Source organism: Panthera uncia (assembly GCF_023721935.1).
Source record: "Panthera uncia isolate 11264 chromosome B2 unlocalized genomic scaffold, Puncia_PCG_1.0 HiC_scaffold_24, whole genome shotgun sequence".
Lineage (NCBI taxonomy): Eukaryota > Metazoa > Chordata > Mammalia > Carnivora > Felidae > Panthera > Panthera uncia.
The window spans coordinates 94,408,192-94,480,280 of NW_026057580.1; the positions used below are offsets into that span (position 1 = coordinate 94,408,192).

The window sequence follows — 72,089 nt, forward strand, 5'->3', positions numbered from 1 at the left end:
TGGCTGAATTCTAGGGATATATTTAGACATTCTACTCCCTCCCCCATCCTAACAAAGTAATGTCACTATGAATAGAGAGAGTTTGGCAGGGATGATACAGTAGGAAAATGACTGTTCAGTGTTTGGGGAAATTCCAGGCCAATTGGATATTAAGGGAAAACCCATAGATAGGTGTTTGAACCCAGGCCCATTACTGGTCCTTAGGCTCCCAAGCCAAGTTCCTTGGAAGGATAAGTCAACAGCGTCCTCTGATACTCAGATGTCTTTTCAAAGGCAGTATGTGGATGGCCAAGAGGAGATTTTGACTATGGTTCTGCTGCCTTTGGCTGGAGAGCTCATGTTACTACTAGTAATAGGCTTTTATTCAAATATCTGTCTGTGAGTACTTGCAGTCAATGGAAATTGCTAGTAACAGGAGGATGGATTTGGCATTGCATTCTGAAGACTGGAACAACTGCTCAGTATTTATTCTGCCTATAAACTGGTAGTTCAAATATTTGTTAGTCATCCAGACAACTTTTCCTTGGTAAATATATTTTCGAAACCAACTTTTTTTTTTTAATTTGTTAATTTGTGGTCTTCCAAGATTTTTGACTGGTCTTGTTATTTCAGGATTGAATCTCCTTTGCAAATATGAATTAAATGTTATCTTCTTTCACCTTGTGAAAACGAGATTTCCCTTGCATATCTTTAGTGACAAAAATGTATTCTGAGTCCTAAAAATTTTAACTGTCCAAAAGCTAGTGGGAAAGTTGTTTAGGGGTAGAGTTTCAGTTTTCCAAGAGGAAAACAGTTCTGGAGCTGGGTTGCAAGCCAACATGAATGTACTCAGCACTACTCAACTGTATTGTTAAGAACGGTTAAGATGCTAAATTTTTTTGTCATATGTATTTTGCCAAAATAAAAATTGTTTAAACTTTGTTTTGAAGCTGATGGAATAAAAATGAAAATCTCCCCTGTATCTATGCCTCAATCCTGCTTTCCTTCCGAACCCTGGTTGGTCATTCGTGTGGTCTTTAGGTGCCCTGTAACCTTGAATGCAGTTACAGCCTTTGGGAGAAAGGCAGCCCCATTTTAATCAAAACAAAACTCCTTTACAAAGAATCCCATTAGTAATAGTGGCTAAGAGCCCCATTTTTAATGACATCATCTCTCAAGTTATTGCAAAATGAAAACATTTTTTTCTGTTCTTATTACTTTGTGACTGATTCATTTTTATTCAGTGGAGACATTTTAAGATCGTATGAAACACAGAGTCGCAGAAACCATCACTGGGGTTTTCCCCTTCTATGACAGCCCCTCAGGGACCCCGGGCCACCAGTAGAAGAAAAGAAAAACATATTTAAGCTTGTCATCTAATTAGTGCATATTTTCTTTTACATAGTGTCCTCATCCCCATATACCTGTCTGGTCCACGTTATTGACGAAATACTAGCAACTTGGGTGCTCGTCTGCCTGCCTGGGGTGGATCTGCGTGAATAACTGTTGTGTGTTCTGTTCCTTGTTCTCTGAGTCATCCCTTCCCCAGCTGCGTGTTTTTGCCAAGACGGTGCACAAACAAGTTGCTCATTGTTTAATCTGTCACTGGGGCCAGGACTTGAAGCTTCCACAAGCTTCAGGTATTCAATTTTACTCTTTCTCATCTTTTCTTTTTAAATGTCTTGGCTTCAGAGAGAATGTCTTTCACCTAATTTTCTAAAAGGAGAAATCCTTGTGCAAATTTCCTATTAAAATAAACTATGCACCTTCAGTGTTGTTTATTTTTTGCTAGAACAAATGAATATTGGGAGCTGTGGTTCATAGCTGCTCTGCAGCAGTGTGGTTACTAGATGCTTGGTGTGAGAAGTGTGATGTGGCTGCTAGGGACGTCACTGGAAGGTAGGTGGATTATTGGAGAACTCCAGGGGAGACGAGGAAAGGGGAGGGGCATGCAGGCCCATATAGCCAAACCATACCTGGAGCGTGATGGTCTTACCTGGGCATCACCTTGATTTCAGAGTTGGAGGCTTAGAATTCAGGTAGCTGGGTGAGGAAACCTGAAACCTCATCCTGCATTAATTTAATCGTATATATTGAATTCCTACGTCTTCTCTAGGCAGTGGAGATTCTAGCAGTGAGAAAATTCCTGGTCTTTACGGAACTTACATGCTGGTTGGGGTGGCAGACCACAGACAATCAGGCAAATCAATAAGAAGCTATTACACAGTGATACACGCTAGGAAGAGAAATAGGTAGAATAAGGGAGCTGAGAGTCATAGGGTGCTATATAGTGTTCGGGGAAGGCCATTCTGTTGAAGTGACACTGAATGGACACCTGAACGGAGTGGGCGAAGGAGCCATGGAATACCTGAAGACAGGGTGTTCCAGGCAAAAGCAATAGCACATGAAAATGGCCTGAGATGATGCTACAGATTGAATGGCTGTGTCTCCCAAAATTCATGTGTTGAACCCTAATTTCCAATGTGATGGCATTTGGAGGTGGCCTTTGAGAGGTGATTAGTTCACGAGGAGGTACCCTTATGGATAATATTAGAGCCCTTATAAAAGAGGCCCCAAAGAGCTCCTTCATCCTTCCACCATGTGAAGATACAGTGAGAAGATGGCTGTCTCTGAACCAGAAAGTTGACTCTTAACTGGACACAGAATCTGTTGGTGATTTGATCTTGGACTTCCCAGTCTCTATAACTGCGAGAAATAAGTTTCTGTTGTTGGCAAATCACTCAGCCTGTGCTATTTTGTGATAGCAGCCTGAATGGGCTAGGACAGGTGGGAACATAGGAGCAAGAAAACTTTGAGACTAAAGCAGAATGGAAAATTAATGGTGATAGGAAGTGAGATTGGAGAGATGGCCTTATGGGCCCTGAGATGAACATTGCTTTTGTTCTGAGCGTGATAGGAAGGTGTTGGAAGGTTTTGAGCAGGGAAATGGTTGATCTGTTTCATAGGACCAATCTAGCTGCTGTGCAGAGAAGGTGTGGTAGGTGGGTCCGACTTGACGACACCACAGATGTTCAACTGGTGAACGAAGGTGAGAGGTAGGGAGAGGAACGTGGCAGCTGCTTCGAATGTTTAAAGTACTTTTATGAGAAAGAAGGAGTTTGTTCTTTTCTATATCCTCAAATAAAATATGCTTAAGTTATTTTAAAAAAGAGAAATTTTAGTTCAATTCAAGGAAGGACCTACTCTAAATTTACTTTTTCTCTGAATACAGAAGTCACAATTTTTTTTTAGAAAGTGTGTAAGAAAAGAGTAAAGTATAACTAAAATATACTACTCATAATCCCACTGCTCAGAAATAACTATTAACATTTTCTGTAAGTTTCCAGGCTTTTTTCTGTGCATGCAAATATGAATTAAAAAAATATTTTGTGCTGTGCAGATATTGTTGTACTGTTCTGTAACTTAACTTTTTACTTGCCAATATAGCATGAAATATTATATAAAGCACAATTTTTAAAAGATACGTAATCCTCTTATACACATGCACTGTCATTTGTTATAACCCTTTAAAAAAATTTTTTTTAATGTTTATTTGTTTTTGAGACAGAGAGAGACAGAGCATGAATGAGGGAGGGTCAGAGAGAGAGGGAGACACAGAATCTGAAGCAGGCTCCAGGCTCTGAGCTGTCAGCACAGAGCCCGACACAGGGCTCGAACTCACAGACTGTGAGATCATGACCTGAGCGGAAGTCGGCCGCTTAACCGACTGAGCCACCCAGGCGCCCCTGTTATAACCGTTTTATATAGTTGAGCAATCAAATGTTCAGTTTTCTTTCTTTTTTGTTATTGTAAACAAGATTGCAAAGGACAACCTAGAATACACATCGTGATCTATATCTCTGGTTATTTCTTTTAGGTAAATTTTTAGGATTACCTGCTTAAAGGCTCATGATTTATTTTGTGAATGTTTATACCAATTTCACACTTCTAGCAACTAACATGTTCCATTGCTTCTCAGTTTCTAATCTGAGAAAACTAAATATGGGACAAGCTCCATTAGGAGGAAATGAGTTCCATGTTACTGGAGGCATTTTAGTAGGTGCTGGAAAGTTAGGGGGGGATGGGATATTAGCCAGGGAAATCTAGTTGAGTATTTGAACTGTCAGTGAAGTTTTCGAATTCCGCAGGATGGAGGTAGAGGAAAAGAAAGAGGGAAGGATGTTGAATAATTCTGTTGCCTGTACTCTGTTTTATATATACATGAATCAGTTGATTTTGGTGACAGTTTATATGAAACAGTAAAAAAAAAAAAAAAAGGTAAAAACAACAGTGGGGTGCTTGTAAGCAATTCTCTACAACTTGGAGGTTGGAGTCAACAAAGGCCCCGAGTCGGATAACTGAGGTTGGAGATGTGCCTTAATTAATAAACACTCGATGTAAAATAAATGCTATATAGATGAAGAAAAGGGAGCTATTAATTGTTTTAGACTTTCCTATGTGCAAAACACAGCAGCGCATGGCCCAGATACTGCCATCTCCGTCAGTTATTTAGTGGTCTATTGATTCAGGCATGCATTAATTAAAAATATTATCAAACACACGAATCTTAGGTAGTCTGCTGGGCTCTGGGAATACAACATCAAATAGAACATGATTTCTGCCTTAATGGACTTGTAACCTACAGGGGGAGATAGGCAAGTAATTCAGTAATTTTGGAAGGCTACAATCGATGTGCTAAGGCATACACAACATGTTATGGCAGGGGAGACGTATCATCATACAAATGTTCATGGGGACAAATCATGCTAGTTTCAGAGAAATTAATGGAAGAAGGATTGGGAGATCAAAGTTTACGTTCTCTCTTGGATACCACCTGGTTGGATGAGGTTGGGTAGGTCATTTAGCCAAACCTAAATGAAATGGGAAAAATAATATTTACTGGAGATGATTTATTTGTTTTTTTAACTGAACAGCATGTGAGAGCAACTTGCACAGTGAAAGGCATGCACCAAAGCTTAGTAAATGTTAGTGGAATCATCGAGACATACGAATAGTTTGATAGAATAGATCTTCCCAAGAAGTAATTTCATGCACAGCCCACCAGAAAATCACAGAGGGAGACAGTACTTATTGAAACTGGAAATAGATTTTTTTTTTGCCCTAAACCAGTGCATTTTTGCCAAATAGTATATCCCACATGAAGCTGAGGTTAAAATCATGAATTGTGTGTGAGTTTTCATGACGTTAGGATTACAGAGTGAGATGGATCACAACTGGACAGCACTCAGGAAGTCAAATAAAAGTTTTCTATTCATAGCACACACTGGCAGGAGGAATTTCTCTTCGCTAATTATCTCATGTCCTGAGCAGCAGCACAGAGATGATTGCTCTGTGCCTAATGATTAGGAAGGTCAAGTTAAATTTACAGATAAATAGAGGGAGCATTCAGTCTACCAAACTACCTCTTCACGGAAAGACAAAAGTGCTCCCAAGTGGCGAACACTTAATGGAAGTTATTGTAGGGTATGTCTGTGGGGGAGGGGAAATTCAGGATGTTAGCCTCTTTGGCGATGTCCCTCTGTCCTATTCCAGACTGACTTCTCCCACGTGACATCAAGTCTGACGAACAGAGGAAGTTGGTTGCTGTCTCCCAGGCTGTGCATTGTGCACCGGGGACACGGCACCGAACAAGACTGCCAAGTTCTGGGCGTCGTGAAGCATAGAGTCTTGCAGGAAATACATCTGTTTAAAAATAAGCACCAAGAGATGACGCAAGTGGAAGTCTAGGAAACTATGACAGGTTCTGTTGCAAATGGTACCTGGCCCAGGGCGCTTCTGAAACCTGGAGTGAGCTGAGAAGTGTACGACTGTCAATCTGTGGGCAACGAGATGATTTTAGTGTTCACATGGGGTGGTGATACAGCAAGGGGCAGAAACCTTCATGCTGTTCCGCATGGAGATGACCTGAGCTGTTGATTTTGACCTGATGTGAGTTCAGCCTTAGATCCCCCCCAAATAAATACAACCAAGTGACAAAGGGGAAAATGCTCAATGTCACTAGTAATCAAATAGATGCGGATTTGAACGATCCATCTTTTCAACGATCAAATTAAAGATTTAAGTGATAATTTTCAGTGCTGTCAGCAGTCAACAAAACACTCATGGCTGGCAGGAGTGAAAATTAGTATCATCTCTTTTAAAGGCAATTTGGCATAAGTGTATCAAGAACCTTAAAAACTCCATAGCCTTTGGTCCATTCATTCTAATTCTAAGACTGATCCTTAAAAAGAATCCAAAATATAGGGGAAAAGATCAGTTTATACAAATATGATCATTGCAGAATTATTTGGGACACTGACATTGTGGAAATAACCTAAATGTCTAACACGAGAACTACTGATTAAATTATGTACATCTAATGAAATCTCCATGGGATGAGGAGCCAATAAATCTAATGGTTAGAATGCTTTGTTGTAATGTTAATAGAAAAGCTTAGTTTTGGCTTCCCATGAAAGAAGGAACTTCTAATGGATTTATAACGTGCTAGCATTTATTTAACAATGCAGTACCTTGTGCCGTATGACATCTAATACTGTTGATTTTAGTTTTTAAATATGCACTGTTAATTAATACGATCGTAACTATGTCAAATAAAATAATAAACCCCAAGGTTGGCTCTTAGTGGTGGGATGTGTGATTCTTTTCTTCCCTTCGTTTTTCTTCATTTTGCAAATACCAAAATTAGTGTATATTACTTTTAGAACGGACATATGGACATGAAGCCCGACGAGTTTTTTTTTTTTTGTTTGTTTTGTTTTTTTCTTTTCTGAAAAAGCTGTCCTGTTTTCTGGGCTGTTGTCCTGGGTGAAAAGAAAGCCTGAAGCGCCAGCTTAATAAACAGGCCTCTCATAGTTTAAGAAAGTCAGAGACCCATTGAATCGTAGGGTTGAGAGGTCACTAAATGTCAAGTCACTACCACATTTTCCAGGACAAGAAGACAATTACTGAGTGCCTACTATGTGTAGAACCCCCTTTACAACAATTGCCTACCTGCTTTCCACAGGCAAAGTACTACTCACTGATCCCAGAGAAGAGTCAGGCACCCCCTACCTTCCATTGAAGTCCTCAGTTTTCTTCAGTATCCCCCCTCCCCTGCTCCAGATGATCTGGACTACGGCCCTTTCTGTTTCAGAGGAGATTATTTATTTACTGTTTAATTTTTTTTTAGTATTTATTTTTGAGAGAGACAGAGAGAGACAGAGCATGAGCAGGGGAGGAGCGGAGGGAGAGGGAGACACAGAATCCGAAGCAGGCTCCAGGCTCTGAGCTGTCAGCACAGAACCTGACGTGGGGCTCGAACCCATGAGACATGAGATCATGACCTGAACTGAAGTCAGATGCTTAACCGACTGAGCCACCCAGGCACCCCTCAGAGGAGATTATTTAATGAGAGCTTTCTGAGGGCAGGGGTGGGATCCCCAGCTGCTGGCACACAGCGAACACGTAGACTGTTGAATGAATAGGTGAATGAATAATTATTGAAGGCACTATTTTAGGTGCTCTGGAAAGATGGAAAGCAGTATGAGAAATGGTATTTTCACTTAAAGATTTTATGAATAATTGTAATGTAAAAAGCTAATTAACAGTGCATATTTAAAAACTAAAAAAGACAGCAAGTGATGTCAGATGGTTCAATGTACTTGTTAAATAAAGGGCAGCATGCAATTAATGCTTTAGGAGTTGCTGCTTTCATTGGAAATCAAAAGATACTCAGAAAAGAAGATACCAAATGGCTCAAGTGTACCTCTTGATATGATTAAATTACGTGGTTTTATTTTATGAGTTTTAAGTCAGTCAAACAATAAACTATTAATAATTCCATCTTCTGCATACACAGATTTAAGAAGTCATCAGGAAACCTTTCATGGTTTTTTGTCAGGACTAGTTTCCCAGTTGATTTATAGCTGAACAAGTGTCAGGAAATGTAATGTCTTCCTTAAAATATATGGATCCTCTCGGAGGAGTTGTGTGGCTGTTAGCCTTTATTAGTTATTGAGTTACCTACCACGTAAGCTAATACGGTCAGCTCTTCGGAAGGCTCATGACTGAGCCAAGGTGGGAAAAAGCTTTACTCACGTTAGTAAGTGTGGGTCTCCTTTTTCAAATCTAGAAACTGCACGTACTCCTGGATGGGCAGAAATGGGCTTCCCGCTGTTGTCACCTCTGGAGGCGGTTTACACATTACCACAGCAATGAACAAAGGAGATCCTTTCATGCAACTGTTCCCTTCACTGCGTGGATGACTTGGCAAGTTTTCTCAAAAATGTCAATTGACTTCTCTTTCTCCTTCAACACACAAGCGGGGGTGCTACAGGGAGACTTTCCAAACTTTCTATTGCACTCAATGTAAATGATGTCAAAAATTCTAATTATGTTAACATTTTATTTAATGATAGAAACACGAATTTCACTGACGCCGATTCTTTCGTCTATAAGCCACGGCCTCTTGCAGAACTATCATCTGTAGAGTTTAGCTATGTGGAATCTATACCATGGGCTTCATACTAGGATGCTTAGGGTATGATGCGGGCTGGACCACGTCTGTCCACAAATATCCCCAAGTAGCGTAGATGTAGGCATTTTTCACCGTGCAAAAACGAAAATTATAACAAACACCATCTACCGGAAATTTAGATGCTAACTCTAAGAAGAATATAAACATTTCAATCTGCCTAGGAAAATGTGTCTAGCAGTCAGAGAGAGAGATTAACAAACAGAAGTTGTTTCTAGTAGAAAGTTGTAAATAATGAATTTGATGCAAAGAAGACACTGAATTACTATAAAGTAATCATCAATTATACATAAAGGTTAATATTTTATCACAGCATTTACATTAGGATGGCAGGAAGCTGGGCCCCAGGAATCCAGTGGGCCATGGGGTTCTTTGTCCACCACCTCAGTGGCTCTTGATGGTGATGCTGAGTTGGTATCTCATGTCAAATTTTGGGAAAATGGGGAACTCTGGCAGCATGCAGAAGTCCTGAGAACTCAGGGGAGCACCATGGTATAGTGGGAAAATTGTTTTTAGTGGAAATCAGAGAACATCTGGAGTCCTGCGGACACTGACAAACTAGTCATTCCTTCCTGGTGGAGGAAGACAAGGTTGATGAGGAGATTGGACAATGGACTACCTGAGGTCAAGATGAACATGATTCGGGGTGCCTGGGTGGCTCAGTCGGTTAAGTGTCTGACTTTGGCTCAGGTCACGACCCCGTGGTTCCTGGGTTTGAGCCCTGTGTCAGGCTCTGTGCTGATAGCTTAGAGGCTGGATCCTGCTTTGGATTCTATGTCTGTCTCTCTCTGCCCCTCCCTCACTTGTGTTCTCTCTCTCTCTCTCAAAAATAAATAAACAAACATTAAAAAAAATAAAAAAATAAATAAAAGAAGATGAGCATGATTCAGTGCCGTCCTTGATAGGCATTTTTCGATCGCTGAGTAGCCGCCATATGGTAGAAGGAGTAGCCCATGAACAACAGTATTTTTTCAAAAGCCAGAACTCAGATCAGTGAGTGGAAAATTTAAGGAGGCAGATTTTGACTTAATATTTATGTAACCTGTGTGTTGCATGTTATTTCAGGACATAGCATGATATAGTGAAGGGTCAGACCAATTTTCAAATCCTGTCTAGTTCTGATTCATGATGGCAATATCTACTATTGGGGCCAGTGGTTGGCCAGACACATACAGCAACTTGATGATTTTATGTCCTTTTTCATCCCTGCTGTAGTCTGGCCTTGTTCTCTCTCAGGAAAGAACCTCAGCCCTGGTATGCTGCCCATAGTCAACATTGTGTCTTACCCTCAGTGCAAGCTGAATTCAGTCAATGTTACCCTGTGATCTTAATGTCTCATACAGAGATTTGTTTTCTTTTCTTTTTCTTTTTCTTTCTCTCGTTCTTTTTTTTTTTTTTTTTTTTTTTTTTTTTTTTCAGTGTGCTTACTGCTTCAAAGGACTCAGTCTATCCAGTATATCAGAAACCACTGGGCTAGAGGGAAACATGGAAGACTGACAATGTGGTCTATTCAAAATGGCCTTACTGACACCGGGGTCAAATTTATGTTTCTTGAATCACTCTTCTATTGGTTAGCCCGACCCCACCACCTCCACTGGTTTGACAAGCACATCTGAACGAGAGGGTCGCTACAGCTCAGTTCTCAATTTTAGATTCCTGCTACATAAAGAAAATGTTTTAATAATTAGAGCTGGTCTCAAGTGGAATGACGTAGCTCAAGAAAAAATAACCTCCTTCCAAAGGAAATATGCACACAGAGGCTCAACACCCATGTGAAGGATGTGAGGGAAATAGTTCCCTGTGAAGGAAGGGCAGGAGTGGAGGCTAAGTCTCCAATAAGGTTCTTCTCGTCTATAATGTTTTATGGGTCTCTGGAGAATTCTGCCACTACGCTAGTACCCCTGACAGGGTAAGTAAGATGTCTACCAGCAGCAAGAGTGAGATGACTGAACAAATGTACACAGGTGCACACACAGGCTCATGGAACCCCTATATAATGCCCTTTTGTCAAGAACTGGTTTGGTTATTTCTTTAGTTTCCTCTTAGGGATTATTTAACGCTGTTAAAAGATGTTCAGCAGCCTTTAGTACACCCAGTAACTTAAATATGGAAGGTACTAAATATATGAATAAGTGAACCTGGAAGATTGCCACTTTCCATTCATTTACTACCATACACTACAAGGTATCTTGTTAAGAGTTCATTTGCCTTGCCTTTTCAAGTGGAAGGACGGGCTCATGGCTAACCTCTTCTTACTTAAGACTCTCAGGGATTCTGGCTTTTTTGCCCAGCCTCAGAAGATGCTCGGTTAATGATTGAAGTCCACCGTTTCATCCATGGCAGGTTGTAATACTCACTGTGCTAGATCTAAAATGGCTCTGCTATGATCTCTGAGACCTGGGAAGGTCATTTTTTTAATGCGAAAGAATAAGAATTTTGAGTTGTGCAGAATTTTGAAATTTTTTTCTGTACCATGCAACTCAGAAGTAAAATGAAAGTTTAGATGAAAGTAAGTGGAACAAGAAGAAAAAGGACCTTGAATTCTAGTTCTAATTCTACCAATTTCGAGCCATATGGTCTTGAACCAATTAATTAGCTTCTTTTGAATCTCTGTTTCTTCATCTGTAAATACCATTCAAATTGAGCTATAGTGGTATTATTTGCTTACTGAAGGACAAAGAGATGTTTATGTACCACACTCAAAAGGTCAAACAGATGGGATTATTTTAGATTGAAAGTGCATGTGTAGGAGTCATGCCTTTTGTGAGCCACATAAATCCCATGGGGTCTGGTAACTGGCTCTGTACGCAGCAAGAACCCAACAAGTCTTATGATGGTGATAAATATGATCCCATTAAATAAAGCCACGTTTAACACGAAGAGAAACCTGGGACAGAAAACAAAAGAAAAATCTAGACTTCATCTCTAGGTACTTTGTGTGACTTTGGATAGGTCACTTGACCACTGTCAGATCTTTAATCAGTTCATAAAAAGAAACAAATGCTAACAAAGGGAGCGAAGGTACATAACAGGAACAGTAGAGATTATTGAGCCAGTGGGTGGGAAGCACAATACTTTGAAATGCATGGCATCCTGGAATTCCTGGTTTCCCACATCTGTTCCCCTCAAAGGGTTAGAATTCCCATAAAAACTAGTGCCGGACAATGCTAGTCGAGGCGTTTATGGGAGTTGTTGAGGATACATGGTATGTTTGAATCGGGAGGAAGCTTAGAGATATTTCAGGCTAACCTCTTAATTTTATCGATGGGAAAGTAAGTCTCACAGAAGTTATGTGAGTTCTTCAAAATTATGCAATTCATGAGAGGGCCAGAACCAGACATGCAAGGCTGTGAGCCATTGGGGGGTTCAACTCTCTGTTCTGACCTATTTTGCTTATTTTTCAGTTTACGTGACAGGAGGTAATTTCATTTTCTTAATATCTTAGTTTTAGATGGGCTTCTTAATGCCCTTTCATTTCTTGTCAGTAGAAACAGAATGAATCTAGAGAGGAGTTAATTTCATAAACATACTGCCAGCCAGGCGCTGGCATTGGTATCGCATTGTTGGGCACTGCTGGGCATTGGTATTGCAATCTTGCTGCAAGGTACTTGCCGCCCTTGAATGGATTGCTTCAATGGAAAGCAATGGATTGCTTGAATGGAAAGTGAATCGTTCCTTCACTTTTTTGGTGTTCGGCAAGCTGCTTAGTCAGGAAAAGACAACACATTGTAAAGATACAGGCATATATAAGAAAGAGGAGTTTAATACAGTGGCCTACATGTCACACAGACCAAAGAACAGTTTTCTCCATCAGACATTAACTGCTGTCAATTTCTTCTTTTATGAAATAAACAGGTTCTGTCTTAGAAGAAGACATTTTCTCTGTTAATGAGGTTTTTACTCCTCGAAGTTCTTCTGTTTAAATTCGAGACTGAAGGATAGAAGGAGTGGCTTCATCGAGGGGAGGGAATGGAAATGACAGCAGACCCTCCCTCTCTTTCCATCAGTGCATGGATGTGGAAAAGGGTTTAGACAAAAGCGGTACTTGGGGTGCCTCAGGTGGCTCAGTCGGTTGAGCACCCAACTCTTGATTTTGGCTCAGGTCCTGATCTCACAGTTCGTGAGTTCGAGCCCTGCATCAGGCTCTGCACTGACGGTGTGGAGCCTGCTTGGGATTCTCTCTCTCTCCCTCTTTCTCTGCCCTTCTGCCTACCCCGTCTCTCAAAATAAATAAACATTTAAAAAGAAGAAGCAGAAAGCAGCATTTCGAATAGCACAGTCCGGGAAACTGGGTGTCAAAGTCAATGCCTGTGTCAGGAGAGCTGCCCATGCTTCTTATAATGTCTTTTTGCAAATGCTTGCTTGGTTGTAAGACAAGTCAAAGAAGAGCCTGTGGTATCTCAGCTGAGAAAGAACTTGTAGTCACTGTATAAAGTATAGCAAAGAGAACTGTCTCTTAATAATAATAAAAGATATTTTCATTTAGGTCTGGTCTAGGAAACTCGCCCCCTTGAAACTCTTTTTTTTTTCCCCAAAAAGCAAAGTGACCTGAAAAAAATTAAATGAGCAAAGTGATGGCTTTCTGTATTTAAAGCTACTGAGTTCTTACTAATCTCCATTTATATTGAACATTCCACATAGATTCTGCACAAGAGAGGAAAGATTGACTGAGTCCCATCTGACACAGGAAGATGCAGGACAGGCAAATGAAAATTGTCCCAGGGGAGTGAATAATCTCTCCAGCCCTGGAAACGATTTGCATCTGTCCTATAGTTTGACTCTCCCAGAATCTGATTTCCAAAACAAACTAGTCTACCTCCCCAAAAAGAATACCAACTTTCCAATTGGCAATTACAAAAATGCCCCCGTCTGCGTGCATCTGATGAGTGAGTGCCTAGGTTACGGAAACAGAGATACCCTCTTCCCACTGTGATGTTTGTGTTGATAGGCTCTGTTTGGAAGATTAATTCTCAATGTCATCATTCATGAATTACAGGGAATGAAAAACAAGAGGAAGGAAAGCAGTGAAGGATGTGCTAATGTTATGATGTTTTGATAATATTTCCAAACCCTAAATTCTTCTACCGATCAGACCATGTCATTTAAATTTAAGACTGTAATAACATTGGCTTACAGAAATATTTCACTTGTGTGACTTCACCTATCCTTGATGCCAGAGTTCAAAAGTGTGTGTAAATAAGGAGGGGGGCGGGGGACACTATATCACTGATCACCACTACCACCAGCAAAAGTGGCTCAAAACTGTTACCGCGGCTAAGTTGAGAATGAGCTTCATTCAAGTGAAGGCTTGTGAAAAATACTAATTAGTACAAAAGGGACTTTAAAAACAGTACCTAATGAAAGAAGAGTAATGGGGCTGAGTCGTGACACAAATAGGTAACCTTAACAAATGTCACAGAGGAAGCAGAACCACTAATTGGTTCTATTGACATTTTCTCTATCAAGGATCTTCATATCGGAAAGGCATGAACATACATCACCATTATGATTGAACGAAAGCCTTAAATTGGTAATGTGATGGTAAGGACATATCTGTCTTTTAAAAATCATGTTAAGTACCTAAACTCGGAAAAATACATTTTTAGAACACAAAAATTTTTAATATTTGCTTACCCATTGTGTTTAACATGGAAAACTGTGGAAAATGGGCAGTGCCTCCCCACTCCCTTCCTGGCAACTCCAGAAAATTAATAGAAGACGGTGACCTTAATATAATTTTCTAAAAACTTTCTAGAAAATTATACTAGGCTTATCAGTGTATTTTCATGCCTCGGAAGTATTGAGAGTAGAAAACACCGATAATTAGACATCAGCCCTGACTTATTAAAATAATTCATGACAAAGTAATCTCTTTGCATTTTTATAGTCTTCAGTCCTCAGTGTGGAGTTTAATGCGAGATTAGGTGATACATGTAGAAATATGTGGAACTCAAGTCAGGGGAGAGCATGTTTATATGAATTCATGAGTGGTTGAAGAACTAACTACATGCTAGGAGTGCCGTAAAATAATCTATGCCCGGTGGAGAGGGTCTGTCTGGGTATGCAGCCAGAGTCTGTACTTGGATGTCTTTATTAACAAGTTCAATAAAGAAGTAGGAGTAAGTCATGCTTCACAAGTCACTGTCATTCACCAAACTGGGCAATATACAGAGTCCACACTGCGACTGCAAGGGTGCAGGACTTGAGACTCAGAAGTGAATTTGAATTCTAGCTCCATTTCTGCCTCCAGTTGTCTGGCCCTTGACCTGCAGTTTCCTCCTTTGCAAAGTAATGACCTAGTAAGGCTGTAAAGATCAGATGAGTTAGTATACATAAAGTGCTGAACTAGGTGCCTGACACAAGTGAAGGTCTTTTTCCCTTCTCTTACTCCTCCTCTCTTGCTTGGAATATAGGTTTCTAGAATAAATTTAACGGAGTCAGCCAGTGATTTGGTTTATACAGAAGTAGAGTCTTTTTTCTTTTCTTTTTTTTTGTTTAATGTTTATTTATTTTTGAGAGAGAGAGAGTCAGAGCTTGAGCAGAGGAGGGGCAGAGAGAAAGGAAGACACAGAATCCGAAGCAGGCTTCAGGCTCTGAGCTGTCAGCACAGAGCCCGACGCGAGACTCGAACTCACCAGTGGTGAGATCATGACTTGGGCTGAAGTTGGACGCTCAACCAACCATGCCACCAGGTGTCTCTACAGAAGTGGGGTCTTAAACAATAACCAATGTTGGTGCATAAATATCTGTATCACCTACGTGCAGAGTCAGAGATGACTTTATTGTTTGTGAAGGCTCAATTCAAATATCACTGCTAGTAGTTTCTGGCTTATTTTTTTTAGTGTTTTTACTTAGCAAAAATTCATATAAAATACTTGTTATGTGCTATTTGCCCTTCTTTCTACACAAAAGTTAACATAACTTTCTTTTACAAACAGTGCCATATACACTGTTAAGCACTTTGCTTTTCTCACCTAACAATATATTCTGGCTATTGAAGCAGATACAGTGAGAGGTTACTTTCTCTGTAATAACCCCAGTCACTCAGTCTAGGTTTTGCAGGGTCAGTAGGAGTTTGCCACACAGATGGCAGAGGGAGTGGCTTTCCAATACGAGGAAACTGGATGTGTCAGGACCCAGTTATTCAATTTGTCTGACAAACGTTGATTAGTACTTTATATGTGCCAGACCGTAGGCTGAATATTTTTTGTTCATCATGTCATGCAATTCTCATCATGACTTTATGAGGTAAATAATACCATTATGCTCATTTTACAGATGAGGAAGTTGAGGTTAGGACAACTAAATACGTCATCTGAGGTCATAAAGTTACTCAGTAGGGAAAGTCAGCTTCAGAGCCAGCGTGTTTTATTTCAGAGTCATGTTCTTAATCACACGTTTTTGGCTTCCAGACACAGGGCAGGAAATGATCAGAGAGGGTTCTAGATGTGGGGGCAGCACTGTCATTTTCTCTGGTGGTGAAGGAGCATGACGTGTTGAAGAACAGAAGCTCCCCTTCTGTTGAAGGAATTCTGAGTCGTTCCTTGACCTGCAGGAGCAAAGTAGGAAAGGTGGCGGAAGATGGGCTGAAGGTGTTGCCAACAGGAGGGGATGGAGAACCCGGCAGTGTGCAGCTGAAATCTTCCCTCTTGTGCTTGGGCCAGATAGCGGTGCGAGCATCTTTAGCCCTCAGTGCGAAGCTCCTGGAGAAACCTGCTTTGTCGGGTCCTGAGGCTGGAACTGAGAAAGACCACGAAGCCTGCAAGGCTGCAGGCTGCACGAAGTCATTTGCCACAGGAAAACAATTCCCCCGGGGCAGTTTGGGGGTGACTGGTGTTCCTGAAGTTCACCTGGATCTGGCTCCTGCTGGCTTGGGGCAGCATACTCTAGGTGGATCTGTCCTTTCAGCTGCATACCGGTTGTGATGGTAATGTAATCACCAAGGATCTTTATTTTCATCCCTCACTGCTCCCTTTAAATTGATTCCGGGGGTGGGGGGGGTGGGGGCGTGGGGGGAGGGGGGTGAGGAAGGGAGGAAGCTCTACCCTTTAGAGTGATCGGCAACCTCCATGTTTCCTGTGGTCATGTTTATCTGTACTTTAAGTCACTGAACATTGCCTCTTTGGAACCATTAAGATGTCCCATATCAAATTTGCTGTTAGGTAAGGGGAAGTAAGGTTGGTTTCTTCGTTCTTCAGTCATGTGGTGATTTCCACTTCTCTTCCCTCTTTGGCCAACTGCAGATTCTGAATCCCTCCTAAACTGGGGGTGAGGGAAAGTGGAGAGAAAAAGGCAGCGAGGAAGTCCTCACTCGCCTGATACTCTCCTGATGATCATGCATCATCTTCTCTCTGAACTTGGCAGGTCGGTGAAACCATCTCATTCTATCATGGACACTTTTGTGCATTTGTAGAAGACCTTCCTCCTCACCTTGCTCCCAGATCAGGGAGGGTCTCTCACACGCACTTCTGCTTGAAAAGGCAAGTGCTGTTTGACTGAGCCTGATTCCTTACTTATCTGTATTTCCTGTGTATCCAGCATAAGCTCCAGCTCTTGCCAGCGTGACAGCTTCTGGACACTCCTTCTGCAGGGATGTAGGATAGCCCTTTGGCGGCTCAGCTCTGTGCCAGCTTCCCATGCATGGCTCCCCCCCCCCCGCCCCGTCCTCCCCACATTCCTGGCCAGGACAGCAGGCCTGCTGCCCCATCTCAGTACAGTAGGCTCCCTCACATGCCCACAGATGACCAGCCCATCTTTGTCCTTTAGGATTTTGGATGGGAGTCAGCACCTAAACTGCCGAGGACAAGCATTAAGTTCTTGGAATAATCCTAATAAAGTTGCTTTTCTTCAGTGTGAGTTAGGGGCCAGCGTCTCCTATTGCTTTCTCCAGAACATTCTTCCTTCAACTATCACCTTGAAACTGTCTGACTAGATTTGAAGCTAGGGCTATCTCCTTCTCTCCTGGACCAGAGATGGGGTCGGTGTGACTCAGAACAAAGACTTCTTCAAATACATCTTCTCCTCTCCAAAAATTCTCTTCTAATCTCCAGCTCTAGACCCTTTTATACTTTAATGTGGTTGAGACATCTAAGAGTCTTCTGGAGTAGATCTTAGACTCTTACTTTGAAATATTTTTACTTCTTGGTCTATCTCCCTGTTTTGAATTGTGCCTGGGCTGAAACTCTACTTTAATATCAGATACATCATAGACATTATTACCAAAATGACATCTTTTCCCTCAGCTTCAATCAGAGTGCTCGTTTGTAGAGTACAAATATGACCACATGACTCTCCTGCTTGGAACCCCTCAGTGAGAACCCTTGCAATGAGGAAGATGGACAGCACACAAGTTGACAGCAAGTCATTACCAAATCGGATGCTCAGGCAAAGACCAAAGGAGGAAGAGGTGAGTGGGGAGGAGCCAGGCTCTCTGCCTCCCAGCCTTAGAGCAACAGCAATTAATCAACAGTGTTAAAAGCATAAACTCTGACCCCACAGTGCCTGGGTTCAAATCTCTGCTCTGCCACTTACTAGCTATTTGACCTTGTGAAGTTACTTATCCTTTTGGTAGTGCCCTGGTTTCTTCATTTATAATGGGTCTGGTAAGAGTTTCTGCATATAATTGTTGTATTAAAGGAGTTACTGTTTTCAAAGTGATTGGAAAAATGCCTGCTATACAGTAAGTGCTACCTAAAGTTTCCTAACTAAATATAAAATGTGCCCCACTGTCTTTTGTCTACAAGTCTTAGATCTTTGCCCTGACTGACTCAGAATTACTCTTCATTATTCAGCTTAGCTATCCATAGCCTCTTTTGAGAAGCTAAATCATCCTCAACATTCATTCAGGCATCCCTTTTATGTGCTATAAATGTATTATATACATATCAATATCACCACAATTACCCCACTGTATTGTAATTGACCTTCTCTCTCCATAAACTAGAAACACTCTGTTGAAAGCAGGGGCCATATCTTAATCATAGTTGTACAACCGGACTATTGGATATCCATTACATATGTGATGAATGGATAAATAAATGAGTGGGCCATGGAGAAATTCTGATAAGGGAAAAATTACATACTTGCATTTTGATATTTTTCTTTCTATGCATGTAAGAAGAGTCTTCTCCAGTTGGTTAGAGATTTCACAGATTCTACTTGTCATCATTGTCCCACAAGTCCTTTGTAAAAGAAGGAAGTTTGGAGATTCATCTAAAATTTAGATTTACAAGTCGAGTTTGATTAATTATTCCATCTAAGTATTTCCCACTTTCATCCAATGTATTGAACGTAGGATTCAATTCAATAAACATTTATTGAGGGTCTTTCTGGGCGAATCAGCATGAAATATAGAAACACAAATAAAATACCACCCCTGACATCTAAGAGCTTATAGTTTAGCAGAGAAGACAGACACACAGGGACTCAATGCAAGGTGGAACATAACAAAAGTGAAAAACTGGGGGTTCTCAAGAAGAGAGGTTTCATTTATTACAATTGCTTGTTTTAAAATGTGTTTTTTTAATAGTGAAGTCTCATTTCCAATTACTTTGTTGCTTTTTGATTTGTTATTAACGTTTTTCACTTCTCAAAGTTACTATACTAACTGCACCTGAAGAACAATTTCTTAATGATATAATTCACCCAGAAAGCAAAAGCCTATTTTACAACATCCCTTCATTTTCCTTTTTCTAAATGCAGTTGTCTCATCTTCTAAATGGGCCTAGACTAATTTGTATAGCATTTGGGGTTCCTGTACAGGATATTAATGGTGTCATTGTAGAATTTTAGAGCTCGAAAGAAATTCAGAGGTCATCCAGTATAAAGTCTCCTTCCCTCTCCTCTTCCTTCCTTTCTTATTTTCTTCCTCTCTTTCCTTCCTTCTTTCTTTCTTTCTTTCTTTCTTTCTTTCTTTCTTCTTTCTCTTTTTCTCCTTTTTATTTTATTATTATCATATATGTGTATATATAATATATATGTATATTATATATACATATATATTATACATACATATTTATATCTATATATTTTTATCCCCACAGAAATCTGAAATTGGCCCAATGTGATTAGCAAAGCTAGTTACTAGAACAGGCAAAAGAAACTCTGACATCCTGATGCCCAGTACAATTATTTTTTCCATGAATACCATGCTGCTTTTAGAATAATTTTAGACTATAGGAAATGCAGTCCTGGGGAAGATATTTATAACAAGTCTCTGGCTCATTTAGCATGCCGTTGTTTGGGATATCCAGCTGCATACTTTGTTCTTGTCGGTAATAAATTATTTCCTGGCAATTTGGTTGACAAACGGGATCCCAGCCCCAGTGATTTGCACACGTCTTTTAAAAAATGATCAGGTTAACTGTTCTAAATGGACTTTTTGTCCTTCACTTATCTTCTAGCATGAAGAGAAGGAAGATTCAAGATCTTCAATAAGAGTATAAATCACACACACAGACAGAACTCTGTTTATATAACATTTAGGGTGAAGGTACCCTTTTATGAGCTTTTGTAATCCAATGGAGATTCTCTGAAAGCCACAAAATCTCTCCTCTGCCCTGAAACTAGCTAAGTTTGCTTTTTTAACTTCCCAGTGGGCTAGGATACAAAGTATGTGGACATTTCAAATGTTTGGAAAGCAAAACAGAATCAGGAGGTGGGGGTGGGGAGGGGAATGTAAGGGTGGCCAATAAGGATTCTTTTACAACTCATATTTCTCTATTGAAAACTGAGATTTCTGGTCACATCAGGGCAGAATAATTGATAGCAGCTGCAGATGGGAAGGTTTGAGCATGCATCTCCCCAGGCAATATTTTCTTTGGTATTCTCTATGGTATGCTGTAAAGTATAGCAGTTCAATATTGAACCACAGTTTCTCTAGTTCTCTTAGTAGACTAAAACCATGTATTTGTTTTTGTTCACAAAACTTGTCTTGTTCTGTGTTCTTCTTTAGCCCATCTCTGGTGGCCATGATAGTTGTCTGTCATCAAGGTTAGTGATGTTGGGAATACCTCTGGCAACATGCAGTGAAGAAGCAGAAAGTGAATGAACACAGAATGAAGACAGGTTGGCACAATCTTGGCGGCAAACTGGCCTCTTGAAGTTAAGAACCCCCTTGGCCTGATTAGTGGGAAGAAATCATACGTAAATGAATGGCTTCTCTTTCAGCCGCCATTGTTAATAATAGCAAGAGAATGGAGAGTAGGTTGATCTTCGAGATGTTTGAAGATAATAAGCAATAAGCAAATTGGAATTTAAGAGATAATAATGACTTAAAATGGTGAAAAAGGGGCCAGTATATTTCTAAACTGATGGGTTGAAAGGAGGAAGAGGGGGACTTTTTCCAGTATGGACCCTCTTAAAAGGGCACGTCTCTGATTTCTTCAGTAAAACGTTTCTTTAATACCTACCCATCTCTTTCCTTTAGTGAGGAGTTCTCATTTCAAATGCTCTTATTATGATAAATAGAATGGAAAGGGTATGAAAAGGCTATTAAAATAATTACAGAAGTTCAGGTCATAAATTATCTGTTGATTCAGGCTGTCAGCAGGTAAGTCAATTGCTTCAATGTTAAGACTAATTGGCTGGACTAGAGAATTGGCTATGAAGGACTACAGACATCTGGATCAGTTGTAAGCCATCAGCTTGGCCAGTGGGCTCCAACCTGCACTGAATGAATATTTCCCTCATTTGAGCAATAGACACTAAGCATTATTGAGTTACTGAAAGTTTGTGTGATATCAGTTTGCCACTCTGCTGCAAAGCATGATGGGATAAAATACAAGCCCTGTAACAGCATGGGATAATGGGATAAAGCTGCCAAGATCTCTCAGCTGAGAGAATATGGCCAAATCAAAAAGGTAGCTAGTGAATGTTTACCATGAACTGGGTTCATCAGCTAAGTACATTATTTTCTGATTGCTATGCTCAAGAAAACCCCTATTTAATCAGTTTTGCATGCTGTCTAAAACACCTAACCTAAAAACTATCATCCTGTCCAAACTTTTCCTTCTCTGCCCCTTGCCATAACATAAGACCAAGAATGGTTTATACTTCCATTTTGGCATGCATGTATTTATCTATCAGTGGATTGTGTGAAAAGAACCAGCAGGTTTTTAAAATAAAGAATCTTCAGAGACTAGAAAAATGTAGGGTTTAGCCAAACCTGGAAATGAAGTCAGCAGCAAGCCACCCCTCCCGTATCTTAACCCTCATATCTATTGTCCTCTTTCTGTAAACAGTGCTAATTGGTTAAAAAAACAATGAGACGAGGACAGTCAACAACATTCTGCCTCACTTATTGCGTTTGTCTCGTCACCGGTAAAACATTTTCAATGTGACAACAGGATTATTCTCTTCTAGGTAAAACTTCTAGTCCTTTACTTGAACTTCCTATAGCTTTTTACTTCAACAGAGTAATCATTTGAACTTTAAAGTTATATCAAGCCAAATATCTTACATAGTTCTGTGGTTGCCCAAGAAGGAGGTGTTCTGCAAAAATAAATTTCCTCAATATCTAAAAGTTACACTTTTTAACCTTAAAACATAAAAAAATCTGATTATTTTCCATTTGAAAATTTCTGCTTTCTTAAATATACTAAATAGCATATTAAATATAACATTTTATGACTCAGGTATAACTATAAATATACATGTACCAATGCACTTATGGCCCATTAAAAGTATGGAGAAGTTTTGCCTTTCAATAAATCTCTATATCATCTCAAATTACTATATTTTATTTGTCTGCTTTTAGTAGTTTTTCTGTAGCTATTTATCCTTGTCATTGTTGGAGTGCTTTTTTTTTCTATCCCTTTTCCATTTACAGCTACTAATCTGCCAGGGGTCTAGGAAGTACATAGCTAACAGTCTTAAAATTGAAAACAGGAGAATAATGCCTTATGATGTGAATGGACTTTACCACCTGGATGTCAGGAAAATTATTTTGGTTCCCCAGAGACCTTATTTGCCTATGTAATTGAGGGACAAAAATTATTTGTTTTCAGATGACATTAGATTCCTTTGGCGGGAAAATTCTTTCATATCTGCATAACTCTACCACTAATGTTCCAAGTGCTTTGATACTCTGGTAAGTGTAGAATGAATCTGCTTATTACACTAAGGGCTCTTAAAGGCACAGAAAATGCACATCCTGGCTTATATTCGCATTTAGATATAATGGAAAGAAAATGTGTCAGAAAATAAATGCTAAAAAGGTTGACACATAAATTTTGTGGTATATATGTTTTGTTTTAATATTAACTTGGCCATTTTAGTTAGAATAGGCCCGATAACAATCATCTGCTTATTTGTTTGTGTTTACACATCCTAAAAGAGAACATTAAGCCAAAATTCACAGGCAGAGATAACAATAAATTAAATAAATGAAAAGTGGAGATGGACAACTTATTGCCATATAGAAGGATGTAAAAATCTCAAAATATTTCTATGTTTTGGAGGATTCCATGAAATCTCTTACTGGGTTATTAAAAAAGTGTTTACTCACTTGATTAAACATTTTTCCCCTTTGCAGAATAAATGAAGCATTTCATGTGCATTTTTGACTTGTTCACACTTAATACAACAGTCTTTTCATTATAACAGAACACTTTATCCAAAAATCTTAGGATGTTCCGTCAGATGTCTAAGGCGTATCACAGACTTTTAACGAGCATTTATATTCTTTTATTTCTGATCCAGGAAGCTTCTTTAAGTAGGCCACAGGTAAACTTGAACTTTAATTGCGTTTTGAAATTAAGGGCACGTTCAAATGATTGGTTACTGAAGTTGAAAAACAATGTGTGAAGTACATTGCTTCCCTTTTCAAATGAACATTTTGCAAAATCACTACTTAGAAAATTGCCCTAGAAAAATGTATGTGAATTTGTATTCCTTTAACAAATTATTTTGTCAAATTGATTCCTCTTTCGGTTTACTTTATTTTTGAGTGAAAGAGAGACAGGCATGAGCAGAGGAGGGGCAGAGAGAGAAGGAGACACAGAATTAGAAGCAGGCTCCAGGTTCTGAGCTGTCAGCACAGAGCCTGACGAGGGCTCAACTCACAAACCATGAGATCACGACCTGAGCCGAAGTCAGACGTTTAACACACTGGGGCCCCCAGGCCCCCCCAACTGATTCTTCTTTAACATTTTCTACATTTTTTCTAAGTTGTTAAATTTTATCGTTGCTGTTGACCTTGTCATGTAGTTCCGTCTGCCTCTGTGGGACGTGTGAATGTGCCTGTGCGCGTGCGTGTGTGTTGTGGGTGGAATGGCTGGGATATGGAAAGTGGGTCTTGAAGGAGAAAATTGAGGTTCGAGGTGTGTATGTAGTGATGTGTTCAGGTAGCTGATGTCAACCTTGGGAGGTGATTGCCTTTGGTTTGACTGACAACCATTATTTCCCTTCCCTTCCCTTCCCTTCCCTTCCCTTCCCTTCCCTTCCCTTCCCCTCCCTTCCCTTCCCTTCCCCCTCCCTTCCCTTCCCTTTATTTCTTTTCTTTTTATCTAAAAAAAAAATTCCCTTACAAGTCAAGAGGTCACAGGATCAAATTAAGTACACTTGTTGGGAATTGCATTCATGTTGCAATGAACTGTGAGAATAGTGGATTTAGCCAGCTGTGGAGTTAGGTCCCAATTCCTGCTTTGTCATCACATACAGTAGTTTCTTTACCTCTTTCCTGTGGCTAAAAATGAACAACAGTAAATACAGAAACCACTGGCTCTGCATTCTGCCATCTTTCTGCGTGTTATGCAACGGTTTGGCTAATTTGGCAGAAAGTTACTGAGCTTGACTCCCAGGAGAGAAGCCAATTATGTGTGTCTTATTATAATGTTCAACAAGATCAACTGCGCCTTAAATATTACAGAAGTGCTCCTTTAAGGCACTTTTTCTGACCTTTAATGCAATTCATTTTACAGAACATGAAAAACAAATCATCAGAACAAACTTCCTGAATTGTATTTGTGGGCTAATTCTCAATCTACTTATAAATATTATTGGGAGTGCTGGCTAAATGCTACCACATGTTAGGGCAAATTTTTACAATCACAATGCCATACGCATTACAAAATAAATGGAGTTAGCTACATCTATCATCCTTAGTTATTTCAACTTTATATTTGTTGTGTGTTATGAAAGCTATTCCCCTCTAAAGGGACACGTGCTGTGTGTAAATTATTAACTCATTAATTTCTGAGGTCCTTATGCCCCAAGGACACAACAGTTTATTTTTCTCTGGCTTGCTGGTCTCATAAATGTGGAAACCAAAAGACTTATAGCAGGAAATCAGTGCTGGAGCGAAAAATAGAATTCAGGTCTTTTAGCATTTAGTGTAGAGTTGAAGAGCTTTTGCATAGAAGTAAATTATTGCTATTTGTGGGCATGACATCAATTAAGTTTAGGAAAATTGTTTTTGACCTACCATTATTTTTAATTATTTTAAATTGCTTTAAAGCATAAATATGACATTTTGGTTTGGGTGAAACATACTGCCCTTCAAGCAGTATCATTCAATTGTAATTCATTCTGTGAGCTTACTAGTAGACTGGGGGCAGGATAGGGTTTGATGGAGTGAACATAAGCAAGTTTGCCCCTCCAGTCATGTGCGTACCACAAGTCCAGTGGGAACCCACTGTGTGATGGTTGGTGTAAGAGGGGTCAGGCAGCGACTAGAACCAAGAGGAACAAGCCCTGAAAGGAAAAGAGAAAGCTTATGAAGGCTTTTGGATTATATCTTTAAGAATTCTCTTGAAGCCTCTTAAGCTATTTGACATTTTCTGAAAATAAATTTCCTAGTGTATATGCTATAATGATATGCTTAATAACAGCTTGTTTTAGGATCATCTGTGAAGAATGCTTTACAAATACACTTTGAGGATATGACTATAATAATAACAAAACATAAGGTAGCTGAATATAACAATAATCTGACAAACACTAATGAAGAGTTTACCAAAGCAGTCTTGACTTAAAGGGTGCCAATAAAGCCTAAGAAATAATAAGAGAAAGAAAACCCAAATGGGTGCAGTTTGTGTCTACAATAGAATACTTTAGGCAATATTTTACGTTTAAGCATTTTCGAAAGACTAATACTTTAACGTGTTTCTAAGCATTACTGTTACTTAATTTCTGTGAGAATCAGCACCGTTGCAATCCTACTATATAAATATATTCCCAGTCACATGACTTCACAAATTAAAGGAACAAGGCAGATGACCAATGGGTAGGGCATAAAGAGAACTGAGTAGTTTTACACTGGGGAGATCGAGGTAGAGAAAAAAAAATAAGAAATATATTTTTCTTTTCTTTTTTTTTTTTAATTTATTTTTGAGACAGAGAGAGACAGAGCATGAGCAGGGGAGGGGCAGAGAGAGAGGGAGACACAGAATCTGAAGCAGGCTCTAGGCTCTGAGCTGTCAGCACAGAGCCTGACGCTGGGCTCGAACTCATGGACCGCGAGATCATGACCCGAGTCAAAGTCGGGTGCCCAACCGACTGAGCCATCCAGGTGCCCCTAAACCATATTTTTCTTAAAGTTGTTTTTCCTTTATATATATAGATTTGGCATCTCAATTGTGAAAATTAATAGACATTCATAATTATGAGAACATTTAATCCATAAACGGTCCTATCCATAGTAGAATGCAACTATTGATTGTTTTCTAGAGAAGCTAGGTTTGGTCAGTTAAAGCCTATTTGGGGATGGGTGACAGGATTAGGGGTAGATGAGCGGTGAGGGCTATATAGAGGGATTAATGAGTGATGTTCTTGGTTCCAGTGGTTCTCCATACTGGCTATTCATGAAAATCACCTGAGAAGCTTTAAAAAAGTACTGATGTCTGCCATACCCTTCTCCCCATTTCCTCCCCTTCCCCCAGCCCCACAACAGCCTCACCCAATTATACTCTGATTCAGTTGAGATTGGAAGGCAAAATACCATTGTTGCACAAGAATGAAGGAGCAACCTCTGGTCTGGTGACTAGCAATGGAGATTACCTAGGAATAGTGATGGAAGGAAGAACCATGGAGAAAATTAGAATATAGAGGGGACCAAGATAGAAAAGATAATGGATTGACAGAAACAATGAAAAAGAAGTATGCCATTCATGGACAAATATGGCCAAAGAATTCAATTAAGATGAATAGAACGTGAGGTACCTGCGTGGCTCAGTTAAGCATCAGACTCTTGATTTCTGCTCAGGTCTTGATCTCAAGGTCGTGAGATCGATCCCCACCTCTGGCTCCGAGCTGGGTGTGGAGCCTGTTTGAGATTTTTTCTCTCCCTTTCCCTCTGCCCCTCACTTGCTCTCACTTTCTCTCTCTCCCTCTCAAAAAAGAAAAAAAAAAAAAAGAAAGAAAAGAAAAAAAAGATGAATAGAACGTAAGTGAATATTTCTAAGAGACATATTCTTTTCTGTGTATGGATGTAAAATATAGATAATTGGTATTTCTAGGTTAGTCTCCCCAAAGCCAACTTTTTCACACTAATTTCCAGCAACTGCTAACAACTTCTGCTACGCATTCAGTTAGAAGTCTCTGAAATTGGTACCAGACAAAGCAAGCCCTCAGGCATTCTCAGCGGGCCACAGTAGTCTGGATCAATTAAGTAAGGAAGGAACAAAAGGACTAAATTGGTAAACCATTGGTAAGACTGAGCGTATCTATGAGGTTTCTATCCTGAAACAGAAATAGCTCAAGAGTTATGCAATTTGTGTGAGGTTTCTGAGGAATCTTTATTTTGCAAGATTTGTAACACTATGTTATTTTGGCTGAGGCTACCATAAAAACAAAGTCATTTCAAACAGTGCAGTGAAAATCTTTGTCCTTTTTCTGTGTCGAGCATAGGGAACTACCCATCATTCTACAAATATCTGAGGCCAAACTACCTTTGCTGTTGTTTGTTTTCCCTCTTTTTGGATTGTCTTTGCCCCTTCAATATCATCTTTAAAATTGTACTCCAAAAAGCACAGTCTCTGTAAATCTTCCTGTAGTTGATGGAAACAATATTCAGGTATGCTCTCATCCAGAACGCACACACATCTTTAACACCAGTTTTGTGTTTTTCTGTTTACTCATCTGTCCCTCCTTCTGGATGGACTGAGAGTAATTCAGGGAGGATTTATAGCCAGTGTCTTGCAGAGTGTCTGTTTTTAATTGCGTTGGAAAGCTAACCCTTCTGTTGGGAAACTAGAACCCCTAATGAGAGCTCAACAAATACTTGTTGCATTAAATCGACACCCTTCGCCTACTTGGAAATTTTCCCTTTGGCCAGTCCCGTTGAAGCAACTTTAGTTATGTCAGTGGAGCCTGTCTTGTGCTGTGTTTTTGTGTGAGTGTATTCATCAGCCTCCAGGGGTGTATGAATCAACTCAAGATATATGAAAAATTTTCTTGTTTGTACAGCACATACATTTGAAGGAAGGGGAAAAAGGGTCTATAACTTTATTAGATTCCTAAAGTGGTCTAAGGCCCCAAACAGATGATAAAACACCATCATAAACAGTGAAAAACTGAAGGCTTTCTCAGTGAATTCTGAAATAAGAAGAGAATAACCATTGTTATGACTGCATCCTTATTGGAAAATAACAGGCAAACTGTATTACCTGTGGCATTATGATAGTTTACCTAAGAGCAAAATCAAAATACAAAAACTGAAGCCAAATGAAACTTTACTAAAGCTCATAGAGTTTAGAAAAGCAGCTAGAAATAAAACAGGAATCCAAATATGAATAGATTTATATGAATAGGTTTATATGAATAGGTATATTAGGAAAATCACTTGAAAATATAATGAAAGAAAAATCCCAGTTCATCAACAATAAAACATATATAATACATAGAAATTTAATAAGAAATTTGCAAGGTATCTATCAGGAAAAATAATATGGCTTTGCTGAAAGACATAAAGAAGACTTAATAAAGCTGTCCCATATTCCTTGGTAAGATGACACAAATGCTGTAAAGATTCCAAGTAAATATGTGTAAACAACCTCAGCATAGCTAAAAATGCAAATTTACACAATAATGAGATATAGTTTATCTTTCAGGTTAGCAAAACTTAAAAATAAGGTGGAGTGGTATATTTTCTCATACGTTGTAGATAGGAATGCACATTGTTGCAACATTTTTGGAGGTAACTTGGAAATAGGTAGCAATATTTTAACTTTAACTCCTTAGTTCTGTTTTTAGAAATCTATCCTCTGGAAATATCCAACCAAATGACTGTAACATTGATATATCAGAAACTTTGAAAACATTTGTCCATAAGAGTTGGTTAAAAAATTACTTTCCATCAATGTATTGGATTTCAGCAAAATACTGGACAGACATCAAAAGAATGTGGCAGTTCTATACATCAAACAAAAACATTGTCCTTTATATATTGACAAGTGTACAAAGCAAGTTGAAACACACTGTTTGACATGGCTCTATTTTTGTTTTTCAATAAAAAAACCCGTGTGTGTGTGTGTGTGTGTGTGTGTGTGTGTGTTTGCGTGTTAAAAATGCATGGAAAGAGTCCAGTAGGGAATAGCCCAAACGGCGGCCATCTCTGCAAGTAAAATTTCAGGGATTTTTCTCTTTTTACCTTGCCCATTGCCACAACTCTTCAAGATTTTCATAATGATAATTTATTATTTTTTTAAAATCAGAAACAAACAAACATGTCTCTATATATGTGTGTGAATATAAATTCTTTAGGCTTTCATCTTAGGATTGTTGTGGCTTTATCTTTATTTTCCCCATGCTTAAACTTCAGGACACAGCCCCTTTTGGGGGACACGGAGAACATTCATTTTTTCAGAGCTGAGCAAAATTAATGATAGAAAGGACAATAATAATGACAAGACAGGGCCTGAGTTTTTTGGGCCAACTTTTACTGTGTTCCCTTCCCCTCCTTCTGCTCTGAGTGGGAGTCTTAGAATATATGTCATTAAAGTTCATTGAATTTGAAGTGCATATATGAAAAGGGGAGAAAAGAGTCACAAAGAGTTCTGCATCGCCAAAAGAGAGACACATTCCCAGAGCGTCACTGCTTGGGAGGGCTTCCTTTGGACTGAAATTTGAAATTTCAGATTGAGAGTTTTTCTTGATAAGGGGAGAAAACCTTCCAAACTGAGCCAAAAAATTAAATTGGAACCATCAGAAATATTTAGAGAGCCTTCGTTGTTGGTTTCCAAAGTAGGTACGACCCCCCGGGCCCCTGAAGTTTTTATTAAAATGCTTTTTCAGAACTACCTTTTCAATGCATAACCTGTTGGGCATAAAGAAAATGTTCTCATTGTTATCAAATACTGAAGCACCTTGAACAAACCCCATCGTTTCTTTAATTTTATTGCCGTTTTGATTGCATGATTATTTATTTCAACATTAAAGAATATTTCTGCTTTTAAATTCTCAACCGATCAAGCTCACAATGAGTTATTTTAAAACACATTCCAAATATTTTATTTCGCCCAGCTTCATGTTGACAGGTACAATAGTCCCATCTTAGCTTCTGTTCACACAGGAACACATTTTGAAACCCAATTAATAAAAGGTAGAGCTCTGCGAGCCCCGCAGAGCCCAGCACCTGCTGAGCAAACTGTCAAATGTTTGCCACGGTACTTAGAGCTGTATTATGGCAAAATGAAAAAAAAAAATAAGCATGGGAATGAAATTAAAAACTCACAATGAAATAGTTGATTAAGAAAATTAAGCCATTTAACACAGACCCATGCCTCTGCCTCCTGGAGGAAGCCTTGGGAGGTAGCTGTGAAGTCGAGCCAGTTAAAATGTTTGTCCTCAATGGCGCTGACTGCTTAATTTTATTCACAAAGGACTCCTCTGGCATTCATCTAAATTTTCAGACCCCCTTTCAAATTTATTCATAAGTTTCCTCTTTCCCAGTGACCCCAACATACTTGGTGCTGGGAGAGTCTGTCAACAAATGGCAGATCTGCACCTAAACCAGAATGAGGCCTTAGGGGTCCTGAGGCCCAATTTTAGGTATGGACTGGAGCTGGGCTCTCTGTCTCCCTGGGCCAGACATTTTAATTGCTGGATTTTTTTTTTTCTCATGTTTAAGGGAGGAGGGGGAGGAGAGTGTGATAAGGGAAGCTTGGAAGGAATAGTGATGAATAGACCTGGGTCAACATTTTCCTCCTCTGGCTGGGCTTTGCGTTAAGGATTCTTAACGTTCTCCTGAGCAAAATCAGTACCTATGTCTGTCTTTCAAATGCTTCATATTATAAACTTGGTCAAATTCATCTTTTTCAGGTTGATTTCCAGGAAGCTGAGAGCCTCTTTTGAGGTTGTTCAGCAAGTTACATCAGCAGAATGCTCCTAAACCATGACGATATTCTTAGGTGTGGACCAGGATGAATTTTATGAGGCATGTTTATAGTGTCTTTCAATCTGGATGAACTTCACATCAACTGCTATTCAGTAAAAGCAGTTCTACCGATATCTATACAATGAGTTCCACAAATGTAATTTCTCCTGGTCTGGCTACGTTTGGGTATAGTTTTGAGAGTATCTGCCCAAATGGAAGGACTGCTCTACCAATTAAGTTGGGCTAGTTGGTGTTGTGATGACAAATAATCAACCGGGATGTCTTAGCCGCCTAAAATTCCAGTGTTTATTTCTTGTCCATGCTATATACTCATCATAGTTTGACAAAAGAGTAATGCGCATGGCAGTCACTCAGGAACCCAACTGATTATTGGCTCCATGCTTTCGTGATCACAGAGACTGGGGAAAAAAACACAGCAAACCACACACTGACTCTTAAAACTGCCCAAAAGCCGTGTTACGTCTACTGACATTTTACTAGCTGAAGCAAGTCGGCTGTGGAGCCAGGCCAGTCTTCTATAGGATGGGGAAGTATAATCTTCCCGTAGGGATGTGCATGGAATATTGTGAACAACAGTACAAGTCATGACAACCGTGCATCCTTAACAAAAAACTCTAAGGAATGATTTTCTCAGCTGACATTTCCCGAGATCTTGGGTGACAAAAGCCTCTAAATTGTCTTATTTCCTACTGACTCCTTGATGCAGTATTCTCTCCTGGCAGTTAAAAAGGAGAACTGTCTGCTTTCAAGAGCAGACCAGCTGGAGGTAGAATCGATATTGTACCCTGAAAACACAGCAACCTCTCAAGACCCCATGCCAGAATATTCTCCATAACTAATATTTGTATTGTTTTGACAATATGTACCTTGCTTTTTTCCTTTTCTAGTTATAACATATAGGCAACTAGACATATATACAAGCACATGCAGATTTAATGATGGTGTCTTTTATGATTCACCTTGACCATTCTTTTGTGACTCCTCCCATCAAAAACATTCAGTAATTCCCAGTGGCATTCCTAACATATTTGACACCCTGACTGGGTCATTTTTATAACCCCCTTTCCCCAGCTCCACCGTGTGATGAAATGATTTTCATGCAGTAAATAATAATCAACATAGTTTTTTTAATCTTTTCAAACAACAAATAAAATGGATGGTTTCAATTTTGAAGATTTCTCAGCTTCATAGAATATTTTATGTATGAACTAAAATTCGCACTTTTTCAGGCAAAAATATTACACTTGTATTTTGCATTTATTATAAGAAAATAGAAAACTCCAAGCGATCCCATACAATGACATCAGTGAGGTTGCTCAAGTTCTGATTTTTTTGACTCAACAATCCCAGCTGTGTCTGCCCAAGGCAAACTCAAAAATTCCCAATTTACTCTTGGATTCATGCAGCTGAGCGTGGGTGTGTTGGGGGCTAACCGTATAACTGGGAGTTTGCTGAAATAACTTCCATGTAGAACACAGTGCTTAGTAAAGGATAAATAATTAGAATGTGATCATTGAAACTTTACAGTGTATTTTTATTATTTATTTATTAAAAAAATATTTTTAACGTTTATTTATTATTGAGAGACAGAGAGACACAGAGCATGAGCAGGGTAGGGGCAGAGAGGGAGGGAGAAATAGAACTCGAAGCAGGCTCCAGGCTCTGAGCTGTCAGCACAGAGCCCGACGCGGGGCTCGAACTCACAGACCGTGAGATCATGACCTGAGCCGAAGTCGGACGCTCAACCGACTGAGCCACCCAGGCGCCCCTACAATGTATTTTTAAAACTCAACATTAATGACAGCAATTGTTTAAGAGTAAAATTTACAAATTGTTTTTTTTTTTTTTTTTTTTTTTTGAAGAGGAGGGGTATTTGATCACTTCCCTGTTTAGAATTTTAGGCACAAGGTGATGATTACAATCAGAATGACTGGATTTTATTATTGTTTTTCAAAATAATCTTTACAAGGGATCCCCACCCCACACACCTACTGCCCTTACCTGGAGCTACTCTTAACACCTCCATATTTAGTCAGCCACTGGTAACTCCCCATTGTTGACATAATTGGATGCAAAGTGATGACCGGTAACAAAGTTCTCCACCAATGGCCTCAACGTCTTTTTAGCCTACCCCTCCACATCTCCTCTCTTATGAAAGGAAGGAATCACCATCATCTAGAACAGTGGAAATACTCTGTTTCCTGATCCCTCCTCCTCCTTTTTTTTTAATTTTATTTCTTTAATACGTCTCTGTATTTGTTCATAATTCTCCCTCTGACAACCTAAGTATAAAAAGCCCAGGCTTTAGAGCTAGAATATTCAGGGTTTAAATTTGCTCTCTGTACTTTATAAATTGTGGGATCTTGGGCAAGTTATGGAACCTATCTAGGCCTTAGCCTCCTCACCTGGAAAAATAGTGACAAAAGCCCTGTTTACACATAGCAAGATGTGAGGAGATGAGAACCTAAAATATAATGAGATTGTCTGTCACAATAACTATCATTTTATCTTTTATCTCCGTTGCTAAATTTCACATATCTGATACTTACAGAGCTTTGTTCAAAATAGGCTCTCATAGGGGGCAACTGGGTGGCTTGGGAGGTTGAGTATCTGACTCCTGATTTCAGCTCACGTCTGATCCAGGGTTTCATGAGATCGAGCCCCTTGTTGGGCTCCTTGCTGACAACACAGAGCCTACTCGGGATTCTCTCTCTTTCTGCCCCTTCCCTGTTTGCATGCACATGCTGTCTCTCTCTCTCTTTCAAAATAAATAAATAAACTAAAAAAAAAAAAAAATAGGCCCTCTTATCAATTGAAATGAACTGATTAAACCTTTTTAAAGAAAATTTTTTCCCCTTGTATTTGTATTTTCTGAGGTTGCCACAATAAAATATATTGTTTAAGTGATTAAAAAAAAAACCAGTTAAGAGTATTTCTTAGACTGAATAGAAGACAAAATTCCAAAATAAACTTCAGAGAGCTGAAGCAGGGAGAACAGGCAGGAAAACGGAGCCCTGAAGAGGTCTACCCATGTAATAGGGGCTGCCACCTGGGCGGGAGCAGGCACCTTAGCTGACACTGAGCCTCAAAGCCCTACCTTCCCCCGGCTCCATCAGAAGGTATGCTCCTGGGGAAGGAAGAACAAGTGACATTTCAAGAATTGTCCCCACGTTACTTGAGGAATATAAAAGGCAATGATATTTAAATGGGATTTAATTATATAGCCATGTACCTAGATCGTTTCCAGGGGGGGAGAAGGGACACCGAACCATGGGACGATAGATACACCGTAGAGGCTCGTGCTCTAGTCCTTTCTATAATTACCTCAGCTATGAGCCTTAAGCATCATCATGAGAAGACAATCTCGGATATTTCTCGGTTGGCCTTAGTTCCTCTTCTTCAGCTGTCAAGACCTCTCTGGTTTGGAACAAACACCGCGACAAAACGGGGAGGCAGCGCATGGCTGGGAACCGTAACCACCCGGGAATCTGCGTGAGGTGTCCATTTCACCTTCAGAAACATCTTAGCATTTTGAGCGGCTCAGAGGTCAGGAATGCTGTTGTCATCAGGGTGAGGGCTGCGTCCTGAATAAATACCAAGTTAGAAGGAAGATGACTCAGCCCTCAGAGCTGCCTAAACCTCATACTCCTCTGATATTTTAAGCAACAGAGAGTGGTAAGCAGCTGTTAGATATCTTTGCTTCTTTGTTCAGGCAAAGCTTAGCCTGTTCCATTTGGGAAGAAAATATTCATAATTTCCAGCCCATTTTAAGTTCTCTTTTCTTAGAATTGTTATTGCACACATAGCCTGGACCATACAACTTAGTTTTCTGTAGTTCCGTCTCATTTTCTAATTATTTCCTGGTCCCAAGTGGGTACTGGGATTGTTGCAGGAAGAGAACCTACCTTGCATTCTTCTTATATTCTCTCTAAACTTAAAGATTTAGGGCTGGGTGCATAGGAGGTCGTGCATACAATACTCAAACGAGCAAGTTACTTCTACGTTCATTCTTTCCTTTGAACTTTACCACACCCCCATAGAGTAATTGTTATTATCTCTATTTCCTAGGCCAGGAAACTAAGGTTTGGAGAGATTAAGTACTCTGCCAGAGATCATATAACTAGTAATTTGCAGTACCTGAATGTACATATTTTTTCTGAAAATGTATTTACATAATATAAATTCTGTAAATTTATTATAAATTCCATCTTAAATTTTATGTAATGAGACCTTAATTGAAAGACTGTTAAACATATATTTAACTTCCTCAAGGTAGTGGCTTCCCGTCGCTCACCTTTTTTCCTCTGGCTCTGGAACCAGAACACCTTTTGAAATGTGTAAAGCTGTAGGTCTAGAACGTAATTATTTACACACACACACACACACACAAGTTTATGTGTGCATATGTAAAAAGAAATGGCACAGGAAAATTCCCAACTAATAAGCAAACACAAATTCATTTGTATTTTTGGTTAATATGTTTGTAGTAGATGTTCTGAGAATTCACAATGTTCTGGGGGCATTATTATTTATCTTAAAGGTAAGGAAGAATCAACAATTGTCTGTGGTTAAAGCAGGCAAAAATGATCTAAATAGTTGAAAGAGACTCATTTCAGTCAAAAGGTATTTATGAGCACCTGTATTTTCTGTCACGGCCAGAGAGTGGTTTTGAACACAAAATTGGGGAAGGTCAGACACCCTGGACGTTCAATCCAGAGAACCCAGTTTTATACACCAAAATGACTCAGGAGGACCTGGAGAGCTACCTAGCTTTTTCATTCTGGTCTCGTGCTGCGAATGGACAGCAACTCTGAGATTGACGGAAGACGCTTGCCTCAATGATTGTGTTATGATTCATAGATTCCTGGTACATAACGTAATTGAGTATTTTGCCTTTAGAGGCTTCCTCTTTCAGTTCTTGCTAGGCTAGAGTAAATAAACATCCTATTTATATCAACAAAGTAATAATTTAAGCAAATTAAATGTTAAAGCCTATTAAAATTGTTAAAGAACTTGAGTTTCGGTATGGGTAAGTGCAAGCACAGCAATTTAGTCTTCATTTGAGAGATTATTGAGTATGATGTGCAAACATTTTATGCTACTCGTGTAATTAATGTCCTTGGCAATTTACCACACCTTTTGCTTTATTTGTGAAAATTGTAAAGGATTAACTGTACAGAGATGCTTGAAGAAGTTGACTTAATGGATCACCAAAGTAAGGGAAGAGTGGTCCAGGGAGGGGTGGGGGATAAGAGAACACTCAGAAGATCGTTAATGTAGCTACAGAGAAATCTCTATTTCTGTCTCCTGGTTTGATCTCTCCAGCCTACGCCCTGTGCACTAACCTAGAATAGATCACTGTGCTGCTCTGTTAAGGATAATGTACGGACATTTAGATTGATGATTACTGCTGCATTCAAGGTTCTGTAAATAATGATAACATTACTGTCTGGCACATTATATAAGATCACCTAAATTATAAGTAGAAGATGTATCATGTCATGATCACGTCTAATATATGTAATTTACAGGCTTAATTTTCACTGTCATAAGTGTCTGTTGAAGAGGGCAAGAGAAATCACTCTTACCCAGAAAAATATGGGAAGGAAGCCTATGTCTTTTTCTAAATCTGGAGTTTAAGAATTGTGCAATCGAAAGGAAAATCCCTCTCAAGGGGAAAAACGAAATCATTTACCATCACCCCCTCCCACTAGATTTCATCAAGCACATTTGGTGAACTTAGCATGTATTGGACATGATGCTGAGCATGGCGGCCTGGTGGAAGGAGGTGGAAAAAAAGTGTTGGACATCTGCCTTGCTTTCGCTAATACCACTAACTCATTGAGGAAAGTGTGACAGTCTGCCTTTTAGTTTTGGTTAGGGAGGATCCTGAAGTGTTATTAAAAATTCTCGTATTCAGTTTTCCTTTTGTCCTCTGAGTTTTAGGCATTTTGTTGTTGTTTTTCACTGAGAGCCTATTTAGCTAATTGTACCCTTTCTCTCAGTGATGATTATTCATTTTTCAAATATTTCTTCCTCTCCCCAAACAGCTTTATCATTTCTTATCTCATCTGTCTTCCCTTTTTTATAGTTTTGCTGTTTTTCTTTACATAACAACTTTGAATTCCATCTACCAAGGTTTTTTCCATCAGTTATAATTTTGTAAGTTGGTCTACAAACCTACCACCGTCATTACCTCCTGGTGCGTGGAGTTATTTCCAGTTCATAGCTTTTCACACATCCAGAAACGACCATCCTTTTGTTTTGTTCTTTAGTCCATTCCTCTATAGCTGTTCTTTCACAAGTGACCATTAAGCATCTAGTGTATTAGGTTGAACTTTATGAAGTTGATATTTATGTAGGTCAAAAACTGCCAAATATCAGCAATTGCAAATGGTTCAACCAAATTTGTCTTTTCAATACACATTTGTCATTAATTATATGCATATAATTGAAAAATATGCAACGTTTTGTGTATATGTGCGTATCTACTCCTTGATTAAATGAGTAGTGCCAACCTGTATCGAATACAGAGTCCATTTAAACAGGGGACTCTTCCTGGCCTCTGTATTCTCTTCCACTGGTGTTTGCTGCTACCCAGTTGTCATGAGAGACCATGACTTTGCTTCTTCCCCTTGTATTGTTTGGGTCTTTATAGTATTTTCAATCAGTAGATTTTAGCTGATATTAGTAGATCTGCTAATATATTAATAATATTTTAATATTAATTTATTATTTATATTTAATATTATTAATCTAATTAATTAATTAATTAAATATTTTAATAATTATTCTCCTGTTCGCCTTCTCTTAGTCTACTCTATTGGCCTTTGGATTTCCCCAACATTAATTTCAGAACGTACGTTGCGTTTTTATGTTGACTAATATCATTTTCATAGCCCAGATCTCTGTCATGTTTTCTCATTGTTCCTTGCTGACCGAAATCTTGTTCTTGATTCATGGATGCAATATCTTCTCTTACCTCTTTAAAAGTGATAATAGCTTTATTTGTCTCTTTGTTTAGTTTTCTTCTCCTTGAAAGTCTCTTTTCCCTCCCACTTCCTTCTCATCTCACTCATCCTCAATGCCTGGTCATATTTAAGAGTGATGTTTTGCCAAGATGACTGGAGGCTCTGCGTTCATGGTTGGAACTTGTCAGCTGTGGGCTTTATTGTCACCTAAACTGGCTGTCTTATCAGGCAAACTGCAACATCAGTATCTTAGTGCCTCTCCTCTTTGCTCTATCAGTTTTCCCAGAGACAAATCTTCCAATTTCCAGCTGCAAGGTTCTAAGGCTGGGCTATTAGCATCCCTCACTAAGTGGAGAGAGGAATGGAGATCTCAAATTCAGTACGTAAACCTTTCGTTAATTCCACAATATGCAGCATGCCATTTCTTTTCTCCACTAGACTTGGTGCTCCCAAAGACAGGGAATTTTTTTTTTACTGTCTCTAGAGAGTCAGCTTCCGATTCCGCTGTTGGGTGGGCTAAGGATTTTTACACAGAATGGAGGGGGGCATATGGACATCTGTTTCACAAACAGTCTTAATCAGTCATCTTTTGTTTTTGTTCGGTTCCACTTTCACCCTCACTTTTAGGGATGCAGGTGCTGAAAATATCTGAGTGTAAGGGAGGTTTTGCGAGACAAATGAAAGTTTCTCAGATTTCTCTGCTACCAGTTTAGGATTCTCTTTTTTAGTTTGCTAAGCCATTTAATACTTATTCTTCTGTTTTTCATCATCTGAAGTTTTATTGCTATTCTTTCATCCTCTGTGCTCTTTGTCTTTATAGATTTATGCCTCAAAAGATCCCTTCACCATTGTTTTATGGGGTTTATGGAAGGGCTGGATAAAAGGCACACATCCAATCCCCCATCTTTAACTGGCATTCCCTGCTGTTATCTTTTATTATTTCCTTCTTGCTTCCTTGGTTTACTTGGTCACTCCTTTACTAGCGCTTTGAGTAATCACTTACCTCATTTATTTAAATCTTTCTTGGTTTCCAATAAATGTATTTAAAATGAAAACTCTTCTCTCAGTACTTCTTCACTTCCAGAATTTGACCTGTAAATGTTCATTGTTATTTCACTGTAGATGTTCACAATTTTTTTCTTGTCTTTTTCTTCACATTACGTTTACGTTGCATTTTTGGGTGGAATGCTGTATAGTTTACAGTTACATGGGATTTTGACAGTTGTCACTTGCTAATTTTTTTTTTTTTTATTTTACTGCATCGTGATTAGATCAAAAGGTCCATATGATATTGATTTTTTTTTTTTTTTGGAATTTATTACAGCCATTTGGTGGCCTGTTTCATGACAGGTTTTTTGGGTCGTCCATGAATATCTGGGGGAAAAATGTGTCCTCTCTGTGGAGTGAAAAGATTTCCAGAAAGTTATACATCAAATTTATTGATCCTCATCTTCTTTACTCTGTACAGCTCCTTGGTCCTCCTTCATGGTTCTTCTATCCTCCTGCAAATTTAAAAATCCCCCTTTCTTGTCTACCATCTGCAGGATTACAGAAAGAGCCAGCAACTGCTGGAAATTATAATAGTTCTCCATGCTGTGAGTTTTCTTGACCTTTCTTCCATTTCATTAATACAATGCGATTTTGGCTATTTGTATTTTTCCGTTTAGCTGTTTGCTACGGGAGGCCTCTGTTCTTTGTTTATTCCTTATATTGTCTATTCTTATGTTTTCAGAGTGCCCTCAGTTTCATGCAGAAGTAGTACCTGAGAGTTGATCCTACCGGTATTTTAGAATTAAGTTAGATTTAGAGTTCATCCTGTCCAGATGAGTCTTACATTCTAAGATCAAATAAATAATTACAGAGAGGTAGGGGTTTTAAAGAGACTCACATCAAATATTTTAATTTTATAAGTAGAAAAACTGAGGCCTAGAGAAGTTCAGTAACTTCTACACTGGTTAATCTTCAACTGGTTAATCTAAGTTCTTCTGGTTAGTTTAATTGGACTAGTAACACTTGGCTCAACTTAAAATTGAGGATAAAAAAATGTCTTCATGGACCTAATGATGAAATATGATTATATTTGACAATATTTTAAGCAGTGAGAGGGTTTTAAAAAATGTTTATTTATTTACTTTCAGAGAGAGACAGAGAGCACAAGCAGGGTGGGGGGCAAAGAGAGAAGGAGAGAGAATCCCAAGCAGGCTCTGCACCGTCAGCGCACGGCTCTGTCATACCAACCGTGAGCTCACGACTGGAGCCAAAGTCAAGAGTTGACCGCTGAACCCACTGAGCCACCCAGGTGCCCAACAATGAAAGGATTTTTTATTATAGTTCTGCTAAGTTTCACAAAAGCAGAATTCTTCTGAATGCCTGATGCATATATCAACCAGTATTGCTGTTAATATGTATCAGGCATATTGTGAGGGTTTCCGATTTCGGGAATGATTAAATATTCTAGCTCTCTCAGAACTTCTGGTTCAGTAGAGAAGGCACAAACATAAGAGAGAAACCCAATAGAGCGGGGCAAGTACTTTAGGAGAAGAAGGCTACAGGTCAGAGATTTTTTGTAAGGGAGTGTCCACAGCACCCAGGAGGTCAAGGGAGGCTTCACAGAGGAGAGATTATATTCTCCAGCAACTCTGAGTCAACATTGAATCCCTCACTTAAAATGACTATCTCTCCTTTATTATCTGATGAACACCCCCAGGAAATTGTGAGGCTTTTGGTACTTCTAGAGAACATTGTGAGAGTGGAGGTGTAGCAGAAACTGAGGTTTCAGTGTTGAACTGTGCTTGGTTTTTAGAGAGCCTATGGATCATAGATCTTGTAGAAAATGGGAAGCCATTGGAAGGAAATATTTATGTGTGGTACTGGTGATGTCTTAAGTACATTGGGCTATTCAAGAATAGACTGGGTACCTTTGTCTGTTGGACATTCACAGGAAGACATTTTATTATAATTAGGCTTAGGGTTGCCATTTCTTTTTATCCATGGCCATTCCTCGCCCATGTGCTCTCATTTTGCTAGTAAAGCTATAATTAGAGTGAGCTGACAAGAACCCAAGTCAGGAAGAAAATTGAGGCAGCTGATGAAGAACCTGACAGAAATTTAGGGGAGTCACTTAAATGTTCTCCAGATTTGTCAGCCTCTCAAATTTCATTCAGATTTTCCTTTATATATCATTTCTTCTCTTGTCTCCCCACTTCCTACCTCCCTCTTTCTTTTCCCTTACTCTCTGTCTTTCTCTCTGCGCCATTAGTTCCTTCCTTCCTTCCTTCCTTCCTTCCCTGCCTCTTTTTTAACTTCCTTCCTTCTTTTCTTCAACACAGAAACTGCTTCTATATTTTGGTTCCCTTATAGAAGACCTCTTGGGATGACAATGACATATTCTATATCATTACCATTGCTTGATGGTAAACCCTGAACCATCTGGGGCTCATTTCAGGCTGTGACAGAGTCAGTATTCTAAGCATCTAGACTCAGAATTTTTCTTTTTTCTTTCTTTTTTTTTTTTTTTTTTTTTGTATTTCAGTAGGTTATACCTCATGTATCCAATAGGAGGAGAAGTCAGTTTTCAAACAATAAAATCATTATCAACCTGAATAATTGCTTTTCTTAATCACTAAACAAAGTAAATTCTATAAGGAGTAAAACCTTAAAGAGCCCATGGTTTCTCATGTGGGTTCCAAATTACTTGGAGTTGCATTACACGTGTGCATCCAGAATGGCAGTCTTTGGTTTATTCAGTTATCACTCTGTATTCTTCGGTAGTTATATACAAGTGGTAGCGGTGACACGACATGATAATTCATCTGAGTTTCTATCACATTTATATTGCTTTTTGTTTTGGGTTGTTCCAAGTTTGTGTCATAGTTTGTTTTTTTTTTTTAATTATAGTTTGCCTCTCTTCTTTGAATTAGTCATATACGTGTAACATTAAAGGGGCAGCAAAAATAGACAGATAATTAGTTAAGTTCTTACCGAGATCAGAAGAGATGGTCTCTGAATTCTCAGAGTTTAAAATCTCAAGACATGATATGATCAATACTTACTACAGGCAGATTATGATAATGGTCATAAAATACATATTTAAAAAATGGTCTAGAAAATCAGAGTGATAAGGACACCTGTAGCTGAGGCACATCAAGAAAGGCTTCCTGGTGGAGGCATTTAGATGACCATTGAACAATGTGTGGGAGTTCAAGGATGTAAGGTGAGGGGGATTAGGGGCAAAGCACACATATAGGGCAAAGGCCTGAGTGTCTGAAGCGTGTGACCCAATCAGGGAGGGGACATAGGTCACAGGTAAGGAAGTCCTGAGAGGTAAATCTTGCTCCTGAGAGCACAGGGGACAGAGTCAGAATGGAGACAAACTTAAGGGCAAACTGAGAGCTTATAATTTATTCTACAGGATAATGCTGGGCAATCAACGCATGTTCTGAGCCAAAGAGTAATCAGATGAGAATAATACTTTAGAAAGATAATCTGGTGAGTTGTGTAACAGGGACTGGAAGGGGAATGTGACTGGAAATTGGGGGGGGGGGCAGAGAGAAAACAGGTGTGATTAGGGTGGTGATAGAAAGGAATTGGAGGGAGGTGGTCGGTTGATGGCAAGAGACTCCCTGGATTTGGCCATTGATTTGAGGAAGGAGCAAAGGAGCCGAAGTTAAAAAACAAAACAAAACAAAACAAAACAACAACAACGAAAAGGAAAGACAGACCCCTCCCTCAGTGTTTCTGCTGGGGCGTGACTGGTAGCAATGGTGGCTCCCCAGGAATAACAAAAAAGTTTGGGGAGGAGCTTTTGGGGCAGGGGTGAGGGTTGTGGATGGCGGATACGAGGTTGTTTTACATCTAAACTAAATGCCGCATATGTCAGCTTAAACCCCTGGGCAAATAAGGGATTTAACACCTGACCTTTTGTTCTTCATGCAGCCTATGGGATGGTGCTGCCTTTTGCTCACAGCCTCGATTTTATGAGCGTGTCCTCATTGAAAAGTCCCCGGGCCCCTCTGGCAGTTGTCGCGATATTAGGATCTCCCGAGCTGGAAAACAACAGCGACAGCACCGCGGCAGTAACGTGGACAGCAATCAGGACAACGGTGACCAGCAAAGCCAGCAAGGGCAGAGATTTTGCAGGCTTACGGTGCTCACCATCGCATGAAACGCTACTCATTATATTGCTTCCCGCTCGGTGACTCCGCGCCAAACTCCAGCCTGCCCAGGGTCAGGGCTTGCTGGGGTTGCCGCTGCTCCATTGTGTGTGCTGCACTGGGATCAAAGCATTCTTTCCCCTTCCTCATCTACCTCTTCTCCCTACTGCTTGTCTGCCTTCTCCTGCAGGGGGTCAGGCTGGCCACATTTGCACGTCTCAGTGCATAGCCCTTTTATACAAAGTTTTCTTTGTTAATCAGGAGAAGTAAATGCAAATCCTCTCGATGGACAATGAACTGCTTTGAGAAGAAGGTGTGACAGTGATATAATGACCTGGTGAATTTTCAGGCAAGGGGAATCAAAATATCTTGGTTTTATTTTCCAGAGATTAGTATGTGAGAGGTGTGTGTGTGTGTGTGTGTGTGCGCGTGTGTTTGTGGGTGGGGAGATGTGTGTCTTTTTGCCCACATTCTTGCTCTGGCAAACAATGTCCCTATGTAATAGAGTTCTTGAAATCTCTCCTTTTCCACGGTCATATTTGAATTCTCCTTCGGATTTGAGTGTCCGAGCCAGAAGATTTTATTTTTGTTGCAACTGCGGGATATGTCATGTGTGCCTTCAGTCTGCTCGATGAGCCTTAATACCTCACCTCCGTGTGTCCCTCTGGAAGTCCTTGGCCAGGGTTGGGAGGGGTACACGGGCCACCTTCCTGTCATTAGTCATGAAACCAGATTGAACTGAGACATAAGCACTGCCCTCCATCATGTTTCTCTGCAAGATATTAATAAAAACACAGTGGCCGTACATTCTATTTTTCACTTTTACCTGTCACTGCTTCTTGCACCAATCAAGCAAACAGTTGGTAATCATTTACTTGAAGTACGGGTAAGTTTGAAAGTGGTGTTTTGAAGAGCCCGGAAATCTTTGGGTCTAGCTTACCCTTGAAGATCTTCTTGGGGGACATACCAGGTAGTTATTAAGCATCTAAGAAAAAGGATGGAAGATGAAGAGGTCCGTGTTATGTTTTATTTAATATTCTTTTTCTTTTGTTAGGATAGTAGAATCAAGATGAGGGTCGCTTTATTTGACCTCCTCTCCATGGGAATAATAACTATAATGGGTTTAATTAACTATGTGGTATTGACGTAATTAGTTATCCTGGTGATTACACTTCTTTAATAAAAGCACTGCGTTTGAGATGCATTGGGGTTCTGGAGTCGCACAACCCCGCACCTATACTTCATAACTGTCTAGACATTGGAACCGTGTGCATATTTTACCAACAGCCCTTGAGAGAGGTTATCGTACATGGCTTAAGGTAATTGGGAACTAATGATTTTGCCCCCTGGTTTCAGACTCACTCTGGGCAGAGAGCAGAGAAGCCGTCGGGGGAGGGGCAGCGGCTTATTTTGTGTAGACTGAAAAGGAGGGGGAAGGGCTGGGTTTTGGAAACCATATGCTCTTAGGAACTGTTTCTCTTTAAGCCAGCAATCAGTAAGACAGTTACACCAGAGGGAATTGGGGTGTTTCATCTATGGGTGGACTGTATAAATACATTGAAATAAATGTACAGAGTGTATAGGGACATATGCTCCTATTAAGAGGAATCCTGGCTCCCCACATGTCTAGTAAGCAACACGCGGTCCAATTCGGTATTAAAAGTAGATCGCTGCTTGCATTTGGTCAGCAGGTGACTGGCAACGTCCCTTTCACACGGCGCAGTGGACAATGAAGTCAGACCGTATGGAGAAAAAAATAGGACAAATATAAAAGAAGAAACATATAATGCCAAAATTTCCATATGAACATGTCAATAATAATATCACAAGAAACCCCAGAGAAGAAGAGAACAAAGGCAAAAAGATTATCTAGCTGTGTCTGGGACCGTTCACAATAAAAAAAATCGTGTCCGAACCCTCTTAGCCTCCTCACTATTCAAAGTTGGGAAAAGGAGGAGGAGGGGGAGGGGGAGAGGTGGGGGTGGGGACCTTGCCACCGGTGCGGACGCAGACGGGTTAGAAACCTAGCTGAAATAGACTCTGCCGAGAAATAATAGGTTTTGAGCACCATCTCTTTTGCAGCTAGAAGTGCTATTTCTCTTCCAGTCCGGTTTATTTGACTTTTCTTTTTTCAAAGATGTGCATTCCCCCCGTCACCTCTTCCCGCAGCTCTTTCTCCTGCGGTACCGTGCCGCCTCCCCTGCGCGGCTCCCTGTCTAGAGAGCCACACGGAAATCACTGCAGGCATTTGACCGCTTCACGCCGCACGGGAAGGAACACGGGGGGTCATCATAACAGCCAAACCCATAAACAAGCACCATCGCGAAACCAAACAAATGGGAGAGAAGTGCCTCAGTGGAGGTACCTGCCAACAAGGCTTGTTCCTCTGCCACAAGGGATGCTCCAGCAAAAGCCTCCGTCCCTCATTAAATCAATAAAATCAAGTGTCCTTTATTTTAAGCCTCTACACTGTAATCCAAGGAGAGGGGCCCAGGCTTTTCATCTCATTGTTTCAAAACAGATCGTTTGGTTGGAATTGACAAAAGGTTCATTCCTTTACCTTTGTGGAAATGTCAGTAAAAAGGCAGGTGCTGGGCATTTGGACTCTTTTGCTCAGCAGAAGAAAAAAAGGAGAGAGTGTGTGTGGGGGGAGGGAAAGGGGGGGGGGATCCGTGACAGGCTAACTACATGTACTGAAGCTTTCTAAGACATTTTGTTTAGCTTGATATTGTGCAGCAGTGAGGAGAGAGGTGGAATCTATTGTGTGCCAGCTGCATGAATCACCGGATTGAAGTCTAACAGCCTCAGATCCTCTTTTATACAGTAGAGGGGAGATTAAAGCAGGGAGCTCATATGTCACAAAATAGAGGTACAATGCAGTTCTGGCTTGCTTAGTGCACTCAGCCAGCATTTGATCCAAATTTAGCCAAAGGGAACGAAGGAACGTGTGAGGCTATCAGCCGGGGAGGTGACAAATGTTGGGCTGTAATATCCAAAATTCCTTTTCTGTTTCCAAAATGTCATCTCTCCTCTGTCAGCTTCATTATGATTGGATCTATGTATAGTCACAGACCAACTGGAAACAAACAAAAACACCAAACCCGAGCTAAATTATTCTACACCTGCCTCTTCCTAAGCTGTGTAATTGATAGGGAGCACGGAGAAGTTTTCTCTCTAGGACTTACAAACTCATTTGTTTAACAAGTATTTGCTGAATGCTATAGTATATTCTAGAAACTGAAAGGGATACACAAGGGACCTAACACATATCTTCCTACTCTCTAAAAGCTTGTAGTCTGGATAAGAAGACAAGGCAGACAGACAGACAGACGGATAAACACACACACATATACTCTCAGGAACAAAGGCAACAGAGCATTTTGTTTAATGACTAAATATGGGAGCATGAACAAGAAGTGTTATAGGAATTCGGAAAAAGTGAATTCTGAGCTAAATGTTTTTTGAAAACAGAGTAGAGAAAAGGAACAATTTATGTTTGGAGTATCAGCTCTTGTGGATATCTTACAGGTGCTATGCCACGTAAAACAGTGTGTGGATAGAGTCGTATTATTATCACCCCCATTTAATAGAGAAAGAAACTGAAGCCCAGAGAGATAAGTAACTCGTCCAGAGTGATGTCGGAAAAGAAGAGGCAGGGCAGGATTTTAAACTTTCAGTCTATTAACTCTTCGCCACATTCTCAACCTGCTTGGAAAAAGAATGGAAGGGAGATGGTCTGAAGGAGCAATCAGCCTGGCCTCCCTTCCCTTTCCCCTTGCTGAGTAATTTCTCTACGTGTCTTCACTGAAACTTCCAGGCCCTTATCCCCTTATCTGTGTCAGTTTCAAATGAATTATCACTCACTTTCTCTGTATTTAGATTTCCTTCCCTGAACAGACTTCATCATCAAATCAGTAATAAAACTTTATTTCAGAAGAAATTTTAGTGGTGGCTTGCCTAAGGCCAAATAAGTTCTTATTTGCAGACATGAGATCACGATTTGTCTTTTGAAGCCCGGTCCAATGTTCCTTCTGTTGGGTTTGCCGCATCTATCACACCCCTGCTATTTGCTTTTCTTTTTGCTTTATAGACGAAACCTCAAATGAGATGGAGGCCCATGCAGCCCTGGCCATCTGCAACGTCAAGGTCCCCAGTTACCATTGAGTGGTCACATCTGCTCACTGACAGGGCTAGTCATCTCCTTCTGAGACTCCCAGGAGCCATTGGAGAGATTCTCTCTTTCCAGGTCCTCGATGCAGTTGGTAAATGATCTCATTTTACAGTTTAGTACAAACATTGATATCATCTGACATAACCACCTTTCACCTGAATAAATTCCACGTCTGCACTCCCAACTCCCCTACTGTCCTGCCCAAAGCCAGAAGAGCTGCCCCTCACTGGACTTTCCGACACTAACTGGTAGGACCGTTGAGGGTTGTTTTGGGGGGCTGGTGTCCTTCTTAGCTTTCAAGGTTCCCCCCGTTCTGTCTCAGAAGTCTGGGACCCGTGAACCACCCGACCTCCCTCAGTGAGAATCCGAACTCAGAGAAGAGCCTAAGACATGGAATTGTAAAAATCTTTAAGGCTCAATAGTATTTTTCTCAGTACATGAGTTTTTAAATTTTTATTTAATAGGATAAAGCAGCCACATATAAAGAAACACATTGATAACTCTGGGGTATCAGGCACCATGGAAAATGACTAAGGCACTTGGGGAGCAACAGTCCTAAAATCACCTCACCTCACGGGTGGGTCATTTCTTCCATTTATACATGGACAGATTGCCCTGCTTATCAGCTCAAAGCCAAATCTTCAAACTAGGGAAACTCTCCCATTCCATTTACCTCAGGATGGACCTTGTTCTTATGATTTTTCTGGCACTTTCTATGGCCTTTTGTCATCTGTACTTCTTTACTTTCTATGGCTAAGGACGTATAAGTTCATTCAACTTGATAATTCTTCCTTTGATCCTGTTGCATACTTTCACAATTTTGGTTATCTCCCCCTTTTTACTGCCCTGGCTTTCAAGTGTATCTTCTATATATCCCCTGCCACTGTTTCTCAGTGACTACTCATGTTTTAGAAGATTGATTAACCTCAAATTGACAGTTTCTTGTGGCAATTACTAAGTCCTGATTCTTCTCCGTGTCTTTTGAAATTCAACCCTTCTAACAATCTTGTCTTCTAGAATAATCACTCTCAACCCCTCAGACCCTCAATTTCTTTTAGAACAAATGCTTGTAATGCTGCTTTAAGTCTTGAAGTAAAATGCATTGACAATATAACTTTCCTACTCATGTAATTTTAATAATTCAACATAATGCCTTAACTGTATATAAATAAGAATTAAAGGAAAGTAATTTATAATAAAATAATATACATCAATATAGCAATCCCCGTCAAAATAACACCAGCATTCTTCACGGAGCTAGAACAAACAATCCTAAAATTTGTATGGAATCAGAAAAGACCCTGATTAGCCAAAGCAATCTTGAAAAAAAAAAAAAAAACAACAAAGTGGGAGGCATCACAATCCCAGACTTCAAGATGTATTACAAAGCTCTAATCATCAAGATAGTATGGTACTGGCACAAAAACAGACACCCAGATCAATGGAATAGAGTAGAAAACTCAGAAATGGACCCACGAATGTTTGGCCAACTAATCTTTGACAAAGCAGGAAAGAATATCCAAAGGAATAAAGACAGTCTCTTCAGCAAGTGGTGCTGGGAAAACTGGACCACTTTCTTACACCATACACAAAAATAAGCTCAAAATGGATGAAAGACCTAAAGGTAAGATGGGAAGCCATCAGAATCCTAGAGGAGAAAGCAGGAAAAACCCCTTTGACCTTGGCCGCAGCAACTTCTTACTCAACACGTCTCCAGAAGCAAGGGAAACAAAAGCAAAATGAACTATTGAGACCTCATCAAAATAAAAAAGCTTCTGCACAGCGAAAAAAACAATCAGCAAAACCAAAAGGTAACCAATGGAATGGAAGAAGATATTTGCAAATGACATATCAGATAAAGGGTTAGTATCCGAAACCTATAAAGAACTTATCAGACTCAACACCCAGAAAAACAAATAATCCAGCAAAGAAATGGGCAAAAGACATGAACAGACACTTCTCCAAAGAAGACATCCAGATGGCCAACCGACACATGAAAAAATGCTCAACATCACTCATCATCAGGGAAATACAAATCAAAACCACAATGGGATACCACCTCACACCTGTCAGAATGGCAAACATGAACAACTCAGGCAACAACAGATGTTGGCGAGGATGCAGAGAAAGAGGATCTCTTTCTCACCCCTGTTGGGAATGCAAGCTGGTGTAGTCACTCTGGAAAACAGTATGGAGGTTCCTCAAAAAATTAAAAATAGAATGACTCTACGACCCAGCAATTGCACTACTAGGTATTTATCTAAGGGATACAGGTGTGCTGTTTTGAAAGGGCACATGCACCCCAATGTTTATAGCAGCACTATTGACAATAGCCAAAGTATGGAAAAAGCCGAAATGTCCATTGATGGATGAATGGATAAAGAAGGTGTGGTATATATATATATATATATATATATATATATATATACACACACAATGGAGTATTACATTACTCGGGAATCAAAAAGAATGAAATCTTGCCATTTGCAACCATGTGGATGGAACTAGGGGGTATTATGCTAAGTGAAATTTGTCAGTTAGAGAAAGAAAAATATCATATGACTTCACTTACAGGAGGACCTGAAGATACAAAACAGATGAACATAAGGGAAGGGAAGCAAAAATAATATAAATACAGGGAGGGGGTCAAAACATAAGAGACTCTTAAATATAGAGAACAAACAGAAGGTTGCTGGAGGGATTGTGGGAGGGGAGATGGGCTAAATGGGTAAGGGGCATCAAGGAATCTACTCCTGAAATCATGGTTGCACTATATGCTAACTAACTTGGATGCGAATTAAAAGATAAATGAATAAATTAATTAAAAATATGCATCAATATATAGAAACACCATTAATACAATAGATACAAATTCAGATTGATATAAATGTGAATCAAATATCATTAGCAGCACTACCATGAAAACTACGATTCCCGGGGCACCTTTGTGGCTCAGTAGGTTAAGCAAACAACTCTTGATTTTGACTCACGTCATGGTCTCAGAGTTTGTGAGACTGAGCCCCACATCAGGCTCTGCGATGATGGTACAGAGCCTGCTTGGGATTGTCTGTTTCCTTCTCTCTCTGCCCCTCTCCTGCTCATGCTCTTTCTCTCTCTCTTCCTATCTCAAATATAAATAAACATTTAAAAATATGATTAATGACTGATGAGCAAAGTTTGATAAAGATTTCAATAAAGAAAATATAGTAGTTATGAATTTAACAACAGGCAAAAACCTTTGTGTTTTTATGAAATAAATTTAGATCCTATCCTGAAATAATTGTAAACATTACTTTACATGTATGAATGTCCATGAATTATTCAAAAGGTTATTTGATGCAAGACCATTCTTTATTATGTGTGACTGTCTCAATCATTGAAAGATGTCTAGCATTCCTCCCCCAACACCCATCATTGCACACAATGTAAACATATTCTCCACTATTGTTGGCAACCTAAAATTTCCAAAATACCCCTTACTGGTGGTGTGGTGCCTCTTAAGAACTGTATTCTAGATGATCTCATCTTTGGCTCAAGTGGCATTTCTCTTTTCCTTCCTGCTTCTCTGATCCCTCTTTTTCCTTTGGTGGGCAATTGCCCCTTTCTCCTATGCAGTTTTAACTGTGGCCATTCTTCAAGGCATGGTCCTTGGTTACTTCTTACTCCCTCCCTCCCCTCTTCACCTCTTTCTCTATCTCTACTTTGCTTTATGGAAACATTATATTCATTTATACCCAGTATGATTTTCTGATTTTCAGTGTACAACATACACGTAAATGTGTACAGGCATGCAAGTGTCCCCACATTCATGGTAGAGAATATTTTCATCACTCCAAGAAGTTTCTTCTGCCTCTTTACACTTAATCTCCTTTCCACAAGCCTAGTCGCTGCCTATCACTAATCAGTCTTCTCTGCCTAGAGTTTCACCTGCTATAGAATTTCTTATAAATGTAATCATACAGCATTTAGTGTTTTAGGCCTAACTCCTTTAACTTAAACATCATGTTTTAGATATCCATCCATGTCGTGGATGTTTTAGTGATTTGTTTGTGAATAGTAATTTGTTGATAAGTAGTATTCAGTTTTATTATAAACCAAATTTGTTTATTATTCACTTGTTGATGGAAACTGGAGTATTTATATTTGATCCTTTTAATTTTTTATTATTTTTTTAATGTTTATTTATTTTTGAAGGGGAGAGAGAGAGAGAGAGAGAGAGAGACAGAATCTGAATCGGGCTCCAGGCTCTGAGCTATCAGCACAGAGCCTGATGCGTGACTCAAACTCATGAACAGTGAGATCAGACCTGAGCCGAAGTCAGATGCTTAACCGACTGAGCCATGCAGGCGCCCCTATTTGATCCTTTTTAAATAAAGCTATTCTGAACAGCTAAGAAATACATTTTTATTTATCTTGGGTAAGTACCTACGAGAGGTACTGTTGGTATATATCATAAGTATATATTTTCATCGTAAGAAACTGCCCAAATCTTTTCAAAGTGGATGTACCATTTTGCCCTCACACAAGCAGAGTATGAGTTCTAATTATTCTACATCCTAGGTATTGTCAATCTTCTTGAATTTGAACCATGCTAGTGGGCTTATAGTGGTATCTCATGGTGCCTTTAATTTGCATTTTTTTGCATGGTAACTAATGTTGAGTATCAGTTCATGTTTTTATTTTCATTTTTTCTTTTTCTGGAGAGGTATCCATTTAAATTTTTATCCACTCTGTAACTGGATTGTTTATCTTATTAGTGAGTTGTACGAGTTCTTTACATATACTCGATGTAAGTCTTTTAGGATTACATGTTTTGAAAATATTTATAAATTGTAGATGTGTAGCTAGGATCTAGCTTTTTTATCCTCTCTGGCATATTTGCCTTTTAGTTGGAGCATTTAGATCATTTTCATTTAATATACTTATCGATGTGATTGGATTTAAAACATCTTGCTATTTATTTTCTTTTTGTTGCAATTTTTCTTTATCCCTATTCCCCCGCCTCTTTATGCTGTCTTCTATCGGATTATTATGATTTTTTTATTTCTACCGTTGGCTTTTTAGTTATAATTCTGCCTCAATAATTTTTATAAATATATATTTACTGCAGGTCTTTGACAATCAATTTTCTCTACCTTTGTCTGAAAAAAAACCTCATTTCATTTTTACATTTGATTAATATTTTTGCCGCATGTAGAGTTCTAGGTTTACAGTTTTTTTTTTTTTCTTTCCCCCTTAGAATATTTTAGCATTATCACTTCATTGTCTTCTGGCTAATGTTGCTTTTGGTGAGACATTAGCAGTCTTCACTGTGTTTGTTTCTCTGCACGTAATGTGTCTTTTCTTCTCCGCTGCTTTTAAGGTTCTTTCTTTATTACTGGTTATCAGCAGTTTGATTATAAATCGTGTGGTTTAGTTTTCTTTATAATTCTTCTTGGTAATCATTGACCTTGGATTTGTGGATCTTTGTAGCTTATAATTTTCATCAATTTTTGAAATTTTGGGGCCAATAGTTGTTAAAATATTTTTTAGTATCTTTTCTTCTCTTTCAGGTACTCCCATTATATGTATGTTCATTTGCTTGGTAATGTCCCACAAATTGCTGAAGCTCTGTTCTTTGTGGGTTTTTTAAAGGCTTGTTTTCTTTTTTTAATTCATTTTAGGTAGTTTCTATTGCTACATCTTTAAGTTAGTAATAATTTCTTCTACAATATTTAATCTACTATTAATCTCATCCTGTGCCTTTTTAATTTCAGATATTACATTTTTCAACTCTGGAAGTTTGAGGTTTATTTTAATTTTTATTGTTTTGTTCTTAATAGACTATTTTTAAAGCAATTTTAGGTTTATAGCTACACTGAACCAAAGGTACAGAGATTTCTCATATACCTTCTACCTCTGCACATGTATGAGGGTTTGTGTTATAATTCACTTACTTTTTTTCATTAATTTTTTTTAATGTTTATTTTTGAGAGAGAGAGAGAGAGAGAGAGCGAGCGAGCATGCGCGAGTTGGGGAGGGGCAGCGAGAAGGAGACAAAGAATCTGAAGCAGACTCTGTTCTGTCAGCACAAAATCTGACATGGAGCTCGAACCCATAAATTATGAGATCATGACCTGAGCTGATGACAGGTGCTCAGCCGCCTGAGCCACCCAGGTACCCCAAATCACTTCCATTTTTTCCCTTATCACTTTCATGCTTTACTTTCTTTAATATAGATAATATACACATATATTTAAAATATTTGAATATATATTATAAAATTACACTTATAATTATATTTTATTTTTATATTATATATCTTATTTTATATATTATTATAAATTCTTGGCCTGTTAATTTTACTACCTGTGTCAAATGTGTGTCTTTTCTATTGATTTATTTTTTCTGGTGGTTGTGGGTTATTATTTCCTTGCTTTTTTTTAGATGTGGCAATTTTCAATTAGATAACATACATTGTGAATATTATATTAATAAATATTGGGTGTTTTGTACTTTTCTCTTTTTTAAGTTTATTTACTTATTTTGAGAAAGAGAGAGCATGTGCCCACTGCAAGTGGGTGGAGTAGGGGGGTAGAGAGAGAGAGAGAGAGAGAGAATCCCAAGCAGGCTCTGAACCATCAATATGAAGCCCGACTCAGGGCTCGAACTCACGAACTCTGAGGTCATGACCTGATTTGAAGTCGGACGCTTAACTGACTGAGCCACCCAGGAGTCTTGTACTTTTCTTAATGCACATTTACTGGAATCAAATAGGTCATTTTAGGCTTCATTTGAAACTTTCTCGGATTGGTGGGGTGAAATCCAGGCAACCTTTAGTCTAAGACCAACATTCTAAGGGTCTAAGGCTACTCCTAAATTCTAAGAACTCTACCCAGTGTTCTGTGCCTATTTACATTGGCTGGTGGGAATGTGAATCATTCCCAGTTTTGTGTGAGCTCTGGGAATTATTTAACATATTGATTTCCAGCAGATTTTTCTTCAGCCTTTGGTAGTTTCTGTTCCGTATGTGTGCAGAGCAGTACTCGCACAAGTACTTGAGGGGCCCTCTCTGCAATCCTTGAAGTAATCTCTCTGTGCCCTTCCTCTCTGATATTCTGAACTGTAGATTTTAACCACTTTGGCCTGTCTGAACTGTGGCAGAAATGTGGGTGCAATTTTAGGGTTCACCTCATTTGTTTTTTTAGGGATTTTTTAGGGATTATCGTCCTGAAATGTCAAATGTATAGTCCTATGTCAAATGTTTCAGAATTCTTGTTTCATATTTTTTAGTTAAGATAGGAGTATAAATCTGAGCCCTGTTTATTCATCATGGTCAGAAGAAAATTTCTCAACTGTTCTTGAAGGACCTATCATTCATAGAAATATAATATTTACCTTTATGGGTCTATCTCCCAAAGATGAACCTCAACCTGTGACCTCCCACTCTGCCATATTGGTAGATTGCCAAGTGCACATTCCACATGAGTTTCTTTCTTTCCTGTCAAAATTGACAACCTCTTTCCATTTTCCTAGAGTCCACCAAAGGCACTCATGTATTTTTTACCAGATAATGAGGGTCTTAGTTTTAAAGTTATTTTTTGAATGCTTACACTTCTCTTCCCAAGGATCATCTGTCGCTAAGTTCTACAGATTCTTTTAAAATTTCACATCTGCCTTGCTGCTCCTATGCCCTTTGCCACCACTGTAGTCAAGAACTTTGTCATCTCCTGTCTTCAACGTAGAAGCATTTTGTAATGCTCTCTCTACCCTACTTTCTCCTCACATCAATTCAACTTGCATAAAATGTCATTCATTGCCCGGACATGCTTACAAATAAAAGTGTAAAGACTTATACCAGATCATTCGGCATTAAATAATTCAGCTCTAAGCAGCTTTTTATAACTTATCTTCCAGTCCTCACTTTATTTTCTACTTTCAACAAAATGCTCACAGCATTCTAGTACATGGTTTCTCCTCGGTGTCTTGTAAACATATCCCGCTAAGTCAGGCTGCAGGCGTGGCTCGTAGTATCCTTCTGCTAGGAATTCCCGCCTTCATTTTCTCTGCTGTTTTGAATGTACCCCATTCCTCTAAAATCCAGTTTAATTTCCACTTACAATAAAGATTCTAACATTGATCTTTTTCCAATCTCCTAACTGATTTTGTTTTCTTTCTATGCATTCAACATTTAATCTCATAATGTTGTAGAATATTAGTCCTTGGCTTAGTGTGGTCTCTCAAATATTCCCATTCACTATCCTCAACCTGTCACATCCACGCTTTCAGAGCATGTACAGCAGGGAGAGACTAACCTCTGACCTTCCAACTTCCAACCTTGAGTTGATTCCACAACTTCTTTATGTTGTATTACCTTTCCCGACTACATTTTTTAAAATTAAGCTCTGTATTATGTAGGTAAGTGAATCAAACTGAGAAATCTAAGAAAGGAGGAGAAAAAGGGAACTTTCACTTCTTTGTAACAAGAAAGTAATTAAAGTTTCTTTTTTATATTTATATACAACTATATATAGATAGAGATGATATAGATAGATATAGATATAGTTAAAGATATAGATATAGATGATATAGAAAAATAGACATAGAGATAAATAAATCTGGTAAAGTACTATGGATATAATTCCAAAAAGTGTTCCAAATCTTTTTCAGGTAATTGCAATGGCATGAATATGTATCTATCTTCCAAGGATCCCATTGTTAAGCACTTTATTCTTGGAAGAAGTATAGATATAGTGATTAAAAGCACAAGTGTGATCATGAACTTCTCCGGATTCAAATCTCAGCTCTGAAGCTTGTGAGATATGTGATGACACACAATTTGCTCTCTGTTCTTTGGCTTTTTCATGAGTAAGATGGAGATAATATTAATCCCTACTTGACAGAGTTGCGGTAAGGTTTAAATGAGATAATCTCTGTCAAGTGGACTGATGGTAGGAAAATTATGTTTTGGTAACGTTTTCAATCTGATGTTATTGGACAAAATGAAAGAGTTTTGACTGAGATGGTTAAAGTTTTATGCTGTTGATTCAGAAAAAGATCTAATTCTGGCTGCCATTCAAAGGTTTTGAATGTTGAAAGCAACAGCTGGGTTAGGCATCAGAAATTCACCATAGGTAAGAGTTAGTACCTATAACAGACAAGTTTTTGACTCAACTTTGTCCTCTGTTCTTTTTTTTTCCCCATACACTCTCCTCCAACTTCACTTGTCCAGTCCCACAAACTCCAGCAATATTTCAAATCCCCCATCCAATGTGATAAACATAGATCGATCTATTTTTCTATGTACCTATAGAGAGATTAATTGCTTTGAATTTCAGTCAACAATTGATTTGACTTGATTTGGCAATTGATTTGAAAAAAGAAAGAAAAATGTAATCAAAGTAATTTAGGTCTATAGAAAACTTCTATAACAGTTCCCTTGAGTTTCCTCTCACTTCTTACTGCATTCAAACAAGCATGCTTGTGCAGCTGTAGTAACATATAGCTAACCTTACCATCATCGGTGGCATCTTCAAGACTGGCTTCTGTTCCTCTTGTATCTGTCATAATCTCTTATAATCTCTTATCATGAAAATGAATGTTCATCGAAAAAAGCATCTGTCCGCTGATCCATTAGCAGCACCTTGACAACAGAATCATAATTCTAACCAGAAGGAGTTTTAGTGGCGGCTGTTTCAATCAAGAATTCAACATTTTAGAGAAGCATAATGCTTACTTACCAGAAAAGACATCTAGGTCAGAATTCATCGCCTCTAATTTCAGGTTCCTAATTTCGTTCTCACCTCGCATTGTTCCATCAAACCATCATCAAGAAAAACTGATTAACTATTCCCCTACAGTAGTGTTAGAATTTTGATGATGTAAATTAATTGGTTATGGTTTCAGTCATTTGGAAATTTTCTGAAAGGTATTGCTTCCAAGCTTCTTCATATTTTAATTCTTAACCATGTTAAATGTTAAAATACCTGGTGAACTCCAACTTAAGAATAGTTTTATTTTATGTAGTTGGTTTACAGATAAAACTCAGGGCGTGTTTCAATAATTCCCGAGCTCTTTTATCAGTCAGGGATATACAACTTGGGGAGAAAGTTATATAAAATTGGTGTATAAAAGTTGATCAAGAGGTGGGTTAGAAATAAAATTTTTGCTTTTTCAAGTTTATTTATGTATTTTGAGAGAGAGACAGAGAGAACAAACTGGGAGGGGCAGAGAGAGAGGGAGAGAGAATCCCAAGCAGGATCCGTGCTGTCAGCGCAGAGCCCAATGTGGGGCTCAAATCCATGAAACGTGAGATCATGACCTGAACTAAAACCGAGGCAGATGCTTAACCAACTGAGACACCCAGGTGCCCCGAAATAATATTTTTAAAAGAATAAAGTGTCGAATTTGAGACTGATCCAATAAAGACTAAATCAGGTGCATTCAATGGTATATCCGAAAATCATTACTCCCACTTTTATGGTGGTATTTTTCTGTGCATAGGAGAGAATGGATAGAGTTAAAGGCAGTATGATTGGAATCAAAGTAGTAATTAAACATCTGTTAGTCACTATTATGTGTCAATCACTATGTTTTATATGCATTGTCACTTATTAATTATTATTATTACTTTCTCCATGCTTTAGATAGGAAAGGAAAACTTAGAGATGTTCAATTAATGGCAGAGCAAGGATTCTAATGTAGTTCTGCCCAATCCTGAAGCTTAAGCACGGCAGTGCATTGTGTATATGCACATCACCCATTTCTAGTGGTATAGCAGAAATAAGGTCAAGAATGACTGTGCGGTGTTATGGGATAGATACCCATAAGATGCTTTATAGTTTACATGGCATGCTCACAATTTTTTCTTTCAAATCTCATAATATTACTGTCAGGTAGTGTTATTATTGCTATACCCACTATATAAGGGAGGAAATTGAAATCAGAAGTGCTGAATAAATTACCTAAGTTTATACGGCTGGTAATACATAGACACAAGGTAAAACTCAGGCCTCTGACTTAAGGTCCCCTTAGTATATCCATTACATTTAACTGCTTCCAAATGTAAACATAGCAGTTATCAAAATCAAGCATGTGCATGCCCATGTGGTAGAAAAGGACAACTCAACAGTAATATTTGAAGGTTTTAGTCGCTCACTTTCAATAATGGAAAACAACTAGATAGAAGATCAACAAGTAAGGCTTCAACATTATTAACCAGCTAGTCCTAATAGACATCTATAAAAGACTCCATCTAAAAATAGCAGGATACATATTCTTTCTCAGTGCACATGGAACATTCCCCATTGGTTAAGACATAAAATAAGACAATTGTTGTATAAGTATTGGAATCGGATGAATATCATTGAATTAGAAATTAATAACAGAAGAAAACTGGGTAAATTTACAAGTATGTAATTTAACCAATATTCCAGAATAACCATTTGGTCAAAGAAGAAATCACAAGAGATATTAGAAAATACTTTGAGAGGGGTGCCTGGGTGGCTTAGTCAGTTGAGCATCCTACTTCAGCTCAGGTCATGATCTCACAGTTTGTGAGTTCAAACCCTGTATAGGGTTCTGTGCTGACAGTTTAGAGCCTGGAGCCTGCTTGGGATTCTGTGTCTCCCTCTCTCTCTGCTCCTCCCCTGCTCACTCTCTGTCTCTCGCTCTCTCAAAAATAAAATAGAAACAGTAAATAAAAAAAAGAAAATACTTTGAGATGAATGAAAATGAAGACGAAACAAAACAAAATGTATGGTATGTGGACTAAGTATAGATTTAAGTCGCTGTTATTCATTTTTGTTTGTAAATAAATAGACCAAAAGATGGTCTTGGTAGACTTTGGGCTATATGGCACCTAAAATATTCCATGAAGAGATAAAAAAAATCTCTGAATTGTGAAAAATTGTTTGTATACACCTGGCATAGAGAAGATCAGAATCTGACTCTTGGACTGGGAAGGATACCCTAACTGTTAATTTAAAATGGGTAGAGATAATATTAAAGAAAAAAAGTCACTGCAGGGCCCTTGACATGCATTCCACAAAAGAGTTAGGAGGAAAATATAACTAAAAAAAATCCGATTTCCCACGAAAGGATTTAGCTGTGACCATTTTATCCAGAGGTGGACCAGATATTTTTTCTCTTTCGTGGTTTATGAAGTACATGAAATAACTTCCCTGTCCAGACTATTTTTGCCATTTGTAATGACTTTCTTCATCACTAGACTTTATTTTCATAGACTAAAGGTATTATTTCCATGAAAATTTACAAAAGTACCCTCTTGCCTCTATTGAAATCTATATTGTATATGAATCATTATGAGATTATTTTTAATCACAAAGAGTAAGGGAGAAGAGTACGTTGCACCAATGTGAGGAAAGGGAGAGAGAAGTGCCAGAAAGCTATACTATTTACTTGAAATGATGGCCCCATTTTGGTGCTGGGAGACCATCATTCATTCTCTTAGTCATTCAACAAACAAGTTGATGAGGTCCTGCCATGTGTAAGATGCTGTCCTAGGTACTGAGACACAGCATCGCTAGGTAACAGCACATGCTAGCCTCTCTTCCCCCAACCTCCCTAGCTTTCTGAAAAGATGTCAAGTCGTCCAACCTAAAGTATTTTGGGTCAAACATAGTTTACCTGAAAAAATAATCAACAAGCAAGGTGATCCCGGAGAGAGTATTTGAAAGAAGCCATTGCCTTTTTTTTCTTCTGGGCAGAGTGGAACATTCCAGAATGGTGAGCAACACATTGTGGTAGAGTCGATTCAAAACATCAGAGTAGATTCAAAACATTTCGTTGAGAAACATATCCCACAGTCTAGCATATTGTCCCCGAAGCTGGTGAGGGCTTAGACACTGTGAAAAGATCCTTTTTCCCTTAGGAGATTCCCCATGTTAACTCAGGCTCCTGTTATGCCAGGATTATTTTTTACAGAGCAGCTGTCCAGGTGGCAAATGTCTTCTGCTAACGGGATTGATCGAACAGCACGGATTTCACTCTTAGAGCCTATTTCTCTTGCTTCTGTGATGTGTCCAAGAAGATAGGCAGAACATGAGATGGGGAATCAGAGGGGAGACACAGACTCCCTGAATTTTGAGAATGGACTTTTATAGGCTTGGAAAGAAGTGTATAGTATAATACATATAGTTTGGAACAGTAGTTCCTCAGGTATGGTCTGGGAGTCTTGGGCTCCTCACGACCATTTTGGGACTCCATGATATCAAAACTGTTTTTATAATAATACTGAAATGTCATTTACATTTTTCATTTATTCTCTTGTAAATGGTTGTTGGAATTTTCCAGTGGCTTGACAAGATGTTTGATATTGCAACAGATGGAACAGAGAAGTAGATGAGGATCCAGCTGCTTTCTATTATGCAAGACATTTAAGGTATTCATAGAAATGTAAAATAATGCCACACTTCTATGTTTTAAAATATAGGTATTTTTGTAAAAAAAAATATGTTACAGGGGTGCCTGGGTGGCTCAGTCAGTTGAGCGTCTGACTTTGGCTCAGGTCACGATCTCACCACTTGTGGGTTCGAGCCCCGCGTCGGGCTCTGTGCAGATGGCTCAGAGCTTGGAGCCTGCTTCAGATTCTGTGTCTCCCTCTCTCTGACCCTCTCCCGCTCCTGCTCTGTCTCTTTCTCTCAAAAATAAATAAACGTTATCAAAAATAAATAAACGTTAAAAAAAAAGGAAAAAATATGTTACAGGTAATGTGCTGTTAAAGCTATTTTAAAACAAATTAATAAATTAAAAAAAAATTACATTCTGTTTTTAATATCTGCTATGATGTACATAGCATGTAGTATACATAGATAAAAGTTCCTTGGGATCCTCAATAATTTTCAATATCACAAAGGGGTCCTGAGACCACCCCCCCAAAAAAAACCTGATGCCTGATAATATTAGGGGAAAAGAGTTTTTCAGACATCTTCAGAATGTAAGAGAAGAAAATTATAAATTAGCTTTTGCTTTTCCTTAAAAATTGATTGAAAAATGACAAAGAGAGAAAAACAAAAAATGGAAGCTATTCCATGAAATAATGGAAAGGCTGAAATTCTGATCTGAAACATTTGACGAAGAATTGCTAAACACAGTGAAAGGTGGACTAGAATAATAGAAGAGAAAGTGACACCACAAGATGGCTGCTGCTGAAAACCTTGGGCCAAGATGGCGAAATACACAATTCTCCTAATAGGTAGCCCATTTTAACTTTTCTTCTATTGTGATAAAATTCATATGCCATAGAATCCACCTTTTTAAAGTGTACAATTCACTGGTTTTAGTATACTCACAAGCTTGTGTTACCATCAGTACTCTCTAATTCTAGAATATTTGTTGTCACCAAAACAAAACCTGTACTCATTAGCTGGCACACCCCATTCTTCCCAAACTTCAATCTACTTTCTACCTGTATAGGTTTGCCTATTCTGGACATTTTATATACATGTTATCATATAATATGTAACCTTTCTGTCTGGATTACTTCACTTACAATACATTCAAGTTCGTCCATCCTGTAGTATATCAGTTTTCATTCATTTTTGGCAAAATAATATTTTATTGTATGGATATGCCACATGTATATAGCCATTCAGTGGTCAGTGGACATTGGGGTTCTTTCTTTCTTTTTTTTTTTTTTACTATTATGCATTATGCTGCAATGAGCATTTGAATATTCATTTTGCCATGCACATGCTTTTAATTCTCTTGTGTATGCATCTAGGTATGGATTTTCTGAATCTTACAATAACTCCATGAGAAACTGCCAAACTGTTTCCAAAGCATCTATGACATTTGATATTACCCAGCAATAAATGACAGTTCCAATTTCTTTGTACCCTCACCAATACTTGTTATTATCCATCGTGTCCTTTAATACACAAAGTTTTACATTTTCATGAAGTCAAATTTAAGGGTTTTCTTTTGTTACTTTTGCTCCTGGTATCATATTTAAAAAAAAATTATTACTTAATCCAAAGTCACAAAGATTTATGCTTATGTTTTCTTCTAAGAACCATATACTTTTAGCTATATACTTTTAGGTGTATGCATTTAGATCTTTGATTCATTTTAACTTAATTTATGTATCTGGTATGCGTTAGGGCCCAACTTCATTATTTTGCATTTGGGTATCCATTATTCTGAGTACCATTTATTGAAAAGACTACTCTGTCTCCCGTTGAATTTTCTTGGCACCATTGCCAAAACTCAATTGACCATAATTTTAGAATTTTTTCCTGTCTCTTCTATCCCACTGACCCGTATATCAGTGTCACACTGTCTTGATTTCTTTTGCATTGTGGTAAAATTTGAAATCAGGAAATGTGAGTCCTCCAACGTTGTTCTTCTTTTCAGGATTTTTTTGCCTATTCTGGTCCCTTGCGTTTCAGTATAAATTTTAAGATCAGTGTATCCATCTCTTACAAAAAAGAGCATCCAGGATTTTGATAGGCATTTCCATCTTATCACTCAGGTGGTTTTTCCTTTATCTTCTTAACGTGATTTATTACATTGATTGATTTTCATGTGCTTAAAAATCATGCATTTCTGGGATGAATTTTATTTCATAGCATACACCTTTTTTGTGTGTGTCTGTATTTAATTAATATTTCGCTGCGGATTTTCATGTCTATATTTGATCTGTAATTTTCTTGTATGTCTTCAGTTTCGGAATCCAGATAGTACTTGCTTCATCAAATGAATTGGGAAGTGTTCCCCTTTCTTCTGTTTTTTTTAAGAAGTTTCCTTTGTGTGTGAAGAATTGGTATTCTTCCTTAAATATTTGGTGGAATTCACCATTGAAACCATCTAGTTCTAAGATTTTTTTCTTTTTATAAGAAATTTTGGATTACTGATTCAATTCAATCTACTTATTGTGTAGTCCTATTCAATTTTTAAAAATTTATTCTTTAGTGAATTTCAGCAGTTTCTCTCTTTCTCAGAATTTGTTCATTTCATCTAAGTTATCTAATTTGTTACTATACAATTGTTCATAGTATTACCTTATAATCTTTGTTATTTCTGTATGGCCAGTAGTAACATCCCCTTTTCATTCCTGATCTTTGTAATTTGAGTCTTCATTCTCCTTTCTTGGTCAGTTTACCTAAAAGTTTTTAGTTTCTTTAGTTGACTTTCCAAAGAACAAACTTTTGGTTTCATTGATTGTCTCTTTGTTCTATTTTTTATTCAACTTAGTTCTCTCGTGGTACTTATTCTTTTCTTCTTTCTGCTTTACTTGAATGTAGTTTTCTCTCAAAATTTACCTCCAAGCAATACTTTAGCTACATCTCATACATTTTGTTTTTTGTTATCCCTTCATTTTCATTCATCTCAAAGTATTTTCTAATATTCCTTGTGAATTCTTCTTTGACTAATTGGTTTTTCTGGCATATTGTTTAATTTGCACATTTGTGAATTTCCCCAGTTTTTTTCTGTTCTTAATTTCTAATTCAATATTATTTGTATGATTCCAATACTTGCACAACTGTTGTGTTATATTATGGCCTAACCTATGGGTAATGTTCCATGTGCAAAGGGAAAGAGTATACATGCTGCTATTTTTAGATGGAGTACTTTATAGATATCTATTCAGATTAGTGGTTTAATAATGTTGTTCAAGTTTTACCTGTTAATCTTCCATCTAGTTGTTCTATCCATTACTGAAAGTGAGTTACTGAACCTTTAAATATTGCTGAAATGTCTTTTTCTACCTTAAGTTTTATCAATTTTTACTTAATGCATTTTGGGGTTCTTTTTGGTAAGTGAATATTTGTTTATGAAAGGTGTATCTTCTTGATGTATTGATATTTCATCATGATAAAATATCCTTTTTTTGTTTCCAGTTATCATTTTTCTCTTAAAGTGTATGTTATCTGATATCCATATAGTCATTCCTGATAGTTTTTAATTATTGTTTGCATGATATACTTTTTTCCATCTTTTTACTTTCAATCGTTTTGTGTATTTGCATCTAAAGTATGTGCCTTTGAATCTAAATTCTGTCTCCATAGATGACATATACTTGGATCATAGTTTTAGTGTATTCTGCAAATTTTTTAGTTTAGATTGGAGTATTTAATCCATTTATAATTAATTTAGTTATTGATAAGGGATGATTTATAACTGCCATTTTTTATTTGTTTGCTAGGTGTCCTGTGTCTTTTTTATTCTTCTGTTTCATTATTATTGGACTATAAATTCTATCTCTTTATTGATATTCTACATTTGGTGAGACATCATTCTGATTCTATTCTTTAGTTTGTTAGCACAGTTTCCTTTAGTTATTTCATTTTTGAACATATTTAAAATATTTGATTTTATGTTTTGATCTAGCATGTCCAACCCCTGGAGCTCCTCAGAGGTCTATTAGCTGCTTTTTTCCTCTCTGGTTTATGGCCCATACTTGCTTGATTCTTTGAATATCTCACAATTTTTGTTCAGAAACAACAACAAAAAATATATGAAACCTGATATATCTTAAATATTCCCCTCTTCAGAATTTGTTGTTGCTGTTTTTTTTTCTTTTTTTGTTTTGTTTTGTTTTCTGAATGACTCAATTCACCTAACTCTGTAAAGTCTGTATTCTCTAATGGGTGTGACCACTGCAGTCTGTTGCATTAGATTAGTGATCACCAAATGATTGGACAGAGAATTCTATATGTAGAATAAATGTAAGAAGTGTGTAAGATCTCTATAAAGAAAGGTTTAACACTTTTCTGAGTAATTCAAGGGCTTAAACAAAGTGAATCTCATAACATTTTTAGATAGGAAGATCAATATAATATAAATATCAATTTTCTTTAGGTGAACATATTAGCACAATAACAAGAAAACGTGTAGATGATTTTGGGGTATCTAGACAATCTTGAATTCATATTCAAAATAAATAAGCAGAGAAAATTCTGAATAAAAGAATAATACACAGTTGCAAAAATCAAAACAATGTGGTAATGGCAAAAAAAAATGGGTGGACCAATCAATGGAACAGAAATAAAAGTCCAGAAATCATTCAATGCACAGGCTAGCATCTCAAATCAGTGGAGATGCACAAATTGAATAAATTATTGAATTTTAGTATTGAATAAATCATGCTTGAAAAAAAGGATAGCCATATGGGAATAAGTTGTAATGACGTTAGAGTGCCAAGAACTTTGAAGTAAGATATAAATTTCAGTAATCATAAAAAGATACAGGTTGAAAGATTATTTGGCCTAAAAAGTATGCTGAGAAAAAAAATCGCCGTTAATGAAATTAGAATATGGACGAGAAACTTGTAGAAAACGACTTACTATTTATAACTTCTATTACGTGTTTAGAAAATTAAAAAAAAAAAATCAATAACCCAATAAAAATGAGTGAGGGATACAAGGAAAAACACAAGGAAAAGAAGATACAAGCAGCCCTTAAACACGTGCCTAGGTACTCAACTCGCTCATACTGAGAGAAATGCAAATAAACACAACAATAAATGCCATCTTTTCCCTATCAGATTGGCAAAGAGCAAACGTTTCATAACATGTGTTAGCATGGGTGTGAGAAAACTGATATGTTTCTGGTGGGAGTGTGAATTTGGGCAGCTCTTACGGATCACAAGCTGGCAATATTTATACAAATTATTAAAACAAATATTTTTTAGTTCAGCAATTACACCTTTAAGAATGTACCTAACAAATATATGTGCACATTTGTGAGATGACATCCCTACCAAATTATTCAGTACGGCATCGTTTGTAATAACAAAAGAATAAAAACAACCTCGATGTCTGCCTACAGGAGTCTGAAGAAATTCTATGTGAAGAATGCTATCCAACTGTAGAAAGAAAGAGAACTAAAAAGGAAAAGGGAAAAAAATGAAAGAAATCAGGAAAGAAAAGAAAAGAAACCCTTTATATATTAATAGAGAAAGCTCTCCAAGATAAATTTAAAATATACAAAAAAAAAATCAAAATTCAGAATAGCACATGTATGAGGGGCCACTATGTGGGTCAAGAGAGAGAATAATAAATATTTTTTATTGCTTGCACATCTGGGAAGATACAGATGAGCATTCATCGTAGAGATGGAGACTAGAAGGGGAGTCCTAGGGGATAAAGCTTACGCTGCTTAACGTTTGAACGCTATTCACGCATTATTTATTCAAAGTGTGAACACAGAGGTCATAAACAATGACAACCACCACCAAAACAATAAATGGAAGGAGAAAAAAATAAAACCACCGTAGATACAATGTAAATTTTAGAAACAGATAAAACTATAGACACGGCTAAAAACACAATCAGGGAGAGCAGATTTTGATAAAAAGTGAGCAAAAAGTAAGTACGAAAAGTTTCAAAGAATTAGCAGGAAAATGTGAAAACCTCTGAAGCATCGACAGATGTTCGTCTGTCAATATCCAGTAAGAAGACAAAATTTCCACCAATATGTTAAAAAAAATTTCCTGGAATAATTGAAGACATTCTAACAGTTGAGAGCAGGAATGTGTCACAGGAAACACTGATGCAGATTGATCAACTACGAGTCTTTCCCGAGGAAGGTTATTGGATGTAACCATATCCGAACACTCCTGTGAGCCTCTGGCAAAGGCAGAAAAAATAGAGCCTGATATTTAGGGAGGAAAAACAGTAAGTCTGGATTTAAAGTCCTCTAGAATCACATCCAATGCTAGCAACTATGGAACAATGTCTACAAAGTTTTAATGAAAAGGAACATCATCATGTTTTATGTCCAGCTATCCCACTGTGCAATAATAAGAACCAAGGGAAGAGATTTTCGAACCTACAAGAAATCAAGAAATATTGTTTCCATAAACATTCTTGTAAAAACTCCTGGAGGACAGAGTTAAGCCAACCAAAATATGAATTTAAAAGTCAAGATAAATGGAGTCATGGTGAGCAGTGAATCCATTTAAACGTTCGACTAATGCTAACAACTGTGGGAATTATGCTTATGGAACTAACTCTGAACATTTTACACCATGAAATTGTGGAAATGTTATAACTAATAAAAGCAGGAGGGTGAGAAAATGAGGGAGGTAGCATATGTAGTTAACATGACTGAGAGAAGGTCGGGTTTTATAATGTTTTTAAAAGTGGACTACGAAAAGACGGTGAACTTGGTGGAGGAAAATAAACCTGGTAAATGACTTGTTCTAATATTAGCTGTGTTCTAATATTAGCATATTAGGAAGACTTCTTCTCCCTCTCTTTGGTGCATAATTTAAAAATTGTTACTTGTGCATCTCTAATAGTTTCCCCAGTATCTGCTTATGATAACCAGGACTTCTGCCAATATCAGAAGTCTAATGACTAGATCTTAATCATATAAAGATGTCTCTCATGTGAAATTCAGCAAGTATTCTAGGCATATACTCAAGATAATCGAAAGCAGGCTCGAAGAGGTATTTATACACTCATATTCACAGCAGCATTCTTCATAAAGGCTAAGATGTGGAGGCAACACAAGTGTCCATTGATGGATGAATGGATTGTTAAACATGTGACATATACACTCAATAAAATATTATCCAGCCTTAAAAAGGAAGGAAATTCTGACGTAAGCTACAGCACGGATGAACCTTGAGGATGTTATGTTAAGTGAAACGGCCAGTCTCAAAAAGACAAATACCGCATGATCCCACTTACGTGAGGTACTTTGAACAGTCAAAATCATAGACACAGAAGGTAGAAGGGTGTTGCCACAGGCTGGGAGGAGGGGATAATGGAGAGTTTGTATTTAATGGATATAGTTTAAGTTTTACAAAATGAACAGATTTATAGAGATAGTGGTGATACTTGTACAACATGACAAATGTATTTAATACCACTTAACTGTACATTCACAAATTCTTAACACAGAGGGGTGCCTGGGTGGTTTAGGTGGTTAAGCGTCTGACTCTTGATTTTGGCTCAGGTCGTGATCCCAGGGTTGTGGGTTACAGCCCTGTGTTGGGCTCCACGCTCAGTGTGGAGCCTGCTTGGGATTCTCTTTCCCTCTCTCTCTGCCCCATCCCTGCTTGCACTGTCTCACTCCCTCTCTCAAAATAAATAAATACACATTAAAAAAATGGGTAACGTGGTAAATTTTATGTTCTGTGTATTTTACAATAATAGTTTTCTTTCCTTCCTTGTTTCCCTCCTTTCTTTCTTTCTTTCTTTCTTTCTTTCTTTCTTTCTTTCTCCTTTCTCTTTCTTTCTTCTTTCTTTCTTCTTTCTTTCTTTCTTTCTCTTTCTCCTTTCTCCTTTCTCTTTCATCTTTCTTTCTTTCTTTCTTTCTTTCTTTCTTTCTTTCTTCTTCTTTCTTTTATTTCAGGGTTAGGCTGTTATATTTGTCAATCTTCCTAGCTGGAAACATCAGAATCCACTCTACCTAGTTACACAAGAAGGTGTTGCTCATGGAATCATTGGAAGGACTGGTGTTACAAGATGCAGGCTAAGCCTTCAGGAAAAAAAAAAACAAAACTTCTAATGCAATGTCCCCATCTGGCCTGGTAAGGAAGTTGGTGCCACCATCCCCAGATTGCTGTGTGATGGCACATCCACAGAACATGCCGCTCCCATTTTGTAAATATGGGAAGGGTGCACTTCTGGCTCAGATCCTGCATACTGCTTGGTTCAGGATGTTGGAGGCTATGCACCAGAGCCGAGAGCAATTCCAGACACACTTTCCAGGTGTAATTCAGAGCACCCACATGGCTTCCAACCCTCAGAGGTTACCCCTTACTGTAATATCCAGCAAGATGGCGCACATCTCTGTGAACTTATTTCTGTTCTTCTGGTCAGATGATTCTGCAGTCTGCTTCATACTTTACTGCTGTCTCTGACTATCTGCTTTCTTCGCCCACCACTTCCGATTCTTGCATTACTTTTATGTACCACTAACCCAAGAGGGAGGGTACAGAAGAGGCTTTCCTGAAGGTTAGAAGACAGTGGGGGGTATAGAACAGAGCAGAAAATAACTTCACCATCAGCAGAAAGCATGGAGCATACTTTTTACTAAAGGTTTGTGGTTGGTGAGGCTATTTAGTCAGTAAAGCAGAATTACCTTCAAATCGATGTCACGTAGTATAGTAGAAATGTACTGAGCATCTCTTATCTTGAGGACTTTTTCACAGGTCACATCCCTATGTCTGCTCCTGCTTACACCTTGTTGCTGGCATGCCTCTGTCTCCATGGCCCCTTGTCACCAATTCTTACTGTTAATGTGTCCCTTATTCTCTCGCCTGTGTTGCTAATAGGAACTTAATTTTCTTTAAAAAAAATTTTTTTTAACGTTTATTTATTATTGAGATAGAGAGAGACAGAGCATGAACGGGGGAGGGCCAGAGAGAGAGGGAGGCACAGAATCTGAAACAGGCTCCAGGCTCTGAGCTGTCAGCACAGAGCCCGACGCGGGGCTCGAACTCACGTACCGCGAGATCGTGACCTGAGCCGAAGTCGGAGGCTTAACCAACTGCGCCACCCAGGCGCTCCAGGAACTTAATTTTCTTGATTAACATCTTACAGGTTTCCTCCAGATCTCCTCTTCGGGAGGGGGTTCATTTTTCATACCACAGTAGATTCATTGAATTATTTAAAAATAAATTTCCTTCCTCATACAAATTACACCTTCCTATCTCTGTAAGTAAAAAGCCTATCTTCAGATATTTTTTTGTAATATAGTCACTTTGCCCTCCTTAATACAGTAATAATAACAATTTTAATGGTAGAGATTGAATGGGAAACAAAAAAAAGGGGAGAAAAGATAAAATTTAAGATTCGATTTTAAGAGTTTTTGACCTGCGTACCCAATACTGGTACTAAATTTACTGAAAATCATTGGTGGACTTCAGCGTATATTTTATTCCTCGAATTCTGGAAATCAAACTAAACTCATTCCTTTTGATCTTATTTTTCCATTTGTAGCCATTTTTCTTTGATCTGCTATAGTAACACCTTCAGATACAGTCCCTGCTACTTTTCTTGCCATATTGGCAGATCACCAAAATCTACAAAATGAAATAAAAAGAAGCATCACCATCAGCAGCTACATTTTCCTAATTCTCTAAGACGGGCAAGTATGGGGCACTCAATATATTGGCAGTAAAATGGAACCCCCCCCCCCCCCCCCCACCAAACCCAGTCATAATCCATGATGGTGAATATGGAAGCTGATCTTCATGGACTATGGGGCCAGGAAACAGACAGGATGTAGTGTATATTTCTTAAGTCTTTCCGTGTTTCACTCAAACAGACCGTGTGGTAGACTAAACACCATTGCCCATGTATTAGTGGATTAAAGAGATCAAATGTATTCTTTGATTTAGTATTCATTTGTATATTTATTAGTGAGAGGAAAATTGGGTGCTCTGGATGTTCATGTTCTTTCCCTTTTTGGTAGTCTGGCTGAAGTTTGGCTCAGCAGGTGTGAGTTAGATTTAGCCCCAAATTGGATAGCAATCACAGGCATAAAAAGCACCTCTTCCTAATGTGGCTATTTCTCCAGTCATTGCTACACAATGCATTATGGGGTGGGGGACCCTCTCTACTAGAATGTTAGCCATGGGGTGTAAATAAAGATCATTTATGACTGTTCTCAATGGCAGGGTCACAGAGTTCAGATGATTGCTTGCATTCTAACTATTTCTTTGTTTGTAATTCCTCCCCATCCCAATAAATCCTACATCTATGCCAGGTGGCACTACTCATTTGTATCCATCACCCCTTTGGACAGCATTCATTTCACAAATATTTACTGAGTGCCTACTGTGTCTCCGGCACTGTTTTAATTCTCGAGATACCTCAGTAAACAAACAAAGAGTTCTGTCTTCTGGGGTTACATTCTAGTGATGATAGCTGGGGTGGGGACAAAATAACAAATATGACAGGTAAATTATATAATAAATTAAAAGGTAATTGGACTCCGGGAAACAGAGACGTAGAACAGGGTAGGTGGGGATCAGGCGTTGATGCCAGAGTCGGGAACAGTGATTGATACGTAGCTCTGTGGCAGATGAAGATGAACTGTAATATACACAAATTCTTTAAGGTAGACTTTGTGTCTTTTTTTCTTTTCATGCATGTAGCCCTTACCCAGTGCTCAACACATAGTAGGTGGCTAAACACTGCTTGTTGACTTAACTTTTCTGATACAATTTAGAATACAAAAAGTGATCTGCCAGGACTTCTACGTAAATGACGTGACCTCAGCACTTTCTGAACGCAAGGACATTCCTCTGCTTCTGCAAAAAAAAAAAAAAAAAAAAAAAAAGAAAAAGAAAGAAAACCCCCCACAAAAACCTGGCACATACTCATTTTAAGGAAACTTCATTAGGAAATAATGTTCCATGCTATCACCTTCAATGTAGTTAATGTCTCCATTGAAGACTGGGTCACTGTGATGTCTCTCGCGTCTGGCAAAATACTGCATACGCCCTAAGAACAGTTGGCCACCGTGCACTCAGAAATAGATGCGACAAAACGTCAAGTCTGTGTTTCACAGTGGACACAGTTCTCGTAGACAGGAAGGAAAGGGGCACAAATTCGGCAAAGAATTGAAATGCCTCTTTACACACCCGCTTCGAAGGCTGAATTCTGTTTGAATTCTGACAATGAGGAGATATAAATTGCTGTTCCTCATCTTGACCTTTATGTAGCCTGGTGCCTTTTCCTTTATGATGAGGTTAACAGACAGCTGATGAGCTTTCAGTCAGCTTTTGTCGTAATTAGGGTAGAGATCAGGCTGCTGTATCTGAAGGGCTCAAATGCAGTGGTTTAAAAGAAAAGAGTAAAAGTCTCTTTGGCTTTCAAGCAAAATGTGGCTGGTTTAGGTGACAGGAGATCTGCCGTCATCTGGGCATTTTCCATGCCTGTGTGGTCCAAGACCTGGAAATGGCAGACACGACTTCCCCTAACAATCCCTTTGTGAGAAATATGTCTCATGCCCATACGTAACAGCGAAGGATGTTGGGAAACAG

At 38.5% G+C, this 72,089-nt stretch overlaps 1 long non-coding RNA gene across 1 annotated transcript; it reads left to right on the forward strand.

Moving 5' to 3' along the window:
* The first annotated feature begins 15,810 nt into the window (after positions 1-15,810).
* LOC125938969 (uncharacterized) lies at positions 15,811-42,858 on the forward strand. Its single transcript, XR_007462874.1, has 4 exons — positions 15,811-16,439; positions 16,756-16,876; positions 17,755-17,918; positions 42,752-42,858. It is a non-coding gene; the product is annotated as an uncharacterized LOC125938969 (long non-coding RNA).
* Positions 42,859-72,089: the final 29,231 nt, after the last annotated feature.